This window comes from Salmo salar, chromosome ssa08 (assembly GCF_905237065.1).
Source record: "Salmo salar chromosome ssa08, Ssal_v3.1, whole genome shotgun sequence".
Taxonomy (NCBI): domain Eukaryota; kingdom Metazoa; phylum Chordata; class Actinopteri; order Salmoniformes; family Salmonidae; genus Salmo; species Salmo salar.
This window is the reverse complement of record NC_059449.1, coordinates 17,168,809-17,240,897: the sequence shown is the minus strand read 5'-3', so window position 1 is coordinate 17,240,897 and position 72,089 is coordinate 17,168,809. Positions and strand designations below refer to the sequence as shown.

The 72,089-nt window shown below is 42.1% G+C and overlaps 2 protein-coding genes across 4 annotated transcripts in view; both read right to left on the bottom strand.

Moving 5' to 3' along the window:
* LOC106610314 (hydroperoxide isomerase ALOXE3) overlaps positions 1-28,317 on the bottom strand; it is a 31,903-nt gene extending 3,586 nt beyond the window's left edge. The window contains exons 1-14 of one of the 2 annotated variants that reach the window (XM_045722875.1): positions 28,256-28,311; positions 27,804-27,829; positions 27,657-27,706; positions 27,357-27,516; positions 19,170-19,380; positions 18,862-18,943; positions 16,816-16,938; positions 15,979-16,082; positions 15,690-15,859; positions 15,361-15,504; positions 14,793-14,996; positions 14,448-14,534; positions 11,328-11,497; positions 9,850-9,971 (exon numbers count right to left, since the gene is read on the bottom strand). In XM_045722875.1, the coding sequence (XP_045578831.1) occupies positions 9,850-9,971; positions 11,328-11,497; positions 14,448-14,534; positions 14,793-14,996; positions 15,361-15,504; positions 15,690-15,859; positions 15,979-16,082; positions 16,816-16,938; positions 18,862-18,943; positions 19,170-19,380; positions 27,357-27,516; positions 27,657-27,679 (1,600 nt within the window). In that variant the 5' untranslated portion in view covers positions 27,680-27,706; positions 27,804-27,829; positions 28,256-28,311. Of the gene's footprint in view, positions 1-9,849; positions 9,972-11,327; positions 11,498-14,447; positions 14,535-14,792; positions 14,997-15,360; positions 15,505-15,689; positions 15,860-15,978; positions 16,083-16,815; positions 16,939-18,861; positions 18,944-19,169; positions 19,381-27,356; positions 27,517-27,656; positions 27,830-28,255 lie in introns of both variants that reach the window. The other variant, XM_045722876.1, reaches the window with a different exon arrangement.
* A 17,137-nt stretch (positions 28,318-45,454) lies between these two features.
* Positions 45,455-58,486, bottom strand: LOC106610332 (hydroperoxide isomerase ALOXE3). Of its 2 annotated transcripts, XM_014209628.2 has the most exons (8): positions 58,322-58,486; positions 56,576-56,779; positions 56,246-56,332; positions 48,804-48,973; positions 47,152-47,273; positions 46,837-46,937; positions 46,533-46,703; positions 45,455-46,389 (listed from the first exon to the last, which is right to left on the bottom strand). In XM_014209628.2, the coding sequence occupies exons 1-8, from the start codon at positions 58,469-58,471 to the stop codon at positions 46,210-46,212; spliced, it is 1,185 nt and encodes a 394-aa protein (XP_014065103.1). In that variant the 5' UTR covers positions 58,472-58,486; the 3' UTR covers positions 45,455-46,209. The 2 variants fall into 2 exon arrangements, with proteins under 2 accessions (XP_014065103.1, XP_045578833.1); XM_045722877.1 differs by lacking the exons at positions 56,246-56,332; positions 56,576-56,779; positions 58,322-58,486 and adding an exon at positions 53,373-53,827.
* Between the last annotated feature and the right edge of the window lie 13,603 nt (positions 58,487-72,089).

Below are 72,089 nucleotides of genomic sequence, written 5' to 3'. Positions count from 1 at the left end.
CCCTGACAGACATTAGGCAGTCTAACGTGTCTGGTTCCACACAGCAGGAAAACAATCACTAGTTGTTTGTTAAGGAGCAAACTTCAGCCATTGCACCAGAGCTCCCTGTTGACACCCCACGATTCAAAATCCAAAAAGACAAGATGGCTTCCACAGAGGGTGTTTCAGCTAACATACTTGCCATCTTTGAGGGAATTGAAGTGTCTGCTCCTCTTGACACAGGATTGACCATTTCCATCATCAGTGAGGATTTCAGAACTTCACATCCAGCTCTGAAAAAGCGCGCCATGAAGACATCCGTTGCATTTGCTCGCTTTGTCAATGGACAATGTTTGGACAATGTTTGGACATTCCCTGGACTTTGTCAGTATGCATTTCCCCTAGGGAAAGAACATCTCAAGCATGAGTTTCAAGTTGTCAGAAGGGCCCACCATTCAGTGATAATAGGCTTGGTTTCCTGCAACAGCAACATGCCCTACTGGATATCAGTTGTGGAAGACATGCTGTACCACATCACCTTCCCTGGATGTTGCTGCACCTCTATGAAGATAGATGACTTGTGTCCATGCTGCTGTGCTGTTTGTTGCTACTTGGCTGCCTGCCAAACTTTTCAGTTTTACTTTTAATAACAGTTTCATCAAAATCTGCATTTAACACATTTAACCTCTTTGGGCTAGGGGGCAGTATTTTGACGTCCGGATGAAAAGCTTGGCCAAAGTAAACTGCCTGTTACTCAGGTCCGGAAGCTAGGATATGCATATAATTGGTAGATTTGGATAGAAAACACTCTAAAGTTTCTAAAACTGTTAAAAATAATGTCTATGAGTATAACAGAACTGATATGGCAGGCGAAACCCCGAAGACAAACCAGTTTTTCTAGGTGGCTCCCATTTTGGCTGTAGTGTTTTCATGCGCGTGGATGATTTGTTGTTTATCTCCGGTAAAGACAATAACGATTCTCTGTCTTACATTTTATCGTTTATTTACGTATTAGGGTACCTGAGGTTTGATTATTAAACATTGTTTGACTTGTTTGGAGAAGTTAATTGGTAACGTTTGGGATTCATTTTGTATGCATTTTGAAGGAGGGAAACCGGTGGATTATTGAATGAAGCACGCCAGCTAAACTGAGTTTTTGGGGTTATAAAGAAGGACTTTATCGAACAAAAGGACCATTTGTGATGTAGCTGGGACCTTTTGGAGTGCCAACAGAAGAAGATCTTCAAAGGTAAGGCTTTTATTATATCGCTATTTCTGACTTTCGTGGCGCACCTGCCTGGTTGAAAAATATTTTTCATGCTTTTGTATGCGGGGCACTGTTCTTAGATAATCGCATGGTGTGCTTTCGCCGTGAAGCCTTTTTGAAATCTGACACAGTGGCTGGATTAACAAGACGTTAACCTCTCTAGGGTAGGGGGCAGTATTTGCACGGCCGGATAAAAAACGTACCCGATTTAATCTGGTTATTACTACTGCCCAGAAACTAGAATATGCATATAATTGTTTGATTTGATTTGGATAGAAAACACCCTAAAGTTTCTAAAACTGTTTGAATGGTGTCTGTGAGTATAACAGAACTCATATGGCAGGCAAAAACCTGAGAACAACAAAAACAAAAAACAAAACAACATTTGTTATTGAAGTAGAAGTCCTGGGAGTGCATTCTGACGAAGAACAGCAAAGGTAATCCAATTTTTCTTATAGTAAATCTGAGTTTGGTGAGGGCCAAACTTGGTGGGTGTCAAAATAGCTAGCCCGTGACGGCGAGCTATCTACTCAGAATATTGCAAAATGTGCTTTTGCCGAAAAGCTATTTTAAAATCGGACATAGCGATTGCATAAAGGAGTTCTGTATCTATAATTCTTAAAATACTTGTTATGTTTTTTGTGAACGTTTATCCTGAGTAATTTAGTAAATTCACCGGAAGTTTGCGGTGGGTATGCTAGTTCTGAACGTCACATGCTAATGTAAAAAGCTTGTTTTTGATATAAATATGAACTTGATTGAACAAAACATGCATGTATTGTATAACATAATGTCCTAGGAGTGTCATCTGATGAAGATCATCAAAGGTTAGTGCTGCATTTAGCTGTGGTTTGGGTTTATGTGACATTATATGCTAGCTTGAAAAATAGGTGTCTGATTATTTCTGGCTGGGTACTCTGCTGACATAATCTAATGTTTTGCTTTCGTTGTAAAGCCTTTTTGAAATCGTACAGTGTGGTTAGATTAACGAGTCTTGTCTTTAAAATGGTGTAAAATAGTCATATGTTTGAAAAATTGAAGTTTTTGCATTTTTGAGGTATTTGAATATCGCGCCACGGGATTACACTGGCTGTTGAGTAGCAAGCGTCCCACCTAGCCCATAGCGGTTAAATATTTATATTTCTGTAATTTGAATTTCGCGCTCTGCAATTTCACCGGATGTTGTCGAGGTGGGTCGCTAGCGGAACACCTGCGCCAGAAAGGTTAACAACTTCTTCGTTTTTTCTTCGCTCTACTTTCTTCATTCAACTTTTTCACCCTGGATGCTTTATCGGGACATGATTCTACAGGACCTCCACCAGCCGAAAAACCTAAGTAGTAACATCTAACTGCAGTCGCTGTACTCATAATATACAGGAGAACTATCTCCTTATGGTGAGGATAGCCGTGTTGCAAGCCCAGCTTCAGATGCAATTGTTAGGCAAGGGCAATTTAAGTGTAGGAAAGAATGAAATAGCACCTGTGCCACCAGTAAGTATAGATAATAGTATAAATCCCTCTGCACAGTCTCCACAGCCGGACAATTTTCTCAAGGCTCCTGGAAACAAATGCTGTCGGCATGCTCAACCGGTGTCGCTCATTCAGCCGCCAGAAACTTTTAACCGGTTCTCCCCATTAAGCAGCGAGTCAGAGGCTGAGCCTTCTCAAGTCTCCCCTCCACGCGTTACGGGTTCTGAGCTGCCGAAGACTCCCACCATTGGCTCTGACAAATTGAAAACCCTAGTCATTTGCGACGCCATTACCCGCAATATTAGACTTAAAAATCATCATCCAGCGATCATAGACTGTTTACCAGGGAGTAGGGCTACAGACGTAAAGGCTAACCTGAAGAGGGTGCTGGCTAAGTCTAAAACTGGTGAGCATAGAGAGTATGGGGATATTGTTATCCACATTGGTACCGACGATGTTAGGATGAAACAATCAGATGTCACCAAGCGCAACATAGCTTCAGCGTGTAAATTCGCTAGAAAGATGTGTCGGCATCGAGTAATTGTCTCTGGCACCCTCCCAGTTAGGGGGAGTGATGAGCTCTACAGCAGTCTCACAACTCAATCGCTGGTTGAAAACTGTTCTGCCTGCGGCTATGGAACCATGACCTGTTCACCAGACCTGATATTTTCGACTCTCTCTCTCTCTCTCTACTCATCTGTTGTCTTGACCTCTGAATGATCGGCTATGAAAAGCCAACTTACATTTACTCCTGAGGTATTGAGTGGTTGCACCCTCTACAATCACTGTGATTATTATTTGACCTTGCTGGTCATCTATGAACATTTGAACATCGTGAAGAACAATCTGGCCTTAAATGGCCATGTATTCTTTTATAATTACCCAGAACAGCCAGAAGAGGACTGGCCACCCCTCAGGGCCTGGTTCCTCTCTTGGTTTCTTCCTAGGTTACTGCATTTCTAGGGAGTTTTTCCTAGCCACAATGCCTCTACATCTGCATTGCTTGCTGTTTGGGGTTTTAGGCTGAGTTTCTGTATAGTGACGTGCTGATGTAAAAAGGGCTTTATAAATACATTTGATTGAGACTAACTTGTCGTCTGCTCAAGTTCAGTCACTGAAATCGCTTCTCAAGAAGTACACAGACATCTTCAGCAAGAGTTCAGAAGACCAAGGTCGAACAGGCCTAATAAAACATTGTGTCCGCACAGGCAAAGCAATGCCTGTCAAACAGCGTGCCTACCGTGTGACACCAGACCAAAGGCAGGAAATATAGGACCAAGTTGACAAACTCTTGAAGACAGTTGTAATCGGAGGAAGCTACATTCTTTGGGCTGCACCAGTAGTTCTGTCCCCAACAAGGACAGATTCTGGCGTTTCTGTTTGGATTACAGAAATCTAAACTGGTTAGAAAAGCTAGACTGGTTCTCAACATGGGTACTGGCACGTGGAGCAGGAGGATCGAGAAAAGACAGCATTCACAACAGGAGGTGAGCTGTATGCCAATGAGACTGACCAATACTCCAGTGACATTCAAGAGAATAATGGAGTATGTACTGTGAGGCATCCGATGGAAAACATGTACTTGGATGATGTCCTCATCTACATCCGCTCCTTCGAGGAACACCTGCAGCACCTGGAAGTAATCCTCTCCAGGTTCCAAGCCAGCAGCCTGAAGCTGAACCCTGCCAAGTGTCGTCTCACCCAAAACCAGTTACTATTCCTAGAGCACATCGTGTCCAAAGATGGAATTCAGCCAGAACCAAGTAATGTGCAAAATGTGAAGGACTGGCCTACTCACACATCCACAGAAGTGAGAGCCTTCCTGGGACTCTGTGGATATTACCATAAGTTTATCAAGAGCTTTGCACACCATGCTGTACTGCTAAATATGCTGACTGAAAATGTTCCATTCTAGTGGACTTAAGCATGCCAAGACGCATTCGCCTACCTGAAACACTCCTTGTCAGAGCCTCCCATAGTTGTCTTCCCAGACTTCACACAGCCGTTCTACCTTTACACAGACGCCTCCTGCTCTGTGGTGAGCGCTGTGCTTGCCCCAAAAGAGGAAAGGCGTGAGACTGCTGTTGCTTATGCTAGCCATGTACAAGAAGCTTTTACAGAATACAAATATTCTAAGACATGTATCCTGCTTGCAATAAGGCACTAAAGTAATACTGTAAAAAAAAAAAAAAACTGGCAATAACTTTTTGTCCTGAATACAAAGTGTTATGTTTAGGTCAAATCCAATACAACACAAACTGAGTACCACTCTTCATATTTTCAAGCATAGTGGTGGCTACATCATTATATGGGTATGCTTGTAATTGTTAAGGAAGTGGGAGTTTTTCAGGATAACATTTTTACAGAATGAACATAAGCACATGCAAAATCCTAGAAAACCTGGTTCAGTCTGCTTTCTGACAGACACTGGTAGATTAATTTACCTTTCAGCAGGACAATAACCTAAAACACAAGGCCAAATCTACACTGAAGTTGCTAACCAAGAAGACTGTGAATGTTCCTAAGTGGCCAAGTGTTTTCATTTGCTATGGCAAGACCTGGAAATTGTTGTCTAGCAATGATCAACAAACAATTTGAGCTTTTATTTAACTAGGCAAGTCAGTTAAGAACAAATTATTATTTACAATGACAGCCTAGGAACAGTGGGTTAACTGTCTTGTTGAGGGGCAGAACAACCGATTTTTACCTTGTCAGCTCAGAGATTCAATCTGGCAACCTTTTGGTTACTGGACCAACACTCTAACCACTAGGCTACCTGCCACCCAACAAGCTTGAAGAATTTGGAAAAGAATAATGGGCAAATATTGTACAATCCAGGTGTGCAAAGCCCTTACAGACATACCCAGAAAGGCTCACATCTGTAATTGTTGCCAAAGGTAATTCTAACATGTATTGACTCAGGGGTGTGAATATGTATGTAAATTAGATATTTCTGCATTTAATTTTAAATAAAAATTTTTTTAAAAAGTCAAACATTTTCACATTGTCATTATGGGTATTGTGTTTAGATGGGTGAGAAAATAATAATATTTCATCCATTTTGATTTCAGGCTGTAACACAACAAAATGTGGAATAAGCCAAGGGGTATGAATACTTTCTGAAGGCACTTTATGTGGTTGTGGTACAGGATTACTTTTCAAAGTACGTCAACCTCTGCACCTTGAAAGACCAGCTCTGTCTCTTCAAGAACTTTGTCAGCGAACATGGCATACCAGAGACCTTGAACACTGACCAAGAACATCAGTTTGAGGCAGACATCGTCCGAGACCTTTGCCAGTTGCTGGGAGTTAAGAAGACCAGAACCAGCCCCTATCATCCACAATGTGATGGGATGGTGGAACAATTTAAAATCGGACACTCATCAATCTCCTGACCAGGACACTGCCCCAACAGCCTGGTGACGAGTGCCTCAACCAACTTGCCCTGGCCTACAACACCAGCACTCCCTCTACAATGGATTTCGGCCTCTTATGGTTGAGAAGCGAAGATGTCAGCCAAGCTACTGTTCCCCTCTGGACTGCAGCGGTCCGTCTCTACACCGGGATCGCAAGCAAATTATACAGCTCAACTCACCGACATGGTCCAGTCTGCCCTTTGGATCTCCCACACAGAACAGAGAACATGCTCACTTTCAACAAAAACGCAACTACGACGAATGTCATGCACATTCTCTACAACACAGGAGACCTTGTGGCTTAAAGGCCCTACAATAGCACGTCAGAAGCTTTCACATAACTGGAAAGGTCCCTTTGAGGAGTGCCTTGGATCTACAGAAGAGGACCCTGGTGTAATCTACAGGATCAGGTACCTGCTGGACCAATCTAACAAGACCCAAGTGATCCACAAAAATTGTTTAAGACCGTACACCTCACCTGTACCCCGACCTGGAACAAATGAGCCTGTGGAACACTTTCCTGCACCTCCTCAACCTCTGACCCTGACCGCCTTGTCAGGTGCCTTACCCTTCAGATCCTCAAGGCCCTGTGAGACATGGGAACAGTACTTACCTGAGACGTCCCTGGATCCCCCTGTGCCTCACCAGGCCCCTTGTCTGGACCCCTCTTGCCCAGCCCATTAGACATTGACCCACCTGACCCCTCAGTAGACCAGATGTCTACACCCCAACCAGCAGTACTGGAGCAAAGTTCGTCTGAGAACCCAGGTTGCCGCCAAGTTAGTCTCTTAAGTTACAGGGGAGTCTATGTACTGAAGTGAGAAGTCTACAGATCTTTGGACCTCCAGCAGTATTATTGTTTCCTTATCGAATGTAGAAACGGGGACGTTTCTCTAGGGGGAGGGGGGGGAGAAATGTAAGATTATTGTATGAGAGTTATTTTCTAAGCCACTGTTGTTAGTTCTACAGTGTGGTGAATTGAATTCTTTCCTTTCTCTCCAAAACTCTTGAACGCGCCGTGCTTGGCCAGCTCTCTTGCTATCTCTCTCAGAATGACCTTCTTGATCCTAATCAGTCAGGTTTCAAGACTGGGCATTCAACTGAGACTGCTCTTCTCTGTGTCACGGAGGCTCTCCGCACTGCTAAAGCTAACTCTCTCTCCTCTGCTCTCATCCTTCTAGACCTATCTGCTGCCTTTGATACCGTGAACCATCAGATCCTCCTCTCCACCCTCTCCGAGCTGGGCATCTCTGGCACCGCGCACGCTTGGATTGCGTCCTACCTGACAGGTCGCTCCTACCAGGTGGCGTGGCGAGAATCTGTCTCCGCACCACGTGCTCTCACCACTGGTGTCCCCCAGGGCTCTGTTCTTGGCCCACTCCTATTCTCGCTATACACCAAGTCACTTGGCTCTGTCATATCCTCACATGGTCTCTCATATCATTGCTATGCAGATGACACACAATTAATCTTCTCCTTTCCCCCTTCTGACAACCAGGTGGCGAATCGCATCTCTGCATGTCTGGCAGACATATCAGTGTGGATGACGGATCACCACCTCAAGCTGAACCTCGGCAAGACGGAGCTGCTCTTCCTCCCGGGGAAGGACTGCCCGTTCCATGATCTCGCCATCACGGTTGACAACTCCCTTGTGTCCTCCTCCCAGAGTGCTAAGAGCCTTGGCGTGACCCTGGACAACACCCTGTCGTTCTCCACCAACATCAAGGCGGTGACCCGATCCTGTAGGTTCATGCTCTACAACATTCGCAGAGTACGACCCTGCCTCACACAGGAAGCGGCGCAGGTCCTAATCCAGGCACTTGTCATCTCCCGTCTGGATTACTGCAACTCGCTGTTGGCTGGGCTCCCTGCCTGTGCCATTAAACCCCTACAACTCATCCAGAACGCCGCAGCCCGTCTGGTGTTCAACCTTCCCAAGTTCTCTCACGCCACCCCGCTCCTCCGCTCTCTCCACTGGCTTCCAGTCGAAGCTCGCATCCGCTACAAGACCATGGTGCTTGCCTACGGAGCTGTTAGGGGAACGGCACCTCCGTACCTTCAGGCTCTGATCAGGCCCTACACCCAAACAAGGGCACTCCGTTCATCCACCTCTGGCCTGCTCGCCTCCCTACCTCTGAGGAAGCACAGTTCCCGCTCAGCCCAGTCAAAACTGTTCGCTGCTCTGGCACCCCAATGGTGGAACAAGCTCCCTCACGACGCCAGGACAGCGGAGTCAATCACCACCTTCCGGAGACACCTGAAACCCCACCTCTTCAAGGAATACCTGGGTTAGGATAAGGTAATCCTTCTAACCCCCCCCCTTAAAAGATTTAGATGCACTATTGTAAAGTGGTTGTTCCACTGGATATTATAGGTGAATGCACCAATTTGTAAGTCGCTCTGGATAAGAGCGTCTGCTAAATGGCTAAAATGTAAATGTAAATGTAAATTGGAATGGTAATTGATTATCTACCTTGCAACTACTTTGCGCTATTCTGATTGGTCAAATGTTTGTTAATTGTTAGAAGAGAACAGGAAGAATGGCAGTTCATGAATGCTTGTAACAGTGTTCAGTTAAAGATTAAAAAAACCAAAGAGTAATCAGTCTCCATCCAGTTTGTATCCACAAAGAGAGTCATCCATCCACCATTGAAAGAACCATGAAATTACATTAGTTTCTGTAACTATGTTTCCATCCACAGCCTTTATGTAGGTCATACCGTATAAAAAAAAGTAATGACAGCTGTGATGGAAACAGGAAGTATCGGTACAATTACAATAAATGACGACAGATCATTTGTTCGTTCGACATTGTGGGATATTTGTGTGTCGGTGAAATTAATTATGCAAGAAATGGCAGTGGAAATACCTTTTGTGCAAATATTGATATAATAACCATCATATCCAAGAAAACTTGGAGCCACGCAATGATATGGTGTGTGGTTCACTACAACTTGGTTATTGTGGGAAGTTTATAGAGCTGCAACGGGCCGGGCCTCGCTTTCCGTGGTTATGGTTCCAGGAACTGACACAGCCACTCATTTTTAGCATACACATTTCAGCAACATGCTACAGATGAAATAAGTTATGATGAATTTCCCAGGGTGGTGAAAGTGCACGGTGATGAGCTTGATGCTACTTTCCAAGAAATATCGAGGGGTTTATTCTGGTGACATGATGATAGATGCTTGACTGCCGTTTGACAAATAAAAATCCATAATAATCTCATAATGTAGACTACCCCCATCCTCACTGTATCTGACAGCTGTTGGCTAGAGCACATGTGCCAAAACCAGAGTAGGCACATTTGCTATTTAACGCAACAGTTTGTCACAAAACTATCGATAGAGTTATGAATATGATGGAAACACATTGAACTTGAGATTTAAAAAAAACTTTTGTGAAAAAGTACATTTTGTCATCATGCACTGATTTCTATCTGCAACAAGTCCATTTGGTGGAAACACCACTGGTGTGAAAATGTGAAAAAGATTTTAGAATATTCACATGAAAATCTGATGCCAATTGGTTTCAAACCTACAGTAGATACTGTATGGAATCACTTGGAATTTTCTGGATATTAAGTTTCTGGATATTACGTATTATTAGAAACATTCATCAACAAATCAGATCTGTACATTTGTATTGCACTGGTGTAGTCTTATGATTAAGAGTTGAGAAAGAGCTAGTGTGTCTTTTAAATGAGAAAAGTTCAACCTGTGCTGGTTTCTGCCAGGAAACCATGGAAGAAGATATCCTTGATCCAGTTCTGCAGTTCACAGTCCTTCTGGACGTCTGAGTCACAGGTGTAGTAGTGACCAATCATTTTCTGAACAAACCTATACAAAACCACAGGACAACATCAGGTATTAGCAAAACACTATGACAAAACACAGGGCTGTTCCACCAGTTAGGTGCCTTATGAGTAGTGTAACTTGGTGATTTTAATTTCACCTAATTTTAACATTGTCATAAAGAGCACATGTTAAACTTCATTAAAAAAATATATCAGAGGTTTAATTAAATAAAATATATTATAGTAAGTGCCTATTAAGTGTCGAACAAAGTAACAGGGTTGACCGTAAGTGTTTTGACGATTTTATCTTAAATCAGCTATAAATCTCATGGTGACAGGGAATGGAAGCTTGTTCTGTGCAACAGGGAGGGACAATTGCATTTTTATTTAACCAGGCACAGACGACAGCACAAAGGGCAAGAAGGTAGAGACAACAATACATCACGCAAAGCAGCCACAACTGTCAGTAAGTGTCCATGATTGAGACTTTGAATGATGAGATGGAGATAAAACTGTCCTGTTCGAGTGTTTGTTGCAGCTCGTTGCAGTCGCTAGCTGCAGCGAACTGAAAAGACGAGCGACCCAGGAATGTAAGCTTCATTTAAAAATAATAAGAATTGTGAAAACATTTCTGGCCTGTCTGTCTATGGGTAACTGGGTTGAAATTTTATGCTTTTGACATCTAGTCAAATTGTTACGACTTAACTAGATGTTCAATGTTTCTTTACGGAAAAAATTGTTAACAAAAAATTGTTTCACCAGTTTAAAAAGAGTTCAGTTCACTTAACAGGATTGACCTTTAAAATTAGGAACAGTTTTTTTTAACTTAATTAATCACTAATCATGTGAAATATATAATAATCTTCAGAAATTACTTTGTCAAAGCAACAAAATAACTAAAGCTTTAAAATGATGGTGAAATGTTGTAGAAATGTTGAGGTTAAGTGGGTTAAAATCTTCCTAGAAGTCACAGAGGATGCACAGAGGGACATGTTAAAATGCTGCATTTTTTCACTTTAGCAACACTTTATTCATATAAAAAAATGTATGGAATTTTCCATGAGGTCTATTTAATATAGCTTTAATATAACAGGCTTAAAAAATATCAAAGGTACACAAAAGGCACTCATTTCATGGAATGACCCAGCACTGATATTATGGGCTACATTGTCATAGTGCAAAAGAGCACAAATCTTAGCAAAAAAGACCATAAGCCTCATTATAATCTGGCAGCATGATTTACTTTGGAGGAAGGAGTTAACTAGAGTTTAGTAAACTGAGCAAAAATGTAGCTGCATGAACTAGCCTCCTTATAATGCACACATCTAATTGTGCTGTCAAATTGACAGATTTTGGATTTTTTTCACCACAAAACTCAAGAGACCTGTACACAAACTACCTGTGAACGATGTCCCACAGCTTGAGTCCATCTTCCCTGTAGAAGAAGTTGGGGATTGACTCCAGACCGCGTGCAATGATGTCCTCCGGCATACAGAGGGAGCTGTAGGTCAATGAGGCCACCGCTTTCTTCAGGAACTCCATCATCCCTGGACCTCCTACGCTTGCATTCTTCAAGATGGGTTAAAGGGATAGATCACCTTTTTTTAATCATGGCATAATCTATTTCACAGAGAAAAAAAATATCCACCCTTGTCTAAAGTATTAATTTTTTTTCGACAGTATTTTTATTTATTTATTGAAAAATGTGCTGTTTCCATCAAGCCTGTTGGGTAATTCAGCCACATAAAATGGTTGGATGGAAACATGGTTTATGTAACCAGTGAGAAAAACCTATCACTTCTCCCCTTGTGTCATATAATAGGACATGCAGTTGGGTTCTAATGGCAATCAGTGTTTTAAATATCAAACAGGGTTATCGATGACAGAACTTGTTAATGACAGACACCAGGGTTGCCTGATATCACAAAAATTATGCTCACGCATCGATGGGGCAGATGGCTGTGTGTTATGAGTCTGAACGGTCAGATAGCTAGCAACAATGACAAGAAGCTACCATGTGGGGAATCGCAGGTGGCTTGTTTCAGCTAGTTTTATTTTGTCCTTGATACCATGTCTTGTTTTGAGGTGTTTTAACTTATCACGTCTATGCTAATATGGCTATGCTAATATGGCTACAATTCTCTATCTAGCTAACCAACAACTGTAACGATATATTTGAGAGACAAGTGCTTATTGTGCAAATGTATTTATGTTTTCAATAAACATTTGGAGACAAATTATAGTTAAAGTTGTCAATAATCCTTCGGCGTTGACAGTTGTTTTGCCCTCAAATTGCACTTGCATCGGTTTTGTTGCTAAACAACCCTCCCGTTTATTAATTCAAGTTTTACGGCTGAGAGGTTCGCGGAGATGTATCACAACAATGCCTGACAGTTCAGCCTGATGATCAATTTACTCTACCGCGGAATGTGTCGCTTGGTGTACATCTCAAAACGATAACCAGCTCAGTGTCAAATGTGTTACAGGCTTTGATTTTTCCATTTATGTTTTGAGGTTGGACTTTAGCACATACAGTATAGCTCGTTAGCATGTAGGGCGCACTGATTGGTGTCACCTCATTAGACAGTATGTGTTACACCTGTGCTGGTTGCCATCTTGTTAGTGGGATGGTGTTTCACCGGTGCTGGCCCAGGTGCTATTTAAGAGTGGGTGGCCCAGTGCTCCAGATGTCTTGATATATGTGGAGGGTCAACACCTTTAGGTGTGGCGCTCCCTATTTGAGTTCTAGAAAAACATTCCTTTGTCTGATTTCGTTTTGCTCCACCTTTTTGGTTTGCTTCCTGTCTGTAAGTTTGATGTGGGTTTTTCTTTTGTTTGCCTCTTCTTGGGCAAATTTTGTCGGAGCTCCAGGTAGGTTCCAGTTGTTGTTGCTAGTCAACTCCCAGTGGACACCCCCATGAGTGTCTTTCAATACCCCTCCTAAAACCCCACCTGTTTTGTTTTGGTTGTTGGTCAGTGACTGTTAGTTCCCCCTTCTGTTTGAGTGACATTTTTACTGGGGAACGTAACAAAAGTTACGATTGTATAATCGTATAGTGTTTAGAAGGCCTTATTTTAGATGTACTTCATGGTGTTTAATCCGAACAGTTTTTAAATAAGTTAGCTGGTAATTTAAGAACGTCCAGAATAATCATTTCTGGAGAATGTAACAATGCTAGTGGGAATGGATTGTATCAGCGGTGCATTCATAAGCATGCGGAAAGCATGGTGCTTCTTTTTTTAACACAGAGCTCTCTTATGCTTTTGAATCAGTTTCCACTAGCATTGTGATATTCCACAAGTATTAACGTTCTCAGCCCTCTCCTGTACTCCCTGTTCATCCACGACTGCATGGCCATGCACGCCTCCAACTAAATCATCAAGTTTGCAGACGACACTACAGTGGTAGGCTTGATTACCAACAACGACGAGACGGCCTACAGGGAGGAGGTGAGGGCCCCCGGATTGTGGTGTCAGGAAAATAACCTCACCAAAAACACTCAAACTTTTACAGATGCACAATCGAGAGCATCCTGTCGGGCTGTATCACCACCTGGTACGGCAGCTGCTCCGCCCATAACCGTAAGGCTCTCCAGAGGGTAGTGAGGTCTGCACAACGCATCACCAGGTGCAAACTACCTGCCCTCCAGGACACCTACACCACCCGATGTCACAGGAAGGCCAAAAAGATCATCAAGGACAGCAACCACCCGAGCCACTGCCTGTTCACCCCGCTATCATCCAGAAGGCGAGGTCAGTAGAGGTGCATCAAAGCAGGGACCGAGAGACTGAAAAACAGCTTCTATCTCAAGGCCATCAGACTGTTAAACAGCCATCACTAACATTGAGTGGCTGCTGCCAACATACTGACTCAACTCCAGCCACTTTAATAATGGAAAAATGTATGTAATCAATTTATCACTAGCCACTTTATATTATATAATGTTTACTTACCCTACATTACTCATCTCATATGTATATACTGTATGCTATACCATCTACTGCATCTTGCCATCTTGATGTAATTAAATGGATCACTAGCCACTTTAAACAATGCCACTTTATATAATGTTTTCATACCCCACATTACTTATCTCATATGTATATACTGTACTCTATACCATCTACTGCATCTTGCCATCTTGATGTAATGTATCACTAGCCACTTTAAACAATGCCACTTCATATAATGTTTTCATACCCTACATTATTCATCTCATATGTATATACTGTACTCTATACCATCTACTGCATCTTGCCTATGCCGCTCGGCCAGTACTCATTTATATATGTTTATGTACATATTCGTATTCATTCCTTTACACTTGTGTGTGTATAAGGTAGTTGTTGTGAAATTGTTAGGTTATATTACTTGTTAGATATTACTGCATGGTTGGAACTAGAAGCACAAGCATTTCGCTACACTTGCATTAACACCTGCTAACCATGTGTATGTGACAAATACATTTGATTTGATTTTGATTTGAATTATAGAACATAAGAATGGAATAGGCGGTACCTCTGTGATCACCCCATTCTCTGATACGAGGGTCTGTCTAGCCAGAGTGTTGATCTGCAGAGTATAGCGGAAGTGAGAGATCAGGAGCTATGGAGAAAGATGGAACGATCGTACATGAAATTCACACTTAAAAATGCTATGTATTGTACTGTACTACAAACAACCTACTGCTTCTTTCAATTACAAAAAATACATACAATGAATACATTTATTTCCAAATACTTCAGGTTCTCTTAATCATGTTAAAAGTATTGAGTTAATAGGAAAATGAGAACTCGCACAACTGTAGTGTTATAACAGTTGAAAACAAACTCAGTGTCTGCATGCACAGCAGTAAGTATGTACCTTGTAGAGAGGATGCACCATTGGTAGGTTGCGCAGTGTCGACACGGCAAACACCTCAGCCAGCAAGTGAGTCCTCAGCAGGTGAAAGTTCAGCTCGTGTTCGGCGAAGTCGGCGTTCCTCACAAAGATCTTGGCCAGGAGCCAGTCATACTCAGAGTCAGTAGGAAGGAAGATGGGGTTGTCTTCTCCAGGATCCTGCTTCAGCTGTGAAAGGAAGCAGAACAATCATGGCTTGCTTCATTAATTGAGAATGTGTATATTGTTACAATTTAAAGACATACGGAAGTTTAATAGTTGTTTGCTTAAAACGAGTTTTGCCTGTATGGTTCATGCAGACATAGGACATGACATCAATCATGAAACCCCCAAATCCTTAATTTTAGCCTAACAGTATATGCTTTTGCTCATGCTTTTTGCTTTCTGGTACAATGAGTTAATTTCTGGGCAATATTTATGTCCATTTATGGGACTCCTTTTGGTTCAAGAGAACTCCCAGTGGCAAACATTCTGTTAAGATTATTTAATTTGGGTTTCGAAAGTAAAGATCTCATTCTTATGTGAGATGTACCTGGATTGCGATGGGAATGAGCTTCTCTTCTGGGGTCACATAGAGCAAGCAGAGTGGGGCAGCCAAGAAGTGCTGTTTCCCGTGGATCACGTTTGCTGTCACTCCATGTAGACGCTTGTAGTCAACCAGGAAGATGTTGCCTTTCTGTTTAGGTTAGGACATTAATGAGTTAGGGAGGCAGATGTTGCCAACAACACCACCATGCCAAAGGAAGTGTACTGACACAATGTATAGCATATTGTGCTGTACTACACACAATTTCCTGAGGAAGAAACCACTGGAGCAATAACAGAATGATGAATGACATACATTACTCCCTTTTAACAAACCTGAATTTCTGCTTCAAGATTTTTTCCAAAAAGGGAAGCCTTCACCATGTGTTCTGTGACGGGGAAGTTCTCTGGAAGCTTGGAGCAGCGATGGATCATCATGGGGTTGAGGCCGTTCAGAAGCTGGTACCCGAAAAACTCGTCCTCCTTCCAGTTCTTTTCGACATATTCTAGAAAAAAAACAAAAATGATCATGTATAAAATGAAACTTTGTGCAAAATAATAATGAGATGCTAATGATCAGTGAGCTATTTGAATGCTGCCTTTTTAAAGACTGAGACCAACTTACCATAGACGTCAGTCTTGTGTTTATTGAAAATGTGACTGAGTTCATCTAGGCTCTTCCATTGTTTCTTGTTGGTGGAATGGGTTTCTAGTTTCAGTGACACCAATCTTCCGGGATAGAGGAGGAACTTTACTTCAACATGAGAAAGATGGTGCAGTTGATTAGAGAATGGTGCTAACAATGCCAGGATGTCCCCAGGGCTCTGTGCTAGGTCCACTACTCTTCATCATCTACATCCTCCCCCTAGGGTGATCAATTCATTCACAGGCCACATATCTTTAATATTATGTGTCAATCGGCATTTGAATTGGTGAAAAGTTCAGCTATTTGCTTATAATGTCTGCTACATGGTTAATTGGCTTGTTATTTGATATGATTTCAGGCATAATTTGAGTGGCTAAAAACAAATTAATTTAGGAAAACCTTGCCTGAGGGTGTTATTACTGGCATCATTCCTATAATCCACGTTCCACCACAACCCTGATGGCCACATTCTCAACATTTCATAATATCACAATTACCTGAACTGGTGTAGGACAATCACATCTCATCTCACTGTAAATTAAGTATTTTTAAAGGTGTGTTGGGGATATGCCAATAGAGATGATTAAATATCTCATGAATTTCCCGGTGCTGCGTCTTATGGTTCTCAACCTGGGTTCCATGTTCCCCTGGGGATACTTGGCCTATACTCAGGTGGTACTTGCGAAGACTCACAAGAGCATAGGCCTACAGGTAAAATGCACACAAGGGGGTATACTTCAGGGGTATTCTGGAAAGAGCAAAATGTGACTGTTTTACAGTAAGCAAACAATTTTGAAAACCAGTGCTCCAACTTACGCTTCGACTGCTGTGAAGTTGAACTCAAAGTCCTTGGTGAAAGAGAAGCGGACCTCAGCAGGGAGATCAGAAGCGCTGTCAACTTTCATTATTTCAGGTACACCCTCGGCATATATACTCCAACTGAAGGGAATAGACATGGTAAATCAAGACGGGATACACAGCCTGTCGTTCACCATTACATACAAAATGGCAGCTTAGGTGACTTCACATAAATATATCTGTGTTTAAGAGTTATTTGTTTCTTTGGAGTTTAGAGTTTATTGTTTAGAAAAAATTATGTGTCATTCCACAAATGCTACAACTATACACTACCGTTTTTTTTATACATTGTGGACCACTCAAATTGAGTTGAGACACTAAAAACAATCATAGTCAAACATGGTACAGTAGAGGTGTGATCTATAATACATTACATCTGTACACATGTATGCATAAACAAACATCTGTACATAAATGGACAATTAGGCACTTATAAAGAAGTCTCCATTGGAGGATAAGTTGCATTTACATAATTGTTACTTGAAGACGTCGTAATTTACCATTTTCATCTAGACTGTTAAAATAATATTTTTGACTGGACAGCTGAAGAAACACATCCTGTCTAATGTTGTTGTATAACCCACAGTGAAGCAAGACATGAGCATCTGTTTCAATGGAACCACTGTAAAAAGTCCATAGATGTTTAAGGGAGTGTTTGTGTATCGACCAGTCTCAATAGCGAGAGGGGTCACTCCACATAAAAGAGTTGCAAGAGAGCTTGGATATTGCTTGGATAAAACTGTACGTACATAGGATTCAGTCCCAAACAAGGCTATTATAGTTCTTTGTTTTTATTTTGGATATTTAAACAAAGAAATAATAATAACCTGTTTAGTTTCAATTCATTTTCAGACATGATTTTCTAGTTTAGATTCTGTTTTCATTTGATAAAAACATTTCTATTTCATTTTGATATTATTTTGGTTTTAGTTTTTGTGTAAGGGACAGAAAGTAGCCTATGCGTGGGAGGCTAGAAGACATGTATGTGTTGTTGGACTACAGTTTGAGTGTTTTTGGGGGATTTCACTTCTTGCCACTGGGGGGCAGTTTAAAATAAGGTGATGGGTCAGGTCATAGTCAAGGTTAGATTTAAATTCTAAAGTCAATCTCAATGTGACTTTTCCATGTTAACAGCAACCCAATGCTTTTTTTAACCTTAGTAGTCAAATCAAATTTTATTGGTCACATAGACATATTTAGCAGATGTTATCGCGGGTGTAGCGAAATGCTTGTGTTGCTATCTCCAACAGTACAGTAGTATCTAACAACTCACAACAATACACACATCTAAAAGTAAAAGAATGGAATTAAGAAATATATAAATGTTAGGACGAGCAATGTCGGAGTTGCATTGACTAAAATACAGTAGAAGAGAATACAGTATATACATGAGATGAGTAAAGCAGTATGTCAACATTATTTAATTGACTACTGTAAGAAGAATAAAGTACCTTTACCTGACAGAAAGAGGGAAAAGAACATCAAATTAAGTCATTGCACATGTGTTATCTACTAATACCTAGTAATAGTGGTGAACTAGTTAGGCCTATTTGAAACGTCGCCATTTTCCTGGCAGCATTTACCCATCCAATTCAGAACTTTTAAAACCTATTTATATTTTTGCCCAAAGTTTAGTAGAAAAACAAACTGCAACTGAACATAATTTGATGTTTTTTGTTTTAGTTTGTTTTAGAGGCTAATAGAGGCTGTTTTAGAGATAATAGTTTCAGTATAGTTTTTCAAACTGATTTCTTAATCATTTTATTTCAGTTTAGGAAATAGTTTTTTCATGATACATTTTTGTTTTAGTTTACTATAATAATTTTGGTCCCAACAGTGAGTGTGTTTTAAAAGACAGTAGGTGCACATTTTGTTACTTTCATGTTTGTACCACTTTAGTTCATTGCTCTCTAAAAGTGCTGATTCAAAAGTATTTTGATGTTGTTTTGAATTGTTTCTGCATCTTAGGAATTGAGTTTCAAGATCTCAGAACCAGCCTCTCACCGGTACACCTTTTGCCGACTCTGCAGCTCCTTCTTTCTCTCTTCTATGGCCTCTGGCCAGGTCTCATTGAATATCAGTTTACCTTATCAACAAAATGCCATAAAGTGTGATTATTTTCATGTTTTGGGGGGATTGATCAGCATCATAAGCCATATAAAGTATATCCACCATTATTCCATAAAAATGGCCCCTTTGACACACATTTCAAAATAAACTACAAATTACATTCAGCTAGCTGATGTATAATAGGCACAGCTGGTATACTCAGAACTTAACCTAGACAATGATCTATATACCAACATACTGACCAGTGGCCTCCCTGAACACCAGACGCTCATAGCCTGAGATCCAGTGGTAACAGGGGAAGTTGGCCGTGTCTCCCTCTGGTGTGGTCACCACTACTTTAGAGCAGAACCAGTCATTGTTGAGGAAGCAGAATGGGAGGTATGGCTCTGATTCCAGCACCACAAACTCCAGATGGCCCAGGGAGGAGGGACAGGGCACATCAAGCTCAATCACCTACAGAGAGATAGATGACATGTTAGAATGATCCCAGCAAATAACTTTCTCTCAACATTGCCTAAGTTGAGCCTGTTTGTTTTGTTGTTTTTCAATCTTTTAATTTTTTTATTTCTTTTTTATTTCACCTTTATTTAACCAGGTAGGCCAGTTGAGAACAAGTTCTCATTTACAACTGCGACCTGGCCAAGATAAAGCAAAGCAGTGCGACAAAAACAACACAATAGAAAAATCTGTATGCAGTGTGTGCAAATGAAGTAAGGAGGTAAGGCAATAAATAGGCCATAGTGGCAAAGTAATTACAATTTAGCAATTAACACTGGAGTGATAGATGTGCAGATGAGGATGTGCAAGTAGAAATGCTTGTGTGCAAAAGAGCAGAAAAACAATAACAAATATTGGGATGAGGTAGGTAGTTGGTTGGATGGGCTATTTATAGATGGGCTGTGTACAGCTGCAGCGATCGGTAAGCTGCTCTGACAGCTGATGCTTAAAGTTAGTGAGGGAGATATAAGTCTCCAACTTCAGTAATTTTTGCAATTCTTTCCAGCAAAGAACTGGGAGGAAAGGCAGCAAATGAGGTGTTGGCTTTGGGGATGACCAGTGGAATATACCTGCTGGAGCGTGTGCTACGGGTGGGTGTTGCTATGGTGACCAGTGAGCTGAGATAAGGCGGAGCTTTACTTAGCAAAGACTTATAGATGACCTGGAGCCAGTGGGTTTGGCGACGAATATGTAGCGAGGACCAGCCAATGAGGGCGTACAGGTTGCAGTGGTGGGTAGTATATAGGGCTTTAGTGACAAAAACGGATTGGCACTGTGATAGACTGCATCTAGTTTGCTGAGTAGAGTGTTGGAGGCTATTTTGTAAATGACGTCGCCGAACTCAAGGATCGGTAGGATAGTCAGTTTTACAAGGGTATGTTTGGCAGCATGAGTGAAGGAGGCTTTGTTCCGAAATAGGAAGCCGATTCTAGATTTCATTTTGGATTGGAGATGCTTAATATGAGTCTGGAAGGAGAGTTTACAGTCTAGCCAGACACCTAACTATTTATAGTTGTCCACATATTCTAAGTCAGAACTGTCCAGAGCAGTGATGCTAGTCGGGCGGGCGGGTAGAGATCGGTTGAAGAGCATGCCTTTAGTTTTACTAGCATTTAAGAGCAGTTAGGAGGCCACGGAAGGAGTGTTCTATGGCATTGAAGCTCGTCTGGAAGATTTGTTCAATCACCATAATGTAGCTTCAATTTGGCATTTGGAACAGTACAGGGGGTTTAATACTTTGTTCACTAGGTACAGACCACACCTTCAACATAGTTTTAAAGATTGTATTGTAAGGGAATGGGTAGTTGATGTAGCTAGGTGAAGGGGGAGTGTGATGCTTGAGGTAGGTAGAGGTGTTCTTGTTCGTAGGACAATGAAGAGCGGTTGTTCTTGAGGAGGGGCATGGTTGACCATAGGACAGTGGAGAGCGAGTCCTCTTGGTGTAGGTGCGCGGTTGTCTATAGGATATATATTTTTTACCTTTCTTTAACTAAGTGAATTAAGAACAACTTATTTAAAATGACTGCCTACCAAGAGGCTAAAGGCTTCATGTGGGGACAGGGATTAAAAGAAACAACACCCATCACGACAAAAGAGACACCACAACACTACATAAAGAAAGACAACACAACATGACAACACAACATGGTACAGTAGCAACACAACATCAGCACAACATGGTAGGAACACACATTGGCAGCAGCACAACATGGTAGCAGCACAAACAAGGTACAAATATTGTTTGGCACAGACAACAGCACGAAGGATTAAAAGGTAGAGATAACAATACATCATGTGAAGCAGCCACAAGTGTCAGTAAGAGTGCCCATAATTGAGTCTTTGAATGTAGAGATGGAGATAAAACTGTTCAGTTTGAGTGTTTTTTGCAGCTCCTTCCAGTCGCTAGCTGCAGCCAACTGAGAAAGAGGAGGGACCCAGGGATGTACTGTGTGTGCATTGGGGACCTTTAACAGAATGTGACTGGCAGAACAGGTGCTGTATGTGGAGGTTGAGGGTTGCAGTAGGTATCTCAGATAGAGGGGAGTGAGGCCTAAGAGGCTTTTATAAATAACCATCAACCAGTGTGTCTTGTGCCAGGTATACAGAGATGACCAGTTTACAGAGGAGTGTAGAGTGCAGTGATTTGTCCTATAAGGTGCATTGGTGGCAAATCTGAATGGCCAAATGGTAAAGAACATCTAGCGGCTTGAACACCCTTACCTACCAATCTATAAATGATGTCTCCGTAATCTAGCATGGGTAGGATGGTCATCTGAATCAGGGTTAGTTTGGCAGCTGGGGTGAAAGAAGCGATTACGATAGAGGAAACCGAGTCTAGATTTAAACTTTAGCCTGCAGCTTGGATATGTGCTGAGAGAAGGACAGTGTACTGTCTAACCATACTCCCAAGTTCTTGTACGAGGTGACTACCTCAAGCTCTAAACCCTCAGAGATAGTAATCAGTGACACATCCATAACCTGAGCGGAAACCAGATTGCATACCAGAGAGAATACTACAAGTGTATCCAAAACTTTTTCTAACAGTTAGGATCAGCATGAGCTCCCACTTTAAATAAAGGACACACTGTGGCTGCCTTCCAAGCGTCTATGACAAATCCGGACAAGTCATTTAACTGAGCAGCCGTGAAACAGTGATCACTAAGGTTATTACAGAAAACACCAGTATGATACTGTGATGGACATTTTTATAATGTGAAGAGACAGCCTTGAAAATGTTCATCTTGTCTTAGTGTCATAAATAATCCTTGGTTCCTGCCTGTGCTTGGTAAAGATATGAGGGGGGGGCGACATGACCCCCTCCTTAGGACCATCTGGCAGAATGCCCAGAATATGTTCTTTCAGTTAAGATAGGAGACTGTGCCAGACACATGCCGGAACCAACTCTATGAACTATGTAACATGTCTGTAACCAGAATATAAGGGATAACGGGACTGCCCCAGAAGAGAGAGCTCCTAATCGATCATTGTACTTGGTGTATTGAGTTGGTTGGAACCTCTCCAGTGCGCTGGTAATGAAGGATTATTCATTTATTATTGACTTCGAGTGTCCCTGAGTAGAACTTCCACTACAATACCTATCAGGATTATTTGTGAGGATAGCATCAAGGAGAGGAGCCTTTTCTGGGTGTTTGGAGGTTGGTAATGATCTGAGAGAGATTTAGGTAGTCCCATTGTTTTAAGACTTGGTCCGGTGGTTTAATCATGTCCCAGTTTAGGTCACCTATCAGGACAATTTCATACTTACTGTAAGGGCCCAGGAGAGAGCTTAGGCCAAGTAGGTTACAGGCCGGTGCTGATGGTGGACAATAACAACCAGCAACAATCAACAAAGAGCGATTTAAAAGCTTAACGCTGAAAACCAGCAAAACCAATTGTGAGACAACCGAGCACTGAAAGTGTTCTTTGGTAAAGATTGCCACTCCACCACCACTGGAAGATCTGTCTTGCAGAAAAAGGTTATATCCAGAAAGGTTATGAGTGTTCAGAACAGTCTTTCTTCACCATGTCTCAGTAATGCACATTTCCAGATATCATCCGCAGTAATAAAATCAGGGCATGGCAGAGGACAGGAAGAGCTTTGCGGTGTTGATTTTTTTATGATATTTGAATGTGCATCAGATGTCAACAAGATCATATTGTACAGCAATATTATCAGCTAACATGAATACAAAGCCGGCGAGAGAGGGTTAGAATAGGATGGGAGGCCCAGAGTTGTGAGTGTGGGAACAAACATCTTCTGTCCGACGGTCGGGTAAATGAGCTGGAGAACGAGTGCTCTTGGTGTAGCGGCGAGGTTGTCCATAGGGCGCTGAAGAGCAGGTGCTCTTGGTGGCGGTACGTGGTTGACTGCAGGTGCTGGAGGAGCGGGTTTCCCCTGAAGTTGGAGGCATGGTGATTCCATCATGGAGGACTGATGGGATAAGGTGGGGCTCGGAACTGTGTGTTTCGTAAAGGAGTCCTGTTCGTGGCATCTGGCTTGTGCAGTGCACATCCCAAAAATTCAGGACTCACAAATAGTGGTTCAGGAACAGAGGGTATAGTGGACTCGGAGGAGATCTTGTGGGTTGGATCGGATGTAGCTGTGGTAATCCTGGGGTCCAGCTGGTTAGCAGTTAAACTATGTGGTCAGACAGCTCTTGGTGAGAAGCAGTGATCAGCAGAAACCTGTTGTATTCGGCGCATGTAACAACAAAAATAATGTGATTTATGAATGATGGAGGCCACTGTGTTCTTGGGAACCTTCAATGCTGCAGAAATGTTTTGGTACCCTTTCCCAGATCTGTGCCTCAACACATTCCTGTCTCGGAGCTCTTCGGACAATTCCTTCGACCTCATGGCTTGGTTTTAGCACTGACAGGCACAGTCAACTGTGGGACCTTACATAGACAGGTGTGTGCCTTTCCAAATCATGTCCAATCAATTTAATTTACCAAAAGGTGGACTCCAATCAAGTTGTAGAAACATCTCAAGGATGATCAATGGAGACAGGATGCACTTGAGCTCAATTTCGAGTATCATAGAAAAGGGTCTGAATAGTTATGTAAATAAGGAATGTGTTTTACATTTTTTTATACATTTGTAAATATTTCTAAACCTGTTTTCACTTTGACATTATGGGGTATTGTGTGCAGATTGCTGTGATTTAAAAAAAATATTTAATCAATTTTAGAATAAGGCTGTAATCTAACAAAATATGGAAAAATCTAACTGGTCTGAATACTTTCCGATGACACTGTATATGGAAAAATACACATTTTAAAATTCTAACCAATTGATTGGAACAGATGACTTTCGGTCTACCAACAGTTTTGGGGGACAACCCTACTCCATATATACTTCCACACACAGATGGATTGTGGTAATCGGTGGGGCAAACCCAAAGACAATTTGGGGGATGCATGCGAGCAAAGCCACTGCACAACACAACACTAAACAATACATTCATTGCACTAAAACGGTGACAAACAGTGCCCACAAATCGTTAGGGCCTACATAAAGATGTCCCAGCAGCAGAGTCCCAACACCTTGCCACTGCTACACCTGGCTATCAACGGAGCCTTGTCTGGCAGCGAAACAGTTCATTCAGGCTCATTTGCTGCCTTTAAAAAAACATAGCTGATATGGCTGGCTGGCTGGCTTGCTTAAACTAATGTGGTTTCTGCCTGACAATTGAGATGTACAAACTATGGCATAAGGGGACGACAAGCAAATAAGATGCAATCAGATAATTTCGATTAAGACATTAATGAGTGAGCTAGGATGGACGTAGTCAATAACTTTTTGTTCAGCACTTTTGAAATGTACAGCGACAGAATTCAGAACATGGGCCATTCTTACAGTGTTCTACCTGTACACCAAGTCAGAACAGTAAGATAAATAAAAGGTGCATATAAGCAGACAATGAAAGCTTTTACAATATTTGATGAATACATTTCTCTGAAACAGATTAGCGGCTAATGTGCACCACCAAGTCAGAACAGTAGGCGAAATTAAGAAGGCTAAAGATACCAAATTATTAGGGTGAGGCACATGGGCCTCTAACAGCTTACTACACAACATACACTTAGTATTACTTTCTTAGCTACAGTATACATCTCTCTCTCTGGCATATTACATTATGTATGCAGCAGCATACAATAAATGTTTGGACTCACCTTGTGCTGTGTTCACTTGAACAGGAAGGTGGTGTGGCGGTCCTTCATGGGCAAATTTTGTCATCAAACGTTGTCAAAGTCTTCAGGTCGTAGCTCTAGAAAGAGACCCGAGTCCCCGACTTGGATGACCATTCAAAAATGTATTTTCCCAGTCGGAACTAGTTTTTTACCTGAGTTCCCAATTGTCTTGAACTCAATGAAGTCAGATTTCCCAGTTCTGAGTTGAAAGTTGTTTTGAGCACGGCAGAAATCAGGATGCGTTGACAGCATCGCCAATGTTGAATGTTTACCATTTTAAGCTTGGAAATCAAAAACAAAAACCGAGATTTGGGACCACACACCAACTCCACCTAATAGCAGGCTAGCAACTGCTTTGTAATGCTTGCAGTTAGCCACTGATTCCTTCCAAACCACACTGTTGAATTTGTGATTTCCAACTTGATGTGTAATGCCAGTAGATTGTCGACTTGATTCATAACTGCTTGCTAAGATTTTGAAAGTATGATGTTGACATGGTCAGTCCAATTAAAGCTACTGTAGATAACGTGATTTGACGTAATTTTATCTGTGGCCAATGATCTTGAGCCTTCTTGGATAGGCACTTTTAATGTAACTCTATGGCAGCACCCAATAGGCTTGAATTTTCGAGCTCTTCCCTTAGCTTTGACAGTGGCGTAGTGTCCCCATGAATGACAGAACACTGAGCCACTCACGGCGCAACTAGAGAATATTACCAACCCCTATGCTCTGTATTTTCTGCTGGCTGCCCCAACACTACAGAAAGCACTGAGCTTACTCAAGAAAGCAAAAAAAATAGAACATTTTTCTATGGAGGCTTTATTACCTCAATAATTTTTTATTTTATTTTGCATTGTTTTTGCTAACTAATATGTGACACGTATTAATGCCAAAATAACATGCAAAACAGGAACCCCCCCTTTCAAAAAAAGCTATAATTTATTTAATTGGGGCTCAAAACTTGGGTATAATACAACTTTTTTATTTTTTCATTATTATATATTTTTTGCCCTTTTTCTCCCCAATTCCGTGGTATCCAATTGGTAGTAGTTACTGTCTTGTCTCATCGCTGCAACTCCCGTACGGACTCTGGAGAGGCGAAGGTCGAGAGCCATGCGTCCTCCGAAACACAACCCAACCAAGCCGCACTGCTTCTTGACACAGCGCATATCCAACCCGGAAGCCAGCCGCACCAATGTGTCGGAGGAAACACCGTACACCTAGTGACCTGGTCAGCGTGCACTGCGCCCGACCCGCCACAGGAGACGCTAGTGCGCGATGAGACAAGGATATCCCTGCCGGCCAAACCCTTCCTAACCCGGACGACGCTGGGCCAATTGTGCGTCGCCCCATGAGCCTCCCGGTCGCAGCCAGCTGCGGCAGAGCCTGGGCTCGAACCCAGAATCTCTGCTGGCACATAATACAACTTTTTGGAGAACTTGGCTGACAGTTTTTGGGATGTACTCTCTCCCCTTGTTCCAACCAGTTTAAACCCCCCTCATGTCTATGTCTGCGCCCCTGCGGAAATCGAATTAGCATAAACAAAAATCCCCATCAAACTCCATCAGTTTAAGCTAGAGATCATTTTTTGCATGGGCTGCATCTAAATCCATCGCATCCGCCGATGTCGCCCTTCAGCATCTAGGGTGAAAGATGGCAGAGCTAGAGCTGTGTTTGTCAGACCATGAGACATCCCAAAAATCAGTCTTCCACGAAAACGTCTGGAGCGTCCGAAGGGTTTGGCCTGCAAAAAATTATGACCCCTCTATGGAAAGATGAGACTATCACAAACGTGTTTTGCTCTAGGAAGCCTGCAAGCTTCACAAGACTAGTTTAAAGGTAGCGGGGAACCAGTTACAAAAAATGAATGGAAGTCTATAGGAAGATAGTTTAGTGCCTAAAATAAGAGGGTTAAATACATGTAAAAACCATATATATAAATAGTTTCCTGATCTTTCTTATATCTCTCAGATATAGGACAGACACTTCAGAACAATCTTCCTTTAGATAATCTGTTCATCCATGTATGAAGTTTTCTATGGGCTAAGAGCATTAAGGCCAAACTCAATGTTTCATCAAATATTTTTGGGGATACCTTAAGGGGTCCTTAAACAATTCCACATGTTAGCTTAGTATATGCTAGTCATAAGAATGAAAATGATGTGAATGGATTTAGATTTTGTCACCCAAATGGACAGATGGTCAAAGGAAGTAAAGTTGTGGCAATGGGTTACTCACAGCCCCTCGGGGGTGGCCCCCAATGAATCTACTTTTTGGGAGGCAGATGCGATGGCTTGAATCCATTGTGCCACGGAGTTGTATATAGATACTGTTCATTGTGCCGGCGTACAGCATTTCTCCAGTGAACACCTCTGCTTTGTAAATAACACTATTGTCTCTACAAAGCAAGTTCAGAAGACAGAAATATGATAAATATATGATACATTCAATATTTCATTTATACTGATGACCAATCTTTTTGTTAGCTATTGTGTCAGAATGAGACCACAGGATGATCCGAAGGGATTGTTACCTTACCTACAACAACAGCACTGGAACATTGTTAATGTGGAAAGCAACCCGTCTGCCTAGGACCACAATTACAGCAGGGTTATTCAAATCTTACACTACAAGGGCCAGACTGCTATTGGTTTTCTGTTATATCTGATGATGGATTGCACCCACCTGGTGTCACAGGTCTAAATCAGTTCCTGATTAGAGGGGAAGAATGAAAAATAAAAAGCAGTGGAACTGGCTTCGAGGTCCAGATTTGAATTTGAGGGTCATTGGCTGCATTTACACAGGCAGCCAAATTCTGATCATTCAACCAATTATAAGCAAAAAAGCTGATCTGATTAATCAAAAGACCATTTAGTGATAAAAATATCAGAATTGGGCTGCCTGTGTAAACGCAGCCTTAGAGTAAAAAAAATATATATCTATGAAGCTACATGGATTAGACTCAGAGCCACAAATAGTAACTGCAAGTATGAAAATTATTCAACACTTATTGCATGTTATATTAAACATTCAACAGCAAAGTCAAATGAGAAAGGAACATGGGATCAATCTAGTACATGACAAATAATAAAGAACTTTATAAATATATAGAACATATAAGATTTCAGCTTTCTTACCCCGATATGATGCAGTAAATTAGCAGTGAGAAATCAGAGTTCCACTGTACTCAGCACCTCAGACATCATGGCTCTTTTATATGGTTTATATATGTCTTGTTTGTTCAATCATTCATTAACAGAGAAGAAATGAGGAAACAAAAATCATTAACTTCTGATTCGTCATAGTTTAGTCTTTTAGCAGATGCCCTCATTGTGTTCGTTACAGTTTACACACATTCAATGTTGTATTATTCTAAAATTGACCATGTTCACATGCGCACAGTAGTCCGGATAATAGCTCATATCCCGGTTAAGGTCTTATCAGGGTAAGACGTTTAAGGCCTTTAAAATCAAATCACATTTTGTTTGTCACATGCTTTGTAAACAACAGGTGTAGACAAACAGTGAGATGCTTACTTACAGGCCCTTCCCAACAATGCAGAGAGAATTATAATAACATGAGAAATAAATACACAATGAGTAATGATAACTTGGATATATACACGGAGTACCAGTACCGACTCACTGTGCAGGGGTACAAGGTAATTGAAGTAGATATGTACAGTACATATACCTGGGGATAAATAAGAATAGATAATAAACAGTAGCAGCAGCGTATGTGATGAGTCAAGAGTTAGTGCAAAAAGGGTCAATGCAGATAGCTATTTGGTTAACTATTTAACTATCTGGACTAACTATTTTGCAGTCTTATGGATTAGGGGTAGAAGATGTTCAGGGTCCTGTAGGTTCCAGACTTGGTGCATCGGTACCACTTGCCGTACAGTTGCAGAGAGCACACTATGACTTTGGTGGTTGGGGTCTTTGACAATTGTTTGGGCCTTCCTCTGACACCACCTGGTATAGAGGTCCTGGATACTCACGAGTATCCCTGTATGCATGAATAAACAGAATATTCCTAAATTGCCCAGAGACTGCAGAAATATTTTTTTCTGCTTATAATTTATGACATTAGGTAGGCTGTTAGTAAACTTGTCTATGATTAGATACATGCAGCATCTCTTCTGTCATTACCTGGTGCTCATCTAGAACACTAAATAAAGCCTTGCTCACCAGAATGTCATAAATCAATAGAATTATCATTGCATCATAAACAATCTAGTTCAGCGGTTCAAAACAAATTTGCCCAGGGACCCCACCTAGGCAAACCGGAAATCCAGGGACCCCCATCCTATGTTAACAAAAAAAGGAGCATCTTGTCTTATCAGGTGAATGATAATGGCAAGTAGAAGTAATCAATATTTTTAAATGAATAGATTTGGATAAAACCAAGATTGAACTCTTTGGCCTGAATGCCAAACGTCACATCTGGAGGTAACCTGGCACCATCCATACGGTGAAGCATGGTGGAGGCATGGTGGAGGCAGCATTATGCTGTGGGGATGTTTTTCAGCGGCAGGGACAAGGAGACTAGTCAGGATCGAGGGAAAGATGAACAGAGCAAAGTACAGAGAGATCCTTGATGAAAACCTGCTCCAGAGCGCTCAGGACCTCAGACTGGGGCAAGGTTCATCTTCCAACAGGACAACACAGGAGTGGCTTCGGAACAAGTCTCTGAATGTCCTTGAGTGGCCCAGCCAGAGCCCGGACTTGAACCCGATCGAACATCTCTGGAGTGACCTAAAAATAGCTGTGCAGCAACGCTCCCCATCCAACCTGACAGAGCTTGAGAGGATCTGTAGAGAAGAATGGGAGAAACTCCACAAATACAGGAGTGCCAAGCTTGTAGCGTCAAACCCAAGAAGACGCAAGGCTGTAATCACTACCAAGGGTGCTTCAACAAAGTACTGAGTAAAGGGTCTGAATACTTATGTAAATGTAATAATTTTTGTTTTTAATAAATTTGCAAAAAAAAAAAAAAAAACAGTTTTTGCTTTGTCATTATGGGTATTGTGTATAGGTTGATGAGGGGGAGATTTAAAAAAAAATCCATTTTAGAATAAGGCTTTAACGTTAGAAAATGTGGAAGAAGTCAAGGGGTCTGAATACTTTCCGAATGCACTGTATACAGTTCATTATATTTTGCATGCTTTCTGTCTGGTTTTGGTTGTTTAAGTTGACACTGAAGCAGTTTTTCGATCCCGTACATGACCACATAGACGGCCCGCAAAACAATCTTCTATACAGAAGAAAAATCTGCAATTTCCTCTATATTAAAGAAAACAATTTTGGGAATGAAACCATTTATCTACTTCCTCAGAGTTGGATGAACAGGAACAGCTAGCATGCTAACTGTTTCTGTAGACTTCCAGTCATTGCACTAATGCTAGTTTGCATTAACTCGTGAAACTACCTCTAACTTCCTTCATACTGGACGCAGAAACATAAAAATGGTAGATAAAATGTTATGTTGCAGCTAGCGATATTAATCAAAGAACGATTAGAGGTCCGTGCAGTACCTCCCCAGACCTCTAGTGGGCCGCAGATCCCAGTTTGAAAACCAATGAATGAAATAAATCATTTCTCCGCTCCTGTTCATGAGACAAAATGTAACATTTGGTCTATAATTTTACTGCGAGAAACAGTTCATTCTGCAGGAGTTAACATTCTAATAGGCTACTGTCAGTGTGCAGACTTCAGTTACAACTTTATTACTGTTCCCATCTGAACTTCAAATGTGATACTATGTGAAACAGCCTGCGCAGACCTCGAAAAACAACAGTAAACGGGATAAGATGTTTACATGCTACAGTATCCTGTCAGTATCCAGACATCTTATTCAGGTTTCCCGAAACCGGGATACGATCTCCTGCTATTGTGCCGTTTAGCAAAGCCCTGCACTGTGCCATAGCTGACCCTGGCTTTCAACCCCTCAAGGTGTGTGTGGGGTTCAAGCTTGCTTAACCTACAGTGTGTGATGGGATGAGTGTGTTTTTGCCGAGACATTTTTATTTATTTTTTTTAATTGGGGGGCTGCAGTAGAACAATATGAATGGATTTAGAACACCTGCCCCATCAAAGGTCTGTGCACAGCTTTCACCTGGTCAGTCTGTCATGGAGAGAGCAGGTGTCCATAATGTTTTGTAAACTCAGTGTAACATGTACTTTGTTGGGATAGTTCAGGGTTTATGGAGTAAGGAAAATGTCTTATTTCCTTTGTGACTCTTGTCGGGATAGTTCAGGGGTTTCCCCTGACCATGAAAAGTGAACAACTTCCTTGACATACCTCTCTGGTTCAGTGGAATAAGGAAAATGTTTTATTTCCTTTGTGACTCTTGTCGGGATAGTTCAGGGGTTTCCCCTGACCATGAAAAGTGAACAACTTCCTTGACATACCTCTCTGGTTCAGTGGAATAAGGAAGACTAATGATTTAATTTAGTAACATGATTATTTCCAATTTGGGTACTAGTGTGAAGACATATAGATCCTACAATTCACGTGTTTTTATATTCTTTGTGAGAGCACACACAGGGCTCCATTGTAACGTTTTCAGTTGGTGGCACAAGCCTATGATTTGGTCACGGCAATATTGTTGCAGGGTCGGGCAACAGAAAAAAATGTGTCATCTAATGATGTTATCTAAAATAGTCAAAGTGCTTCATTCTAAGTGTAGGCTACTTGACTACTAAAATGGTATGATTGAAAACATTAGTAAATAGCATGTCCTTGCAGGAATGCATGATTCAAGATACTTTGATGTGTAACCTTTACCAGTGATTGTCAAACCCAAAATGCATGACTGTAGGCCTACAATTCAAAATAGGGTTCCAGAATTGTTCAATATAGTGATTCATTTGTCTACATCGTTTTAGGCACTAATATCACATAAGATAATACAGAAAGCTTGGGACCCTATTTTTGTTCAACATTAACAGTGTTCAAAACAGTGTTTTGCACGCATTCACAGTTTAAAATGTTCAACAATCACTAAGCATGTTCTATCCCGCTTGTCAGAGAAAGTGAAAGTGCACTGTAAATATGCTACAAAGCAGCAAGTAGAAACTCTATGGAGTCCAGACGACAGTCTGATTAACCAGCGGGCCAGGTGTAAATGGTTTGGCAGCCTTATCTATTCATTCAATCAGTTGGAATACTAAAGAGGCAATCCAGTCTTGATGAGCGATCAACAGGACAATAGAATCTTTCCGAGTTGAGAGGACATGAGAAGTCTTGAGGGTGTGCGAAAGTGTTATCAAATGTTCCTATTGATATTAGATCAGGTAATCCTAAATGTTATTAAATCAAGTAATCAGCTGTTTTTAAGAATGTAACTAATCCTGGTTACATTTTTTTTAAGTAATCCGGGCAGATTAGTTACCTCATTTTTGTAATTCAATTATGTAATCCCTGTTACATGTAATCTGTTACTACCCAACCCTGTACACAGGTATGTTTACATCATACATGTACATACCTGTTGTTCAACAAAATTACATACCTAGTTTAACTAAATTCAAATCTTTGTAGTGTTTGCAGTAGTTAATTACTTTTTGCCATGTAGATGTGCAGCCACCTACTGGAACGAATCAATACATTTTTCTCAACAAAGAAAATAAAAGGGAATGCATGTGTCATGTGAATGAAAGATTCTGTTCCGACAACGAAGTTGACAGGACCACTTTGAAAACGAGAGCATGGAGTTATTGGCCTAGTACACTCAAGCTCACTTCTGGACCTCGAAGCCAGTTAAACACACTTCCACTGCATTTTTTAAATTGTTCCCCTTTAAAAATCGGGGACTGGTTTAGACCTGGGACACAAGATGGGTGCTATTAATTATCAGGAAGAACAGAAAAGAGTTGAATACACCTGGCCTGGTAGATAAAATGTTTAGCTCTAAAGACTCAAGTTCTGCGTCTCTTTTGAATGTTCAAAAATAACAGGGTCTCTTATTAATCACCAGGTAGTTTTGATGTTACTTTGAAAATGTAGTTCACTACAAGTTAAACCAACTACACTATACACACAAAACTATGTTGACAGGCCTTCAAATTAGTGGATTCGGCTATTTCAGTCACACCCTTTGCTGACAGGTGTATAAAATCGAGCAAACAGCCATGCAATCTCCATAGACAAACATTGGCAGTAGAATGACCTTACTGAAGAGCTCAGAGACTTTCAACGTGGCACTGTCATAGGATTTATTCCAGTGTAAAGTAATTGGTAGCTTGGTAAACTATATTTCAGAGTAGCTTCCCCAGCACTGCTGGAAAGCAGGTAGTCATGACAGTATATTTGTTATGAGTGGCCATCATATTCATTACATCTGATACATGTCAAGTTCTAGTTCAAATGTATATTATAATCATCAAGTTGCAGAAAGAAATACTATACTTCTAAAAAAAAACTACAAAAAAACTGCTCCAAAATCTACTACTGGTCAGTGGCACTTATCAGTGTCATCAGCACTTATAAGTGTCATCAGCACTTATCAGTGTCATCAGTATCCTATATGCAATCTCCTACTTTCTTGGTTTCTACATGATTCCATATCTGTTTTTCTATAGTTTTTATGTCTTCACTGTTACTTTGATTTTGACTCCCCTTTGTTCAGGGACACGTTAGTCACATGTCTGTGGAACTTGTTCAGTTTATGTCTCAGTTGCTGAATCTTGTTATGTTCATACAAATATTTACACATGTTAAGTTTGCTGAAAATAAACGCAGTTGACAGTGAGAGGACGTTTCTTTTTTTGCTGAGTTTATATATATATATATTGTAAGGCTCTGGGTTTAGTGGGTGCGAAGTCAGGCACAGGAAGCAGAGAGTACCGGGTAGTGCTTTAATAGGCACACAAAACAAATGCCCCAAACTCTGGGGACTGAAACAGTCCGGAGAAAAGCCCACGACCGAACACCCGAAAAACTCAAGCGTGCACAGTAGCCACACACAAACAATCCCGCACACAGAGCAGGCGGGCCTACTGGCTAAAATAACCAAACTAATCAGCAAAACAGGTGAGACCAATAAACAGAAAGGGGGAAAAGGAATCAGTGTCAGCTAGTAGGCCGGTGACGACGACCGCCAAGCACCACCCGAGCAGGAAGGGGAGCTACCTTCGGTAGGAGTCGTGACATACAGTGAGGGGAAAAAAGTATTTGATCCCCTGCTGATTTTGTACGTTTGCCCACTGACAAAGAAATTATCAGTTTATAATTTTAATGGCAGGTTTATTTGAACAGTGAGAGACAGAATAACAACAAAAAAATCCAGAAAAACGCATGTCAAAATGTTATAAATTGATTTGCATTTTAACCTGTTAGCGCTAGGGGGCAGTATTGACACGGCCGGATAAAAAACGAACCCGATTTAATCTGGTTACTACTCCTGCCCAGTAACTAGAATATGCATATAATTATTGGCTTTGGATAGAAAACACCCTAAAGTTTCTAAAACTGTTTGAATGGTGTCTGTGAGTATAACAGAACTCATATGGCAGGCCAAAACCTGAGAAGATTCCATGCAGGAAGTGGCCTGTCTGACAAATTGTGTTTCATCTTGGCTCTTTTTATTGAAGACTGAGGATCTTTGCAATAACGTGACACTTCCTACGGCTCCCATAGGCTCTCAGAGCCCGGGAAAAAGCTGAACGATATCGAGGCAGGCTCTGGCTGAAACACATTAGCGCTTTTGGCAAGTGGCCGATCAGAGTACTATGGGCTTAGGCGCGTGCCTGAGTCGACCCCATGCTTTATTTTCTTTCGTCTGTTTACCTAAACGCAGATTTCCGGTCGGAATATTATCGCTTTTTTATGAGAAAAATTGCATAAAAATTGATTTTAAACAGCGGTTGACATGCTTCGAAGTACGGTAATGGAATATTTAGAATTTTTTTGTCACGAATTGCGCCTTGCTCGACACCCTTATTTACCCTTTCGGATAGTGTCTTGAACGCACGAACAAAACGTCGCTGTTTGGATATAACTATGGATTATTTTGAACCAAACCAACATTTGTTATTGAAGTAGAAGTCCTGGGAGTGCATTCTGACGAAGACAGCAAAGGTAATAACATTTTTCTTATAGTAAATCTGACTTTGATGAGTGCTAAACTTGCTGGGTGTCTAAATAGCTAGCCCTGTGATGCCGGGCTATCTACTGAGAATATTGCAAAATGTGCTTTCACCGAAAAGCTATTTTAAAATCGGACATATCGAGTGCATAGAGGAGTTCTGTATCTATAATTCTTAAAATAATTGTTATGCTTTTTGTGAACGTTTATCGTGAGTAATTTAGTAAATTCACTGGCAGTGTTAGGTGGGAATGCTAGTCACATGCTAGTCACATGCTAATGTAAAAAGCTGGTTTTTGATATAAATATGAACTTGACTGAACAAAACATGCATGTATTGTATAACATAATGTCCTAGGGTTGTCATCTGATGAAGATCATCAAAGGTTAGTGCTACATTTAGCTGGGGTTTGGGTTTATGTGACATTATATGCTAGCTTGAAAAATGGGTGTCTGATTATTTCTGGCTGGGTACTCTGCTGACATAATCTAATGTTTTGCTTTCGTTGTAAAGCCTTTTTGAAATCGGACAGTGTGGTTAGATTAACGAGAGTCTTGTCTTTAAAATGGTGTAAAATAGTCATATGTTTGAGAAATTGAAGTAATAGCATTTCTAAGGTATTTGAATAACGCGCCACAGGATTCCACTGGCTGTTACGTAGGTGGGACGATTTCGTCCCGCCGACCCTAGAGAGGTTAACGTATAGAGGGCTTGCAGTTTATGTACGACACCTCCTGACGGCCATTTTGGAAGATCACCACATTAATTCTAGAAGTAGAGACTTAATGTATAGTAGACCTACATAGAAAGAAAGACCCAGGTATTGTTAAATAGCCCATAGAGGTTAATAAGGGAAATAAGTATTTGACCCCCTCTCAACCAGAAAGATTTCTGGCTCACAGGTGTCTTTTATACAGGTAACGAGCTGAGATTAGGAGCACTCCATTTAAGAGTGTGCTCCTAATCTCAGTTTGTTACCTGTATAAAAGACACCTGTCCACAGAAGCAATCAATCAATCAGATTCCAAACTCTCCACCATGGCCAAGACCAAAGAGCTCTCCAAGGATGTCAGGGACAAGATTGTAGACCTACACAAGGCTGGAATGGGCTACAAGACCATCGCCAAGCAGCATGGTGAGAAGGTGACAACAGTTGGTGCGATTATTCACAAATGGAAGAAACACAAAAGAACTGTCCATTTCCCTCGGCCTGGGGCTCCATGCAAGATCTCACCTCGTGGAGTTGCAATGATCATGAGAACGGTGAGGAATCAGCCCAGAACTACACGGGAGGATCTTGTCAATGATCTCAAGGCAGCTGGGACCATAGTCACCAAGAAAACTATTGGTAACACACTACGCCGTGAAGGACTGAAATCCTGCAGCGCCCTCAAGGTCCCCCTGCTCAAGAAAGCACATATACATGCCCGTCTGAAGTTTGCCAATGAACATCTGAATGATTCAGAGGACATCTGGGTGAAAGTCTTGTGGTCAGATGAGACCAAAATGGAGCTCTTTGGCATCAACCCAACTCACCATGTTTGGAGGACGAGGAATGCTGCCTATGACCTCAAGAACACCATCCACACCGTCAAACATGGAGGTGGAAACATTATGCTTTGGGGGTGTTTTTCTGCTAAGGGGACAGGACAACTTCACCGCATCAAAGGGACGATGGGCGGGGCCATGTACCGTCAAATCTTGGGTGAGAACCTCCTTCCCTCAGCCAGGGCATTGAAAATGGGTCGTGGATGGGTATTCCAGCATGACAATGACCCAAAACACACGGCCAAGGCAACAAAGGAGTGGCTCCAGAAGAAGCACATTAAGGACCTGGAGTGGCCTAGCCAGTCTCCAGACCTTAATAATCCCATAGAAAATCTGTGGAGGGAGCTGAAGGTTCGAGTTGCCAAACGTCAGGCTCGAAACCTTAAATGACTTGGAGAAGATCTGCAAAGAGGAGTGGGACAAAATACCTCCTGAGATGTGTGCAAACCTGGTGGCTAACTACAAGAAATGTCTGACCTCTGATTGCCAACAAGGGTTTTACCACCAAGTACTAAGTCATGTTTCGCAGAGGGGTCAAATACTTATTTCCCTTATTAAAATGCAAATCATTTTATAACATTTTTTGACATGCGTTTTTCTGGATTTTTTTGTTGTTATTCTGTCTCTCACTGTTCAAATAAACCTACCAGTAAAATTATAGACTGATCATTTGTTTGTCAGTGGGCAAACGTACAAAATCAGCAGGGGATCAAATACTTTTTTCCCTCACTGTGTGTATATATATATATATATATATATATATATATTCACCCAAAAAATATATGGGGGGTTGGAAATGATGCAAACAATTACATTGATGGAAGCAACAATCTACCTGCAATATTGAAGCTGATCGACCCCCCCCCCCAAAAAAAGAACACTAAAGAAATAAAAATATACTGCTCAAACAAATAAAGGGAACACTTAAACAACACATCCTAGATCTGATTGAAATAAATAATCTTATTAAATACTTTTTTCTTTACATAGTTGAATGTGCTGACAACAAAATCACACAAAAATAATCAATGGAAATCCAATTTATCAACCCATGGAGGTCTGGATTTGGAGTCACACTCAAAATTAAAGTGGAAAACCACACTACAGGCTGATCCAACTTTGATGTAATGTCCTTAAAACAAGTCAAAATGAGGCTCATTAGTGTGTGTGGCCTCCACGTGCCTGTATGACCTCCCTACAACGCCTGGGCATGCTCCTGATGAGGTGGCGGATGGTCTCCTGAGGGATCTCCTCCCAGACCAGGGCTAAAGCATCCGCCAACTCCTGGACAGTCTGTGGTGCAACGTGGCGTTGGTGGATGGAGCGAGACATGATGTCCCAGATGTGCTCAATTGGATTCAGGTCTGGGGAACGGGCGGGCCAGTCCATAGCATCAATGCCTTCCTCTTGCAGGAACTGCTGACACACTCCAGCCACATGAGGTCTGTCATTGTCTTGCATTAGGAGGAACCCAGGGCCAACCGCACCAGCATATGGTCTCACAAGGGGTCTGAGGATCTCATCTCGGTACCTAATGGCAGTCAGGCTACCTCTGGCGAGCACATGGAGGGCTGTGCGGCCCCCCAAAGAAATGCCACCCCACGCCATGACTGACCCACCGCCAAACCGGTCATGCTGGAGGATGTTGCAGGCAGCAGAACGTTCTCCACGGCGTCTCCAGACTCTGTCACGTCTGTCACGTGCTCAGAGTGAACCTGCTTTCATCTGTGAAGAGCACAGGGCGCCAGTGGCGAATTTGCCAATCTTGGTGTTCTCTGGCAAATGCCAAACGTCCTGCACGGTGTTGGGCTGTAAGCACAACCCCCACCTGTGGACGTCGGGCCCTCATACCACCCTCATGGAGTCTGTTTCTGACCATTTGAGCAGACACATGCGGCATTTGTGGCCTGCTGGAGGTCATTTTGCAGGGCTCTGGCAGTGCTTCTCCTGCTCCTCCTTGCACAAAGGCGGAGGTAGCGGTCCTGCTGCTGGGTTGTTGCCCTCCTACGGCCTCCTCCACGTCTCCTGATGTACTGGCCTGTCTCCTGGTAGCGCCTCCATGCTCTGGACACTACGCTGACAGACACAGCAAACCTTCTTGCCACAGCTCGCATTGATGTGCCATCCTGGATGAGCTGCACTACCTGAGCCACGTGTGTGGGTTGTAGACTCCGTCTCATGCTACCACTAGAGTGAAAGCACCGCCAGCATTCAAAAGTGAGCAAAACATCAGCCAGGAAGCATAGGAACTGAGAAGTGGTCTGTGGTCCCCACCTGCAGAACCACTCCTTTATTGGGGGTGTCTTGCTAATTGCCTGTAATTTCCACCTGTTGTCTATCCCATTTGCACAACAACATGTGAAATTTATTGTCAATCAGTGTTGCTTCCTAAGTGGACAGTTTGATTTCACAGAAGTGTGATTGACTTGGAGTTACATTGTGTTGTTTAAGTGTTCCCTTTATTTTTTTGAGCAGTGTATATATGTAATTATAAAAAATGTTAGATGAGCAACTCACTCGAAAAGCACCCTGGGAAATACACCCTACAGTGTTAAAACAACACCCCCCCCAAAATACTGTAACTATACATGTGTAATTCCCTAACACTGGGCAAGTGTAACAGCATCAGCTCTAATAAAGTGCTAATTTAAGTCAGAGTTTGAAACACCCATAGTGTTAGCGACCCAACACTCTGGGGTGTTAGTTCATCAACATATTGAAAACTGTTAGTTTAACACCATTTCGGTGTGTCAAATAGAATTTCTAAGAAAGTATTATATTTAACACTGTGGGTGTTCAAATTGTAATCTCATTTGCTGTGTACTGGGCCAAACCGAGCCAGGCCAAACCAGGCTGTACTGAGATGGCCTGGTTACGTTGCTGGAACCAGTTTGGTTTGGGTCGGTTTGATAAAGACGACTTAAAAAAACGTAATTGTGAGTTGTGCTATAATTTCATAATTTCATAATCGTTTTATGCATGTATTTTTTTATTTAATACATGAGGGAGGTAGACAGCGCTTCAACCTAAATGAGATGAGGTGCAGGCAAATATCACAATAAGACCGGAGATAAAAAAATTATATTCGCTTTAAATTGCAAACGAGAGTCACACCTATTGTTCTCTCATATTATTCTGACACTTCTTTACCGTTAATCAACATTTCAGTGTCACATCATTTAGCAGGAGAGCTCATTTTTGCCAGCAGTCCCTGTAGTCCGTAGTTATATGGCACCAGAAATGAATCTGTAAAAAATACACTGTATCTATTAACATATAATAACATCAACAAGTTTTCTTTGTCCGTGAGAGGGACACCATGTGGAGGTGTGTGTTGGTTTAACACAGTTAACACTCATGAAACAGCGATAACATTCTGACTGAACCCATAGTGAGATTTCCATTTATCTGATAGAAGTGGGACAGTTTAGCAAAGCTCTAAAACATTGTCTAGATTGAAGGTGTGGCATGTTTACTAGTGTATGCCTCCAGAATCATTACAAGTCCTGGGTCGTGTTCATCAGGGCACACAAGTTTTTAAAAAGCTACACAAAGGACAACGAAAATAAACCTTTCTTATTGGAAAAATCCAGGTAGTTCCTCAGTTTTCCTACAATTAGTCCCTAATGAACTGGACCCTGGTCTAGGCCCTTGGCTTATCTAAATGGCCACTGTGTTCTCCACCACAGAAGGGTCCATGTAGGTGTATGGCACTGGTAGCCCAAAGTTCCAGGCATTGACGATCTCGCTGAAGACTTTCAGCTCCACTTGGAATTTCTTGATCATCCTGCAGGGTGGTACCTGCATATGGAGACCTTCCTCTGGATACTGGCCAAAGGTCACCTGCATATGGAGAATAATCAAAGTTAGAGAAATATTGCAAGTTACAATATCATTAACATTAAAAAGCACACGTAAATAGGATATTTTGTACCTAAAACCTTGCAACATTTAACATTTTAACATTCTCTCAACCAGCTTCATCAGGTAGTCACCTGGAATGCATTTCAATTAACAGGTGTGCTTTGTTAAGTTAATTTGTGGAATTTCTTTCCTTCTTAACACGTTTGAGCCAATCAGTTGTGTTGTGACAAGGTAGATGTGGTAAACAGACGATAGCCCTATTTGGTGAAAGACCAAGTCCATATTATGGCAAGAACAGCTCAAATAAGCAAAGAGAAACAACAGTCCATCATTACTTTAAGACATGAAAGTCAGTCAATCTGAAAAATATCAAGAAGTTTCTTCAAGTGCAGTCAAAAAAAACATCAAGAGCTATGATGAAACTGGCTTTCATGAGGACCGTCACAGGAAAGGAAGAACCAGAGTTACCTCTGCTGCAAAGGATAAGTTCATTAATTGCAGCCCAAATAAATGCTTCACAGAGTTAAAGTAAGACACATTTCAACATCAACTGTTCAGAGTAGACTGTGTGAATCAGGCCTTCATGGTTGAATTGCTGCAAAGAAACCACTACTAAAGGACACCAATGTTAAGAAGAGACTTGCTTGGGCCAAGTTACACGAGCAATGGACATTAGACCGGTGGAAATCTGTCCTTTGGTCTGATGAGTCCAAATTTGAGATTTTTGGTTCCAACCGCTGTTTCTTTGTGATGCAAAGTAGGTGAATGGATGATCTCATGTGTGGATCCCACCGTGAAGCATGGAGGAGGAGGTGTGATGGTGTGGGGGTGCTTTGCTGGTGACACTGTCTGTGATTTATTTAGATTTCAAGGCACACTTAACCAGCATGGCTACCACAGCATTCTGCAGCGATACGCCATCCCATCTGGTTTGCTCTTAGTGGGACTGTCATTTGTTTTTCAACAGGACAATGAACCAATACAGCTCCAGGCTGTGTAAGGGCTATTTGACCAAGAAGGAGAGTGATGGAGTGCTGCATCAGATGACATGGCCTCCACAATCACCTGACCGCAACCCAATTGGGATGGTGTGGAATGAGTTGGACCGCAGAGTGAAGGAAAAGCAGCCAACAAGGGCTCAGTATATGTGGGAACTCCTTCAAGACTGTTGGAAAAGCATTCCAAGTGAAACTGGTTGAAAGAATGCCAAGAGTGTACAAAGCTGTCATCAAGGCAAAGGGTAGCTACTTTGAAGAATCTCAAATATAAAAAATATTTTGATTTGTTTCACACTTTTTTGTTTACTACATGATTCCATGTGTTATTTCATAGTTTTGATGTCTTCACTATTATTCTACAATGTAGAAAATAGTACTAATTAAGAAAAAACCTTTGAATGAGTAGGTGTGTCCAAATTTTGGACTGGTACTGTATGTGAATCCATTCAATTTACTTTGTTATTAAATACTTGATATTCGCTTCTCATGACCATTCAAACGTTTGCTAGACTTTGTATATGCAAATTACATAGTCGGATTATGGATCTTGTTGAGGTTATTTTCCACTCGACTACATCATCTATCTAATACTAAGCATTGGATTCAATACCCATGTTTTTCGGAGTTTATGTTTACCTAATGCCTCTCTTTTTTCTGGCTCCCTCTGGCCTCAAGGGAAAAATGTACTGGAAACTGATCTTACTTTTGATAGGCAAGATCTCAAAGAGATGCTCTGTGTACTCTAGGTGAGAGTGTGGAGATGGGTCCTTTTGAAATGCTTGTGCTTTCTGATAAAATAAGCATTGGTCATAGGAGGGTTTTTCATCCTATTTAATGGGACCCATGTCATCCAAAAGGTTGACTCAAATTTGTCAAAAAACACCTGGAAGACCTTGGATGAACATCAAGACTATTGGAAGAATGTTCTATGGACAGATGAGTCAAAAGTATAACTTTTTGGACGACATGGGTCCCATTATGCCTGGCGAAAACCAAACACTGTATACAAAAGGTCAAGCATGGTGGTGGTAGTGTGATGGTTTGGGGATGCTTTGCTGCCTCAGGACCTGGACGACTTGCCTTAATAGAAGGAACCATAAATTCTACTCTGTATCAGAGAATTCTACAGGAGAATGTCAGGCCATCCGTCTGTGAGCTAAAGCTGAAGAGCAGCTGGGTAATGCAGCAAGACAATGATCCAAAACACATAATCAAGTCTACATGAAATACCTAAAAAGCAAAACATTTGAAGGTTTGGAATGGCCTAGTCAAAGTCCAGACCTAGTCCCACAATTGAGATGTGGCAGGACTTGAAACGAGCAGTTCATGCTTGAAAACCCACAAATGGTCGCTGAGTTAAAGCAGTTCTGCATGGAAGAGTGGGCCATAATTCCTCCAAAGCAACGAGAAAGACTGATAGACAACTACAGGAAGTGTTTGGTTGGAGTCATTTAAGCTAAAAGGTGGCACAACCAGTTAAGTATAAGTTGGCAATGACTTTTTCACACAGGGGCATTGGGTGTTGCATACCTTTTGTTTATGAAGTAAATCAAATAAATATGCAATTGCTGTGTTATTTGTTCACTCAGGTTCCCTTTATCTAATATTAGGTTTTGGTTGAAGAAGGCAAAAAGCAAATGCTTTTTCACGCCACTAGAATGTTCCCAGGACTAATGGAAAACTGGACACTCAAACATCAGGGGAACATTACAAAAATGTTCTCTCTCCCTATACTTGCTAGCTGGTTAAGCCCCCATTTACACCTTGCATAAACATGCAACATGTGATAGGAACATGTGGTGCATGGATCATGGCCACGTTTGACCAAATTCGGGGACATATTCATTAGCAAAATGTTTCACAACGGAAACGAAAAGACACATTTCTTATTGGACAAATTCCGCTTGGTTCGTATACGACCCTGGTGTTGTCTAGAAACATAAAGGATGCATTATGATCTGAAGAGACATATTTTAATACCAAATGTAGATACTTAAATGTGATCTAATAGTGATTCTACTTTCTTGGTGTGATAACAGTTGTTAATATAGTCACATGTGTACTGTAAACTGGGCCAACAGTTTTTTTACACTACAACAACAGGACATGATAGGTGATACGTTGTGTTGAAATCATCTGGGAGGCATGTTGGCACAAGTTAGATGAGCTCCAGAAAACAGGTGAAAACAGATTTATAAAAAGAATGGGAGTGGATAAGGAAAGAAGGGGAGATCTGGTTCTCAATATGACTAAAAGAGAGGGATGGGCAACTGACTATTTCTCATTTCAGTTGAGTCAAACTTCCACTAAACCATTCAGATCCAACAACCTTCAAGTGATGCTCTAGCTTAAAAATGTAACAATTAAACAATAACAAGTATAGTTTTTTGTTTGAAACCAAAGAGCCTTGATTGGGTTGGCATGTCATCATTTTACATTTTAATGCCACTGAGTTGGTTCCAGGCATCCTTTGTGTCAAAAATATCTCCATGTCAATTTGTGTCAAATCTTTGTATCCATTCCTAGAACTTATATGAAAGCATTTCTATGTTGAAAAGGACATTATTTTCATGAGTGTATGAGTTCAGGTCTGTGCTCTGTCTGCATAGATTGCTTTCAAGGTAAGGTTTTGCATTACCCAGAAAATGCATCAAAATAGGTAGGACATATATTATTGCAGTGTATCTCCTGCGTCGTTTTAGATTGCTACACTGTTCTCTACAGTCTCAGAGTTCACATAGGTGTAGGGCTTCATTACAGACAGAAATACTCCTCAGTTCCAACAGCTGTTCAGGTGGCTGGTCTCAGACAATCCCGCATGTGAAGATGCAAGATGTGGAGGTCCTTGGCTGGTGGGGTTATACATGGTCTGTGGTTGTGAGGCCAGTTGGACATACTGCTAAATTCTCTAAAACGACATTGGAGGCAGCTTATGGTAAAAAAAATGAACATTAAATTATCTGGCAACAGCTCTGGTGGACATTCCTGCAGTCAGGGTACCGATTGCATGCTCCCTCAAAACTTGAGACATCTGTGGCATTGTGTTGTGTGACAAAACTGCACATTTTAGAGTGGTCATTTATTATCCCCAGCACAAGGTGCACCTGTGTAATAATCATGGAGTTTAATAGGCTTCTTAATATGCCACACCTGTCAGGTGGATTGATTATCTTGGTAAAGGAGAAATGATCACTAACAGGGATATAAACATTTGTTCATGAAATTTGAGAGAAAGTTTTTAGTTCAAATGGAACATTTCTGGGATCTTTTATTTCATTTTCTGAAACATAGGATCATCATTTTACATGTTGCATTAACATTTTTGTTCAGTGTATTTGCCGCCATCTTTTCGAGGTCTAATCTCCTGTCATTGATCGAGACAGGTGGGTGTCATTCAAAGCGACTCTTGATTTCTGAGTCAGGCTCATGACATGCAGCACTTTAGGGTGGACCGTCTGTGGGGTGAACACCCATCTGTCTTGACCATGGAAGTGTAGAAGACACTAGTGCCTTCCAAGTTGAGAATTAGGTATCACCTAGTAAAGGTTCGTTGAAAAATGGTCCCCTATTCAATATCCAAAGCCATGACCCTGTTCATGGGAGTATAATCAATCACATTACAAGTTATTTCAAAAGCTGAATCATAGTGTAACATGAAGAATAATGACTGACTACTGAAAGGTATTAACCACTATAGTCTGGTGGAGATATACACGTTTCACCATCTTCACCTTTTATATCCTTGTGTGCTACGCAGTATAAGGCACCGGTGTGTAAAGGTCAACCAGTTTAACAAAACGCCTTGGGCAACATGGACAATGAACACTGACAAGGATGAAAATTAACTAAGACTTTATTGCATGAAATCAAAAAGCTGTTGATCAGCCAGCAAATAGAGTTACAAATCAGAGTTAGAGATTATAACTTTATCTTGGCTGTATGGACAGGAGTTTCCTTTTGGCTCTCACACAATTGAGTGGGTTCAAGCTACACTGCTAATAAATCAGGAACGTCACATGCAGTTCTCTCTCAGCAGCAAGGCCCTATGGGAAGTGAGGTCTGTAGGTGTTGTCCATTTGGTAGTTTACTCTCAACACTCCCCTTTTAGAGGGAGGCAGGTAGCTGAAAGAAGTTCTCCTTAAGGTCACCTGTCTCTATGGGAACCATATACCAGACCTCCTGCTGGTTTAGCTGGAAAATGGAAGGCCATGGGGAGCAGCTACAGTAGCTTCCTGTTTTGCATGTAAGATTAGGTTTTACCAATAACAGGAAGGGACCCGAGGCACAAACATTCAGTTATACAAGGGTGAAGAACCCAACTAAATACTTTGATAAAAAGGGATCAGCTAGTGGCATACAAAACAACACAGAAGTAGAAACATTTAACTTCTTATCTTGGCTGCATGTGGCTATTAAAAAGGAAAAGTGGACTGAACCGCAATAGAGTAAACTGCCTGGGTTGTAATGATTAGGGCACACCATAAGATAAATGTTTCAAAACATGTTTCAACAGAAAACAAGTTAGTCTCTCCCTGTATCAGCAAGTTTTTTTTCCATTTGGTGCCTAATAAATACGACCCCCGACTCATTTTACAGGGCCACACTGTTCTCCACATTGTTGGGATTCAGGTAGGTATATGACAGGGGCAAAGAGACATTCCTGCCTTGGATTTCAAAGTTGTATTCCTTCAGCACATTTTTAAATTCGTGAATCAGTTTCAGAGGGGTCTTCTCACTGAAGTGATCCTGATAGCCATTTCCAAGAGCAACCTAAGGAGGCAAGAGAGTTGATGAAATTTGAAATTCATGAACCACTGATATTAATTATGACTACTGAGGAAATTATTTGAGATTGTCATGAAATGCTTTAATGTCATATATACATTTTTAAATACAGTTTCTCGTATACTCACAAAGTCAGTGGACTGCGAGCTCAGAAGGTACACCGCTGCCATGCCATGGACGGTGGTATTGATGTCAGGGAAGGTCTTCAGCATGGTGCTCTCAGTACACTGCCCCTTAGTGGTGGGAGGTGGCTGTTGCAGAGCGATGGCGAAGTTGGGCATCCAGCCGCCAAAATCAAACTGGAATGACAATGGCAAAATAGAACAAACCACTGCTTTTCCAATATAATTCAACAGAAACAAACTAAAATCACATTTTGAATAACAGCGGAGAATACAGCACACAGGTTTTTGATGTTTAAATGTTCAATACCTGTCCATTGTTGACTGCAGCATGTTTGACAGTCACTGTGAAGATCACCATGGTGAGAAACTTGACCAGCTCTGTCACCAAACTGAAAGACTGAGGGATTCCTGCACAGTGGAGACAGTATGCCACAATGATCAGACACCGAATTAACAAATGATCCAGAATATAGTTTGGGAATGAGAAGCATAAGGGAATGGACACGTTTATTATCAGAAATACTGGAAGTGTAGTCTGTCAAATTGCACCCTTTTCCCTATATAGTGCACTACTTTTGACATTTGTGACGCAGATTGTGTCTTTAAATGAGAAAAGTGTAACCTGTGCTGGTTTCTGCCAGGAACCCATGGAAGAAGATATCCTTGATCCAGTTCTGCAGTTCACAGTCCTTCTGGACGTCTGAGTCACAGGTGTAGTAGTGACCAATCATATCCTGAACAAACCTATACAAAATATCAGGCATTAGCCAAAACACAATGACAACATGGCAAAAGAGCACAGATGCATTTTAGAAAACCAGGTACTAAGAAGTGTTTTTCAGTTCTCTTTTGGTGAAGACATTCTTGAGTTTACTAGCAATTATAAATATTTGGGTCTTTTTATTGATGAACATATTACCTTTCTATACGGAACATCAGCCCTAGCCAACTCAGCAAGTAGAGCTCTTGGAGTTATAGGAACAACAAAAACTCAAAGATATTGGTTATGCTACGTATTCCAAACTGTATCAGATATGTGTGTGTCCTGTTCTGGACTATTCAGCAGGAGTGTGGGGTGCTAAGAGGTATTTTAAAAACAAACATGTCCATAACAGAGCAGTACGTTACTTTTTAGGTGTTCACAAGTTTGCACCTATACTTGCAATAACTGGGGACGTGGGCTGGAAACCCTGTGAGGTGAGATGGAAGGTGTGTATGGTGAGCTTTTGGAATAGACTGATGGATATGCCAACTGTCAGAATAGCTAGTAACGTTTTTCAATGGGCTCTATCCATAGGGGGAGCCTGGGCAACTGAAATGTCCAACCTTTTTCAAGAGTCTGACTGAACATCTATACGAAAACCAAATTAAGGGAGACATAGATTATTAAAAAACAACTGTTGATGCAATATGAAAATAAATGGGTGGAGAAGATTAATTATAAACCCAAATTGAGAACCTTGTTTGATTAAAGGTGAATTTGTTTGTGAGAGATATTATGTATAACCTACCTAAAAGCAAGAGATCGCTATGTGCACTGGTAAGATCAGGGATATTGCCTCTGCGTATTTAAACAAGTCGGTATTGTGGTGAAATGGAAGAGGAAAGACTATGTAACTATTGTGACCTCGAAGAAATAGAGAATAAAACTTATCTTATCCTCTATTACGCTTTCTACCATGATATACACTTGCTCTTATTCCAGAAAGCACACCAGATATACCCTGGTATTATGTGGCTGAGTGATGAGGAGAAATTGTCCATTGTGTATTTCCATTTGCGTAATATTTAAATAAAGCTTGGACTAGAAGAAAGGGCTACCTATAATTAAATTGTAAAAATATTTAGCTGCTATGTGGTTAATGGCGTGTGTATATAGATTGTGTATACTGTAGGCTTGTCTCCCATATGAATCTTCTTTGTGCCAGACTAGGTTCAAGTGACTTCAGTTTTTTTTTCCTGTATTTATTTATATGTATATGGTATGCATGTATATTATTTTACTGCTCTAGGGATGTAATTTACTATGTATTGATTTTTACCTTTTTTTCTTTATTTTATTTTTTACTCTTTATGCAATGAGCAATGCAGAGAACACCGGAAGAAGAATTATAATTTAATTACCATAGTGAATTATTGTAATGATTGTGTCAACTATGGATGGGTTGCCAATTGAGGATTGGGGGGTGGCAGATTACAGTTTGGTAAACTGACCAATTCAGTTGCATGAAATTTTTTGCACCATGAAAATCTATAGGCCTGTACAAACATTACCTGTGGACGATGTCCCACAGCCTGAGTCCATCTTCCCTGAAGAAGAAGTTGGGGATTGACTCCAGACCGCGTGCTGTGATGTCCTCCGGCATACAGAGGGAGCTGTAGGTCAATGAGGCCACCGCTTTCTTCAGGAACTCCATCATCCCTGGACCTCCTACACTGGCATTCTTCAAGATGGGTTAAAGGAGTAGTTAACCTTGTTTTGAAGGTCTAGTTTAGGGCAGACAGAGCAAAAACTCTAGTGTGCCTGGGGACTCGCGATGAGCATTTCTAAAATCGCAGATAAAGTAAACTCAGAGGCAAACATTACATCGCAGCCCACTTTCCTGGAATTTAGATTTTTACGGGCTCCCGAGCACTCTATAGCATCCCGGTAATTTTTTGACATGTTCGAAAAATTCAGCATTATCTACAGTGTGAGTAGTACTAATCTAGTGTCAGCCATTAAGATACTAATAATTACAGTAAAACTTCCATTTCACAAGTTTAAGGACCAGACATGAAAATGGGTTTAGAATATTTGAGGATTAGAAATTAATGAGGATTAAGGAGGGAAATGAGAATGGACCGGGGGAAGCTAAAGGCTGCAGATGAAGTACCCGGAGAGGTTGACTGTAGGTTTGGCTTGGAGTCTCAGGTAGACATCAGTCAGGCCATGGTAGATAGGAATTGACTTCACCACAGAAGCCTAATAAGAGAACTCCATGTGAGTCGGACCCTGGAGGGGAAGTGAGCTGTTCTGGACTGTAGGTGCTGCATGGTTGGCGATATAGCGGAGGTAGTACAAGATGCCCATGAGTGAGCCAACCGACCCAAGGAGCAACCGTGGTAATTCCCTTCAAGTAAGGAAACCATGAAGAACCAGGCACAGCTGGGGAGCCATTCCTCTTTTGGCTGGTTGGGTACGATATGGTGCGTGAGGTAGATGGTGTGCGTGAAATGAGGCATAGACTGGAGGACTGTGCCAGAGTTAATGCAGGTTCTGAGAGACGAGAATGTTGTGGGCTGTCCTGATGTTGATGTCAGAAGAGATGTAGGAATGATAGGCTTGAGAGGACCAGCGACCAAGGAGTTGTACGGTGTTGTCTTACAGTGAGGGGGGAAAAAAGTATTTGATCCCCTGCTGATTTTGTACGTTTGCCCACTGACAAAGAAATGATCAGTCTATAATTTTAATGGTAGGTTTATTTGAACAGTGAGAGACAGAATAACAAAAAAAATACAGAAAAGCACATGTCAGAAATGTTATAAATTGATTTGCATTTTAATGAGGGAAATAAGTATTTGATCCCCTCTCAATCAGAACGATTTCTGGCTCCCAGGTGTCTTTTATACAGGTAAGGAGCTGAGATTAGGAGCACACTGTTAAAGGGAGTGCTCCTAATCTCAGCTTGTTACCTGTATAAAAGACACCTGTCCACAGAATCAATCAATCAGATTCCAAACTCTCCACCATGGCCAAGACCAAAGAGCTCTCCAAGTATGTCAGGGACAAGATTGTAGACCTGCACAAGGCTGGAATGGGCTACAAGACCATCGCCAAGAAACTTGGTGAGAAGGTGACAACAGTTGGTGTGATTATTCGCAAATGGAAGAAACACAAAAGAACTGTCAATCTCCCTATGCCTGGGGCTCCATGCAAGATCTCTCCTCGTGGAGTTGCAATGATCATGAGAACAGTGAAGAATCAGCCCAGACCTACATGGGAGGATCTTGTCAATGATCTCAAGGCAGCTGGGACCATAGTCACCAAGAAAAGAATTGTTAACACACTACGCCGTGAAGGACTGAAATCCTGCAGCGCCCGCAAGGTCCCCCTGCTCAAGAAAGCACATATACATGCCCTTCTGAAGTTTGCCAATGAACATCTGAATGATTCAGAGGACAACTGGGTGAAAGTTTTGTGGTCAGATGAGACCAAAATGGAGCTCTTTGGCATCAACTCAACTCGCCGTGTTTGGAGGAAGAGGAATGCTGCCTATGACCAAGAACACCATCCCCACCGTCAAACATGGAGGTGGAAACATTATGCTTTGGGGGTGTTTTTCTGCTAAGGGGACAGGACAACTTCACCGCATCAATGGGACGATGGACCGGGCCATGTACTGTCAAATCTTGGGTGAGAACCTCCTTCCCTCAGCCAGGGCATTGAAAATGGGTCGTGGATGGGTATTCCAGCATGACAATGACCCAAAACACACGGCCAAGGCAACAAAGGAGTGGCTCAAGAAGAAGCACATTAAGGTCCTGGAGTGGCCTAGCCAGTCTCCAGACCTTAATCCCATAGAAAATCTGTGGAGGGAGCTGAACGTTCGAGTTGCCAAACGTCAGCCTCAAAACCTTAATGACTTGGAGAAGATCTGTAAAGAGAAGTGGGACAAAATCCCTCCTGAGATGTTTGCAAACCTGGTGGCCAACTACAAGAAATGTCTGACCTCTGATTGCCAACAAGGGTTTTACCACCAAGTACTAAGTCATGTTTTGCAGAGGGGTCAAATAGTTATTTCCCTCATTAAAATGCAAATCATTTTATAACATTTTTGACATGCGTTTTACTGGATTTTTTTGTTGTTATTCTGTCTCACTGTTCAAATAAACCTACCATTAAAATTATAGACTGATCATTTCTTTGTCAGTGGGCAAACGTACAAAATCAGCAGGGGATCAAATACTTTTTTCTCTCAATGTAGATGCCATGGAAAAGGCTCCAATGCGGAAGGATTGTCCGGAGAATGGGTCAGCAGGATAGCCGGACAGGTATAGTATTAGTCTCAGATGGGAATGGAACCAGAATCTATGATGAATAGTGGATCGGATGGAGAGGCATTTTGAGATTGAGCTGCAGGAAGCAGAAGGGTGGTTCGATGGTAGACGGCAGCCAGAACAGGTAGACTACTGTGGTTCTGCCAAACTGATCGGTTTTGCTGTGTTTGATGGTGAAGTCTTTGTTGAGGATAGTTACATCTGATGTCCAGATGGAGGCTGGTATGTCCAGATGGAGGCTCTCTGCATGGAGAGGGGTGACAAAGGCAGGTAATAGATGGTATGGAAACATCTCCAGGCTGTCCAGTAAGAGGACAGTGTCCTTGGTGCAACGGCAGATAGGATGGAGTGGCTGGGAGATTAGGAGAAGGTTCACGGAAAAGTCGTCATGGTTTAAGGAGGGATTAGGGTTGGTAGGGGTTCTCCATACGGGGCCAAGCACCTGCATCTCTGAAATTGGAGACGGGACAGAGAATCAGCGAAGGAGTTACATTGACCGGGTACATGTGCAGCTCTGAGAAGGAACTAATGGGTGACGGATGGCCAGGTTAGACGTCTTAAGAAACTCATGATAGGGAGGTAGTCAGAACGGCCCTTGTTAATGAACCATGGAAGGTTGTCAGAATGGATGAGTATGGCCCTTCGACCATTCGTTCCTCCAGAGAGAAGCAGCTACGACAATTAGGTACAACTCGAGAGGGGCAGAGGGGGCTGCAGGAAAGGAAGCAAGTTTGGCAGGCCATGCTGCAGCAAACCAACAACCACTGCAGAAATCCCCGTAAGGGACAGCATCGGAAAGATCGATGATACGCTTCTTGCCTGAATAGTTTTGGGTGGCAATTCCGAGGGGACTGATGCGGTAGGTGGAGAATAGCGGGAAGGAAAAGGGGCCAATCATAAACCCCTGCTTCACCTCCGTGACCAAGAGGGAGGAGACTGGCTCGTCAAGAGCAGAACAGAGGTTGGAGCAGAAGTGAGGAGACCAGAAAAATATTTCAGGCCATCAAGCAAATAAATATTGGACAAAGGATGGGTCAGGGTGAAAGTCCAAGTCCCCAGCCATGGCGGTGAAGTTGATGGAGCTGGTGAGGTTGGCTAACAGTCATTTATCAGTAGAAGGAGTGGGATTAAGGGCAGGATTTTAGAGTCCCACTACAGAATGTGTACGAGCTTGCATGACGATGTGCTGCAACCGTAGTTATTGAAATTTTGGCAGATTATGCGACCGGAGAAGAGCACAGGATGACCACAGTGGTCCTTCCTCCCACAGGACACGGCAAACGCATAATATCGTCTAGCAGGAGGAAGAGGGTATGGCGGAACAGCGAGCAGAGGCAGGGCATTTAACACTTCAGGGGCCGCTGAGCAGAAAGAGAGCATGGTGCCAGGGTGGGATGGGCAACCACAGAGGTGGTAGGCGAAGGATACTTTGCCAGCAAATATGCAACAGTAGAGCGCCACGTCAAGGGCGCCCCAGTATGTCATGATGTTCCACTGAAGGAGCCTGGAAGCAACGGCTTCCGAGAACCGGCAATGGAAGTCGTAAAAGGTTGCACCACCGAAATGGACAGCCAGATTTGTGATGATTGATGGGTAGTCATCCAACTCTAGGCGGTGAGAAGGATGGGCTGAGCAGATGACGTCTCTGTAATGGGATAAAGCCAATCAAAACTCTGGGACAGAGATCCTGGAGTGGTGAGGGTCAGTGGAGCGCAGGGGCACTTGGAAGAGGTCACGGTTGATAATGCTGGGTATGGCCTGTGCGGGAGAAGAAGTGAGGAGAGAGGCACGATTAATACCTACACCTTGTAGTATCTTCTGGCAGAGAGGGGAAGAGACTGCAGGTTGATTGAAGATCAAGGCGTTGGGTGGAGAATGAGCCGGGGTGGCCATAGAGAGAAACTGGTTGGCCAGAGCACACACAGAGAGAGATGGAAGGCGGGGGGGAATGTTGAACTCCAGCGTGCAGGGCGGTGGGGAGAATGGCCTAGAGGCCAGCCATGGCATTGCAGTTATTTTTAAGGCCTGAAACAGTGATAGGACACTGAAACAATGGACGGCAGCCATCTGGTTAAAGATGGTGTGTCCTTGATAATGGAGAGTCTAGAAATTGGTCTGAAAACACATCGGAATCCGAGGCAGTGAGCTCAAACTCCATAGTAAACAAAGTAAGGACGCTAACTTAATTAATTAGAACTACGATAAAACGAGGCTTATCACATTCAGTGTCTTGCATGTGACGCAAAACAGAGAGGATGAATGACTGTTAGGTCAGATTTAAGTAAGGTGGTAGTGGTGATTAAGGAGAGTGAGAACAGGTGTTGAGGCTGAATAGCAGTTAGTAGCAGCTGGAGCTTGTTTGAGGAGTTACGTTCAAGGCAGCTAGTGTAGCCAACATTAGTTGAGGCTGATTGGCAATGGTTAGCTGCTGGTGCTTGTTGAATTGGTAGGGAGCTGCATTCAAGGCAGCTAGTTAAGTGTTACGTTCAAGTCTGGTCCTTTCTCACAAATTTTTGTTAATCATTAGCACCACTCTCTTATAAACGGCCGGGCATCATTTCATATTTTAACAAATAACACACAAGTGTAATTAGGCTTTGCATGACATATTTTGGCGGTCTGCTCCGGTGGAATCTAACAGCATTTTTATCTCATGCTGAATGATTGATTCCTGCCAAGCCAAAACGCAACTTTGTCTATAGCTAGGTTTCCATCCACTTGTCGAAAGATTTTCAAGCGAATGTTCAAATATTCACCTACAAAATAAGTGCATTTTAACTAATAGGAGTGTTTCTATCAAACTGGCTTGATTTCCATCGAAACTGGGATTGATGACCTAGTGCACATAAAATAAATTGTTTTCATGTACTGAGTAAAAAACAGAAGTTCAATGTGTTTCCATCACATTTTCAACTCTATGGTTTTGCCACCAAAACTGTTGAGATAAATAGCAAACCTCGTCTTGGCGCATGCTCTCTAGTCTAGATAACAGTTTGCTGATAAAGTGGGGAGGGTAGGATACATGATGAGATATGGATAAAAGCAAGATCATTTTTACTTGAAAATAAGTATTGGCAGCCGTGCACTGATCATCATGTCATCAGCATACACATAATACCCAAATAATACCCTTAAATTCGCATCTAACTCATCACCGTGCACTTAACCAAAATGCGTAATTCATCATAATTTATTTAATCTGTTGTCTAATAAACTCTTCATGCTTTTCCACGCTGTGGTGGGAGGACAACAAAACATATCATTGCATGTTTACTTCACCATGATAGTTATTATATCAATATTTGAGCATAAAAGCCTTTCCACAGCAATTGTGGCATAATCTATTTCACCGACAAAATTATCCACCCTTGTCTAGCATATTTTGTTTTGTCAATATTAGGATGCTTTCCTGAACATTTTGCTATTTCCTTTAGGCCTGTCAGGATTTTTTTATGCGTCAGCCAATTCAGTGTTTTCTAACGGTGATCAGTGTTTTAAAAACATCAAACGGGGTTATCGATTACAGAACATGTGAATGACCGATTCCAGGGCTGCTCCGTGGTTGAAGCAAAAACATTACAGGCTATTAATTGCATGTTTATGGCTGAGAGGTTCACATAAATGTGTCAAAACAATGCAAACCTGAAAGAGTTCAGCCCGATGATAGAATCACTCTACTGAGGTATGTGTTGCTAGGTGTACATCTCATAACGATAACCAGCTCATTACGATTTGGCTTGACTGATTCGTCAAATGTGAGATGTACCCCAATGTTGAGATCGTATAATCGTATAGTCTTCAGAAGGCCTTATTTTAGATTTACCTAGTGTTGTTTCATCCTAACAGTTTTTAAACCTCTACAGGCTCGGTGTCCCCACCGCGGGACGGTTGAGCTGCCGTTCTGTACCTTGTCAGACCACCCTGGATTACTGACCTCTGCCTGCCATTGACCTGTCGTTTTGCCTGCCCCTGTTCTAGTAATAAACTTTTGTTACTTCGACACTGTCTGCATCTGGGTCTTCCCTAAAACATTATAAGCACTTGATGGTTTTTGACTGGTACTGTATATTTTCAGAGCTTTCTTAAATATCCTAGATATAGGACAGACAGTTAAAAATCGTATTCATTATGATTTATCAGCGTTTCTATGGGCAACAGTAAAGGCCAAATTCAATATTTTATGAAATAATTTGTACATATTTTGTGGGATAGCTAAAGTGGTCCTATAATTCTACCAGGTAAGCCTACTTTGCATGTAACATTTAATTAAGAAGGTTTATGGGAAAGTATTTCTGTCAACCCACAATACGGTTATCACAACTGGCTATACACGGACACAGTGATAGACAAACGCACGCGTCACACAAACAGACGGGAGCAATATTGCTGGAAATTAATTGGCAGATATTGTTTTAGGTTTCGCCTTTTAAGCCAATGGTGGCGAACCAGGGGTGAGATAATGTTGCATTGATTAGATGGTGTCTAATACTTGTGAGATTTTTTAATTAATTGTTTGGCGAGCTACTCATGTGGTCTGCGAGCTACTGGTATCTTGCGATCGACCTGTAGGAGACCCCTGTGCTAACTGATACAATCAGTTTCCACTAGCATTCAGACATTCCATAAGTATTAGCGTATTATAGAACATAACACTATAAGAATGGAAAAGGCAGTACCTCTGTGATCACCCCATTCTCTGATATGAGGGCCTGTCTAGCCAGAGTGTTGATCTGCAGAGTGTAGCGGAAGTGAGAGATCAGGAGCTATGGAGAAAGATGGAACGATCGTACATGAAATTCACACCTAAAGAAGCTATGTACTGTAGTGTACTAAAACCTACTGCAACTTTCAATTATAAAAAAATACATGCATTTTCTATAGAATTTTTTCAAATTCTTCAAGTTTCTCTTGAATTATCATGTTAAACATATTCAGTTGATTGGAAAATAACTCACACAGATATTGTTTAATAACAGTTGAAAACATGCACAGCAGTAGGTATGTACCTTGTAGACGGGATGCACCATTGGTAGATTGCGCAGTGTCGACACGGCAAACACCTCAGCCAGCAAGTGAGTCCTCAGCAGGTGAAAGTTCAGCTCGTGTTCAGCGAAGTCAGCACTCCTCACAAAGATCTTGGCCAGGAGCCAGTCATACTCAGAGTCAGTAGGAAGGAAGATGGGGTTGTCTTCTCCAGGCTCCTGCTTCAGCTGTGAAAGGAAACACAAAACACAATCATAGCTTGTTTCATTAATTGAGAATGTGTATATTATTACTATAATTAATTTAAAGACAGTACCAGTCAAACGTTTGGACACACCTACTCATTCAAGGGTTTTTCTTTATTTTACTATTTTCTACATTGTAGAATAGTAGTGAAGACATCGAAACTATAAAATAACACATATGGAATTATGTTATAAAGGGAATTGTAATTTTTGTGCTTTTCTTATAACTAATTTCTGTGTTCTATTCATGTGCTATTCTATAAACCAATTTCTGTGTTCATGCAATTAGCTGACTGTACAAATCCTCTCAGCAGCTGCAATTTGCCCAGACAGTGTTTTGAGAACAAACAAAAGATATCTGTTTCAGCTTAGAGAGAAAGAAGCCTCATGAGGTATTGGTCCGTCACATGTTATGAACCAGTATTGGTCTGTCACATGAATTAAACAAAATGGTCATGATGAATTAATTATGCTAAATCATGCAAATATAACTTGTCTGTGTATTGCCGTATATACGTAAGACAACTGCTGGGTCTGCACAGGCAGAGCTCCTGGTTGACATGTGTTCTATGGTGCATTGAGTTGGTTGGAACCTCTCCAGCGCGCTGACAAACAATGATTCATTTAATATTAATTTTGAGTGTCCCTGTGAAAGAATTTCCACAACAATGTAGTAACCAAAAAAGTGTTAAACAAATCAAAATATATTTCAGATTCTTTAAAGTAGCCATTGTCTCCTCAGACAAAGGAAATCTGTCCTTTGTCTGAAGAGTACATTTTTGATTTTTGGTTCCAACCGCCGTGTCTTTGTGAGACGCAGAGTAGATGAACGAATGTTCTGTGGGCTATTTGATCAAGAAGGAGAGTGATGGAGTGCTGCATCAGATGACCTGGCCTCCACAATCACCCAACCTCAACCAATTGAGATGGTTTGGGATGAGTTGGCCCTTTGAGTGAAGGGAAAGCAGCAAACAAGCGCTCAGCATATGTGGGAACTCCTTCAAGACGGTTGGAAAAGCATTCCTCATGAAGCTGGTTGAGAGGTTGCCAAGAGTGTGCAAAGCTGTCATCAGGGTGGCTACTTTGAAGAATCTAAAATATATAGTATTTTGATTTGTTGAACACTTTTTTGGTTACTACATGATTCCATATGTGTAATTTCATAGTTTTGATGTCTTCGCTATCATTCTACAATATAGAAAATAGTACAACTATAGAAAATACCCTTGAATGAGTAGGTGTCCAAACCTTTGACAGGTACTGGACATAAGTTTAACTGTTTACTGAAAACTTTGTTTTGAGTGTTGTCTGTATGGTACATAAGGTCATATCATATAACATTAATCAAATTCTTAACTCTTTAGTTTTAGGCTAACAGTATATGCTGTTATGTAATTTCTGGGTAATATTTCTGTCCATTTAGGGGACCCCTTTTGGTTCAAGAGCATCCCCAGTGGAAAATGTTCTGTTAAGCTTCTTCAATGTAGAGTTCGGAACTCTAAATTTGCTTCATGTGAGATGTACCTGGATTGCGATGGGCATGAGCTTATCTTCTGGAGTCATGTAGAGCAAGCAGAGAGGAGCAGCCAAGAAGTGCTGTTTCCCATTGATCACATTTGCAGTCACTCCATGCAGGTGCTTGTAGTCAACCAGGAAGATGTTGCGATTCGACATATTCTAATGGATAACAAAATAATCAAATAATGAGATGCTAATGGTTCCAGTAAACCATTTGAATCCATGACTTATTCAAGACAGACACTACTGACCAGACCTTACCATAAACATCAGTCTTGTGGCTATTGAAGACGTGACTGAGTTCATCTAGGCTCTTCCATTGCTCCTTGTTGGTGGACAGTCCTGCTAGATTCAACTCCACCAATCTGCCGGGACAGAGAAGGAAATTAACTTCAACAGGCAAAAGATTTTGTCGGATGGTGCAGTTGGTTAGAGAATGGTTTTAACAACACCAGAGTGTCCCCCAGGTGTCTGTGTTGGTTCCCTTACTCTTCATCCTCCCCCTTGGGTGGTTGATTCATGCACGGGCCACATATATTGAATATGTGTCAATCACGATTTGATGAAAATGTCTGCTCTTTGGGTTAAATGTGTTCCTATAGTCCTGTGTGGCCAGTTGGTAGACCATGGCTACAATGATAGTGGGTTTGATTACTGCTGGGGCCACAAATATGAAAAATGTATGCACACACTTTAAGTTGCTTTGGCTAACGTGTCTGCTATATGGCATATATTAATGTATTATATTTATATAAGAAATAAACATACCATATACATATCAAATCAAACTTTGTTTGTCACATGCGCCGAATACAACAAGTGTAGACCTTACCGTGAAACCCTTAACAAACAGTGCAGTTCAAGAAGAGTTAAGTAAATATTTACCAAATAAACTAAAGTAACACAATAACATAACAATAACGATGCTATATACAGGGGTTACCGGTGCCGAGTCAGTGTGCGGGGGTACAGGTTAGTTAAGGCAATTTGTATATGTAGGTAGGGGTGAAGTGACTATGCATAGATAATAAACAGTGAGTAGCAACAGTGTACAAAACAAAATGGGGAGGGGGGGGTCAATGTAAATTGTCCAGTGGCCATTTGATTAATTGTTCAGCAGTCTTATGGCTTGGGGTAGAAGCTGTTAAGGAGCCTTTTGGTCCTAGACTTGGCGCTCTGGTACCGCTTGCCGTGCGTTAGCAGAGAAAACAGTCTATGACTTGGGTGACTGGAGTTTGTGCCAATTTTATGGGCTTTCCTCTGACATCGCCTATTATATAGGTCTTGGATGGCAGGAAGCTTGGCCGCAGTGATGTACTGGGAGGTACGCACTACCCTCTGTAGCGCTTTACGGTCAGAGGCCGAACAGTTAACATACCAGGTGGTGATGCAACCGGTCAGGATGCTCTCGATTGTGCAGCTGTAGAACCTTTTGAGGATCTGGGGACTCATGCCAAATCTTTTCAGTCTCCTGAGGGGAAAAGGGTTTTGTCGTGATATCTTCACAACTGTCTTGGTGTGTTTGGACCATGATAGTTTGTTGGTGATGTGGACACCAAGGAACTTGAAACTCTCGACCCGCTCCACTACAGCCCAGTTGATGTTAATGGGGGCCTGTTCGGCTCGCCTTTTCCTGTAGTCCACGATCAGCTCCTTTGTCTTGCTCACATTGAGGGAGAGGTTGTTGTCCTGGCACCACACTGCCAGTTCTCTGACCTCCACCCTATAGGCTGTCTCATCATTGTCGGTGATCAGGCCTACCTCTGTTGTGTCGTCAGCAATCTTAATGATGGTGTTGGAGTCGTGTTTGGCCACGCAGTTACGGGTGAACAGGGAGTACAGGAGGGGACTAAGTACACACCCCTGAGGGGCCCTAGTGTCGAGGATCAGCGTGGCAGACGTGTTGTTACCTACCCTTACCACCTGGAGGCGGCCCGTCAGGAAGTCCAGGATCCAGTTGCAGAGGGAGGTGTTTAGTCCCAGAGTCCTTAGCTTAGTGATGAGCTTCGTAGGCACTATGGTGTTGAACGCTGAGCTGTAGTCAATGAACAGCATTCTCACATAGGTGTTCCTTTTGTCCAGGTGGGAAAGGGCAATGTGGATTGAGATTGCGTCATCTGTGGATCTTTTGGGGCGGTATGCGAATTGGAGTGGGTCTAGGGTATCCGGGAGGATGCTGTTGATGTGAGCCATGACCAGCCATTCAAAGCACTTCATGGCTACCGACGTGCTACGGGGCGGTAATCATTTAGGCAGGTTACCTTCGCTTCCTTGTTCACAGGGACTATGGTGGTCTGCATGAAACATGTAGGTATTACAGACTCAGTCAGGGAGTCTGTAATAACATACACTGAACAAAAATATAAATGCTACATGTAACAATTTCAAAGATTTTACTGAGTGACAGTACACATACGGAAATCAGTCAACTGAAATACTTAAATTAGGCCCTAATCAATGGATTTTACATGACTGGGAATACAGATATGCATCTGTTGGTCACAGATACCTTACAAAAAAGGTAGGGGCATGTATCAGAAAACCAGTCAGTGTCTGGTGTGACCACCATTTGCCTCAGGCAGCACGACACATCTCCATCGTTGATCACACTATTGATCATTGCCTGTGGAATGTTGTCCCACTCCTCTTCAATGGTTGTGCGAAGTTATTGGATATTTGATGGGAACTGGAACACGTTGTCGTACATGTCAATCCAGAGCATCCCAAATATGTTCAATGGGTGACATGTCCGGTGAGTATACAGGCCAAGGAAGAACTGGGACATTTTCAGCTTCCTGGAATTGTATATAAATCCTAGTGACATGGGGCTATTCATTATCATGCTGAAAAAATGAGGTGATGGTGGCGGATAAATGGCACGAAAATGGGCCTCAGGCTCTCGTCACTGCATTCAAATTGGCATCGATAAAATGCATTTGTGTTTGTTTGTTAGTTTGTTCGTAGCTTATGCCTGCTCATACCATAACCCCACCGCCACCATGGGGCACACTGTTTACAACGTTGACATCAGCCAACCGCTCGCCTACACAATGCCATACACACAGTCTGCCATCTGCCCGGTACAGTTGAAACCGGGATTAATTTGCAAAGCAAAGAGCACACTTCTCCAGCGTGCCAGAGGCCATCGAAGGTGAGCATTTGCCCACTGAAGACGGTTATGACGCCAAACTGCTGTCAGGTCAAGACCCTGGTGAGGATGACAAGCACACAGATTAGCTTCCCTGAGACGGTTTCTGACAGTTTGTGCAGAAATTCTTTGGTTGTGCAAACCCATAGTTTCATAATTTGTCCATGTGGCTGTTCTCAGATGATACCGCAGGTGAAGAAGCCGGATGTGGAGTTCCTCAGCTGGCATGGTTACACGTGGTCTGTGGTTGTGAAGCCGGTTGGACATACTGCCAAATTCTCTAAAACAACGTTGGAGGCGGCTTATGGTAGAGAAATTAACATTAAATTCTCTGGCAACAGCTCTGGTGGACATTCTTGCAGCCAGCATGCCAATTGCATGCTCCCTCAAAACTTCAGGCATCTGTGGCATTGTGTTATGTGACAAACTGCACATTTTAGAGTGGCCTTTTATTGTCCCCAGCACAAGGTGCACCTGTGTAATGATCATGCTTTTTAATCAGCTTCTTGATATGCCACAACTATCAGATGGGTGGATTATCTTGGCAAAAGAGAAATGCTCACTAACAGAGATGTAAACAAATTTCTGCACAAAATCTGAGAGAAATAAGCTTTTTTGGGCATATGGAACATTTCTGGAATCTTTTATTTCAGCTCATGAAACATGGGACCAACACTTTACATGTTGTTTATATTTTTGTTCAGTGTATATAACCTATATAACATTTCTGCTAAATGTCTTAATGGCTTGTTAGATATAGAATTTTAGACATGATTTGAGTAGCTAAATACTGTATATAAATAATTTAGGCAAACCTAGCCTGAGATGTCATTCTTGGCATCGTTGCCATATTCCGCGCTTCACACTCCTGGCGGCCAAATTCCCCTCTTCTCGGGATCTTGCAATTACCTAAACAGGTCTAGGAGAATCACACCTCATTTAAAAGGAAATATTTTCCCAGGTATGTTGGGGACATGCCAACATAGATTATGACAGATCGAATACATTTCCTGGTGTTGCCTCATGGTTCTCAACCTGGGGTCCATGTACCCCTGGGGGTTCTTGGCCTGTACTTGGGAAGATTCATAAGAAAATAAGCCTAAAGCTGAAATTCACACAAAAGGGGTACTTCAGATGTACTCCACAAAGAGCTAAATGTGATTGGAGTACAGTAAGCAGAAGAAGGTTGAGAACCAGTGATATAACTTACGCTGCGGCTAATGTGAAGTTGAACTCCAAGTCCTTGGTGAAAGAGAAGCGGACCTCAGCAGGGAGATCAGAAGCACTGTCACATTTCATTATTTGGGGTACACCCTCTGCATATATACTCCAGCTGAAGGGAATAGAGATGGTAAATCAAGACGGGATACACAGCCTGTCATTCACTATTACACAACACACTACCATACCAGACCTGGGTTGATTCTTTTAAGTGCAAACCCCGCCCACCTGCTACTCCAGGCAGGCTAAACTAAATGCTCAAAGTATTTGAAAGATTTCCAATAGTATTTGAACCCAGGCCTAAACCATGCAAAAAGGGAGGGGGCTTAAATAAAAATGATGTCGTTAATAAGCAGACACTTATCCAGAGCAATTAGGGTTAAGTGCCTTGCTCAAGGGCATATCAACAGATTGTTCAACTAGTCAGCTCAGGGATCCAAACCAGCAACCTTTCGGTTACTGGCTCAGCGCTCTTAACAGCTTGGCCACCCGCCGCTTTTATTACAATTGCACATCAATTTATCTGTGTGTAAGGGTTATGTTTTTATTTGGATGTTGTTTAAAGTTGTTATTGTATCTTTACAAATTAGTAATGTTTCCATAAAGCTTACCAGTACACCTTACAGCGACTCTGCAGCTCCTTCTTTCTCTCCTCTATGGCCTCTGGGCAGGTCTCATTGAATATTAGCTTACCTTATATACAAAAGACCAGAAATGTTAATCATTTTCATGTTTTTATGGATTGGTCAACATCTTAAGAAATCCACTGTATACACTACTGTTCAAAAGTTTTGGGTCACTTAGAAATGTCCTTGTTTTCCATGAAAATATACATGAAATTAGTTGCAAAATGAACAGCAAATATAGTCTAGACGTTGACAAGATTATAATGATTTTTTTTTTTTTTAATAATAATTGTCCTTCAAACTATGCTTTCATCAAAGAATCCTCCATTTGCAACAATTACAGCCTTGCAGACCTTTGGCATTCTAGTTGTCAGTTTGTTGAAGTAATCTGAAGAGATTTCACCCCATGCTTCCTGAAGCACCTCCCACAAGTTGGATTGGCTTGATGGGCACTTCTTACGTACCATACGGTCAAGCTGCTCCCACAACAGCTCAATAGGGTGAGATCCGGTGACTGTGCTGGCCACGCCATTATAGACAGAATACCAGCTGACTGCTTCTTCCCTAAATAGTTATTGCATAGTTTGGAGCTGTGCTTTGGGTCATTGTTAGGAGGAAATTGGCTTCAATTAAGCACCGTCCACAGGGTATGGCATGGTGTTGCAAAATGGAGTGATAATCTTCCTTCTTAAAGATCCCTTTTACACTGTACAAATCTTCCACTTTACCAGCGCCAAAGCAGCCCCAGACAATCACATTGCCTTCATGACGCTTGACAGATGGCATCAAGCACTCCTCCAGCATTTTCTCTGCATCTCACGAATGTCCTTCTTTGTGATCCGAACACCTCAAACTTAGATTTGTCTGTCCATAACACTTTTTCCAATCTTCCTCTGTCCAGTGTCTGTGTTCTTTTGCCCATCTTAATCTTTTCTTTTTATTGGCCAGTCTGAGATGGCTTTTTCTTTGCAACTCTGCCTAGAAGGCCAGCATCACGGAGTTGCCTCTTCACTGTTGACGTTGAGACTGGTGTTTTGCTGGTAGTATTTAATGAAGCTGCCAGTGGAGGACTTGTGAGGAGTCTGTTTCTCAAACTAGACACTCTAATGTACTTGTCCTCTTGTTCAGTTCTGCACCGGGGCCTCCCATTCTTTCTATTCTGGTTAGAGCCAGTTTGCGCTGTTCTGTGAAGGGAGTAGTTCACAGCGTTGTACGAGATCTTCAGTTTCTTGGCAATATCTCTCATGGAATAGCCTTCATGTTTCAGAAGAAAGGTCTTTGTTTCTGGGCATTTTGAGCCCAGAAACATTTTGAGCCTTGAACCCACAAATGCTGATGCTCCAGATACTCAACTAGTCTAAAGAAGGCCAGTTTTATTGCTTCTTTAATCAGAACAACAGTTTTCAGCTGTGCTAACATGATTGCATAAGAGGTTTCTAATGATCAATTAGCCTTTTAAAATGATAAACTTGGATTAGCTAACGCAACGTGCCATTGGAACACAGCAGTGATGGTTGCTGATAATGGGCCTCTGTATGCCTATGTAGATATTCCATAAAAAATCATCCATCTCCAGCTACAATAGTCATTTACAACATTGATAATGTCTACACTGTATTTCTGATCAATTTGCTATTATTTTAATAGACAATTGTTTTTCTTTTCTTTCAAAAACAAGGACATTTCTAAGTGACCCCAAGCTTTTGAACGGTAGTGAATATCAACCATTATTCCATAAATATGGCCCCTTTCACACACATTTCAAAATAAACTATGACTACCCAGACTATTTGCAATGAACCCCTCTTTATTCTTATTAATACATCCACATACACTGCTGCTATTCTCTGGTCATTATCTATGCACTTTACACCTACTCTTCATGTACATAGTACTTCAATGACCTCGACAACCTGTACCCCTGCACATTGTGTCACATCCTGACCAGCAGAGGGAGCAATTGGATTAGTTTTGGTCAGGATGTGGCAGGGTTTTTGTGTGTGTAAATGGTTGTGTTGGTGATTAGGATTCCCAATTGAAGGCAGGTGTGTTAGGTTGCCTTTAATTGGGAGTCCTATATAGGAGTGTGTGTTTTTCTTTGGGGTTGTGGGTAATTGTTTCTTGTTTAGTGTGGTTGCACCTGACAGGACTGTTGGCTGTCAGTTTTCTCAGTTTGTTTTTGTTATAGTGTTCTTTCTATTAAATTCAAGATGACGAACACTAACTCTGCTGCATTTTGGTCTTTTCCTGAAGACAGCTGTGACAGAATTACCCACCAAACCAGGACCAAGCAGCAGAGGAACGAGGAGGAAGGATGGACGTGGGCAGAGCTAAGGAGGAGTGTTTCCAGGGCTATGGAGGAGTTTAGTAAACTCGAGAGGCAGCCCCAATATTTTTTTTTGGGGGGGCACAAGGGCTGTTTGGCGGGGCGAGATGGGAGCCCCAGGCCAGCTCCCCGTACCCTTGTAGGGCAGAGACAGACTGGACAGGCCCCGTGCTTTGGGGTTGGGGCTGTGGTGAGGCCTGGGATTTTCAGGCCAGTAGGCACAGTACCAGCACCCCGCATGTGCCAGGGCGAGGTGAGCATCGAGCCGGAAGGGGTGATGCCAACCCTGCGCTCAAGACCGCCAGTGCGCCTCTACGGTCCGGTGTTTCCCGCTATACACACTAGCATGGAGGTGCGTGTCTCCAGGCTGGCACATCCGGTACCAGCCCCACGCATCAGGCGTCTAGTGCGTCAGCCCAGCCTCGCCAGTCAAGAGTCACCAGAGCTGTCCGCCAGTCAAGAGTCCCCAGAGCTGTCCCGACTGCCCGGAGCCGCCAGAGCTGTCCCGACTGCCCGGAGCTGCCAGAGTGGCCCGACTTCCCGGAGCTGCCAGAGTGGCCCGACTGCCCGGAGCTGCCAGAGTGGCCCGACTGCCCGGAGCTGCCAGAGTGGCCCGACTGCCCGGAGCTGCCAGAGTGGCCCGACTGCCCTCCGGCCCAGCCCGGCCCGACTGCCCTCCGGACCAGCCCGAGTGGCCCGCCTGCCCTCCGGCCCAGCCCGAGTGGCCGGCCTGCCCTCCGGCCCAGCCCGAGTGGCCCGCCTGCCCTCCGGCCCAGCCCGAGTGGCCCGCCTGCCCTCCGGCCCAGCCCGAGTGGCCCGCCTGCCCTCCGGCCCAGCCCGAGTGGTCCGTCTGCCAGGGTCAGCCCGAGTGGCCCGTCTGCCCGGCGCAGCTATCGGCACCACCGAAGTGGGCGACGCCGAAGGTGGAGAGAGGTCCACGTCCCGCACCTGAGCCACCTCCAGGATAGGTGGGTTGGGGAGGGAGGGTGTAGCACAGTGCCGTCGTTGACGGCAGCCACCCTCCCTTCCCTCCCTTATTGTTTAGGGGTTATTGTTTATTGGTTTTGTTGGGGTATTGGGGATTTTTTGTTGTGTTTTCTTTTTGTAAGGTGCATTACGGGGTCTGCACCTTGAGGGGGGGGGTACTGTCACATCCTGACCAGCAGAGGGAGCAATTGGATTAGTTTTGGTCAGGATGTGGCAGGGTTTTTGTGTGTGTGAATGGTTGTGTTGGTGATTAGGATTCCCAATTGAAGGCAGGTGTGTTGAGTTGCCTTTGATTGGGAGTCCTATATAGGAGTGTGTGTTTTTCTTTGGGGTTGTGGGTAATTGTTTCTTGTTTAGTGTGGTTGCACCTGACAGGACTGTTGGCTGTCAGTTTTCTCAGTTTGTTTTTGTTATAGTGTTCTTTCTATTAAATTCAAGATGATGAACACTAACTCTGCTGCATTTTGGTCCTTTCCTGAAGACAGCTGTGACACATTGACTCGGTACCGGTACCCCTTGTACAGTGGCTTGCAAAAGTATTCACCCCCCTTGGCATTTTTCCTATTTTGTTGCCTTACAACCTGGAATTAAAATAGATTTTGGGGGGGTTTGTATCATTCGATTTACACAACATACCTACCACTTTGAAGATGCAAAATTTTGCAGCAATTACAGCTGCAAGTCTCTTGGGGTATGTCTCTATAAGCTTGGTACATCTAGCCACTGGAATTTTTGCCCATTCTTCAAGGCAAAACTGCTCCAGCACCTTCAAGTTGGATGGGTTCCGCTGGTGTACAGCAATCTTTAAGTCATACCACAGATTCTCAATTGGATTGAGGTCTGGGCTTTGACTAGGCCATTCCAAGACATTTAAATGTTTCCTCTTAAACCACTCGGGTGTTGCTTTAGTAGTATGCTTAGAGTCATTGTCCTGTTGGAAGGTGAACCGCCGTCCCAGTCTCAAATCTCTGGAAGACTAAAACCGGTTTCCCTCAAGAATTTCCCTGTATTTAGCGCCATCCATCATTCCTTCAATTCTGACCAGTTTCCCAGTCCCTGCTGATGAAAAACATCCCCACAGCATGATGCTGCCCCCACCATGCTTCACTGTGGAGATGGTGTTCTCAGGGTGATGAGAGGTGTTGGGTTTGCGCCAGCCAGCGTTTTCCTTGATGGCCAAAAAGCTACATTTTAATCTGACCAGAGTACCTTTTTCCATATGTTTGGAGAGTCTCCCACATGCCTTTTGGCGAACACCAAACGTCTCTTTGATTAATGCCCTCCTTGCTTGGTCTGTGAGTTTTGGTGGGCGGCCCTCTCTTGGCAGGTTTGTTGTTTTGCCATATTCTTTCCATTTTTTAATAATTGATTTAAATGGTGCCCCGTGGGATGTTCAACATTTCTGATATTTTTTATAACCGATCCTTGATCTGTACTTCTCCACAACTTTGTCCCTGACCTGTTGTTTGGAGAGCTCCTTGGTCTTTATGGTGCCGCTTGCTTGGTGGTGTCCCTTGCTTAGTGGTGTTGCAGACTCTGGGGCCTTTTAGAACAGGTGTATATATACTGAGATCATGTGACAGATCATGTGACACTTAAATAAAGTCCACCTGTGTGCAATCTAACTAATTATGTGACTTCTGAAGGTAATTGGTTGCACCAAATCTTATTTAGGGGCTTCATCGCAAAGGGGGTGAATACATATGGACGCACCACTTTTCCGTTTTTTATTTTTAGAATCTTTGAAACGTTATTTTTTTTCATTTCATTTCACCGACTATTTTGTGTATGTCCATTACATGAAATCCGAATAAAAATCTATTTAAATTACAGGTTGTAATGCAACAAAATAGGAAAAACGCCAAGGGGGATGAATACTTTTGCAAGGCACTGTATATAGCCTTGTTATAGTTATTTTATTGTGTTATAGTTTATTTAGCAAATATTTTAAAAAAAATTACAACTCAGATTTGTTGGTTAAGGGCTTGTAAGTAAGCATTTCACGGTAAGGTAGTATTTGGAATTTGAAGAGTAGCCAAATAAATATTTGATGTAGTATTCGGTAAGGTAGTATTCGGCATAGTATTACCTGTTGTATTCGGCACGTGACAAATAAAATTAGATTTAAACTACAAATGACATTCAGCTAGCTAGCACAGTAGTTCTACCCAAAACTAAACCTACACAATGATCTATACTGTATACCAACATACTGACCAGTGGCCTCTCTGAACACCAGACGCTCATAGCCTGAGATCCAGTGGTAACAGGGGAAGTTGGCCGTGTCTCCCTCTGGTGTGGTCACCACTACTTTAGAGCAGAACCAGTCATCGTTGATGTAGGCGAGCAGGGCATACGGCTCTGTTTCCAGCACTACAAACTCCAGAGGGCCCAGGGAGGAGGGACAGGACACATCGTGCTCAATCACCTACAGAGAGATAGATGACATGCTAGAATGATCCCAGCAAACACACAACGTTCTCTAAACGTCGACTAAGTTGAGCCTGTTTGTTTTGTTATTTTTCGAATCCCAGAATGGAGCTTTCATTTGGTATTCGCAACACCCAGATGGATTGTGGTATAATACAACTTTTCTGAGAACTTACCGATCCTTGGCAGGCGGTTTTAGGGATGTACACGCGTTTACTATTTCCCTTTGTGCCGACCAGTTTAACGTAGACACTGTTCAATGTGCCGGCAAGCAGCATTTCTCCAGTAAACACTTTCACTGTGTACTTCACCATGATGATTCTGACAAATAATCGTACACATACAGCGAGACAACATATTAGACATACAGCATTACAACTTAACTAGAACCAACTCAATGGAACCACATAAGACGATCAACTGCAACCAAATGTTTGCCACAGTAAATATTCGTAGTCTTTTTCAAGATGAAGATGTACCATACAACTTTTTCCACATTTTGTTGTGTTACAGCCTGAATTTAAAATTGATTAAATTGCGATTGTGTCACTGGTCTACACACAATACCCCATAATGTCAAAGTGGCATTATGTTTTAGAAATTATTACAAATTAATTAAAATGTAAAATCTGAAATGTCTTGACTCAATATTATATTCAACCCCTTTTTTTAGGGCAAGCCTAAACAAGTTCAGGAGTAAAAATGTGCTTAACAAGTCACATTATAGGTGACATGGACTCACTGCGTGTGTGTAATAATAGTATTTAACATGATTTTTGAGTGACGACCTCATCTATGTACCCCACACATACAATTATCTGTAAGGTCACTCAGTCGAGCAGTGAATTTCAAACCCAGATATAACCACAAAGACCAGGGAGGTTTTTCAATGCCTCGCAAAGAAGAGCACCTATTGGTAGATGGGTTCCTTTGAGCATGGTGATGTTATTAATTACACTGTGTCAATACACCCAGTCACTACACTGAAAAAACGGGACAAGGTGTGCTGTCAGATTTATGAAAATGTGTGATTTACTCAAACATGTTTTGTTTCTTCTCTCAATGCGATTTCATTGCTTGCAATCAGTGCAACACGAAGCAAAATCAGATCTAATAGTTTGAATCATGTAGGGGGACTGTGAACCAATAAAGTTAATTAATGACAAGTAAAGAGGAACGATTCAAACAGCACTAGAGAAAAATCTTCCAGAAAGAACGTTGGTGGGTTAGTGGAGAAGACAGTACCTCGAGAAGTTTGGTCAAGGTAAGCATGGTGATTGATGTTATTCAACGTTTGTCTGTGTGGTTGTTGTCAATTATAAGCAGTAACGTTATTAGTGATTGCTCCATATCCTAATTTTGTGCTCTTGAGTCTGAAACATATTGGCATGGCAGCTAAAGGTAAAATACCATGTTGCTAGCTAGCTTCTATGAACAGTAAAACAGGACTAGGTCAAGATTAACATTTTCCAAGGAGGTAAAGTTAGGTGGAGAAACACCATGATATTTACCTATTGTTCAATAACTTAGAATTTACCAAGCCAAGAACTAATTAAGTTTTGCTGAGGAGTGCACACCGCTTGAGCTAGCCAACTTGCTAGCTAACTAATGCTTTGGTGCTTGTTCACGACATCGTCTGCAATCACTTTGCAGCAGCATTTAGTGCACCAAATAGTTTTTTTGAGGTAAAAGTTAAACATCAAAACAGACATTTAAAAAACATGTTTTTCATGACATATATAAGATCTAATGATTATACACCTAATCCAATGAGATTGGTGCTTTCATGCATTTAACAGTTTTCCCATGGCTGCCTCCAGGTGACATACATACTTATTGAAATGGGATGTGGAGTTCATTTTAGCACTTGAACAGTGTTACTTTATATTATGGGTGTCCATTTATCAATACATTCAACGTATGTGAATGTGAATGTGGAAATGTAAGGGGTGTTCAGAATTGGTGTCAAGTAGGTCCCAACTTTTGCATCATTACAAGTTAAAGCACCCACATTACGGCCGTACTGTCCGTTACCCATGTACATACATTGACTGTCCATGCGCATTTAAGACCTGGAATGCCTTAATTGTGCACCAAAGTAATGTTCACTCAACACAGGTTACTAAAAATCTGACTGAGAAGTGTTCCTTCACTGTATGTGGAGGATGGAAAACCAGTTTGAAATACAAACTGGCAAACTACCGCACTCGCCTGAGAAGACTGGAATATCCAGAGGTGACAATAAACTCCTTGAAGCACAAACCTGCAGGGAAGTCTAGTGCAGCCTATGGTGTTAAAAAGCCAAAGAGAGCAGAAGTGAACTTTTGCCCCACATATCCCTCAAGAGAAACAGAAGAGAGCCTCGAGGACATGCGGAAAGCTCTGCTGTCCGATGTGAAGAAAAGGAAAAACAGAGAGACAATGAAGTTCAAAAATGGAGAATACATTTGCATACCGGAGACATGAAGTTGTGGCCCGTGATGCACCCATGGCAGAGGACTTCATGGCAAGATGGCCTGCGCTCTTTGAAGTCATTGTGGTAAGTTAGCCATACTTGTCTTATTGTTGGGTATGTTATCTGGGATTTGTTGGTGAAGGTAGAAGATTATTTTCCTTCAGCTTGCCACATAAGTGAGCCTTAATCAGAGTTATCACCATTTGTGCCGACTGCTTAGTTATTTCTCTCCCTATAGAGAACCCTCTTGTTTACTGCATGTGTGATCATCTCCAGTCTATTTTCCTTTCTGCTTTTTTTAATCTAATTTGTTTAACTACCATTTTCACGTCAATGCTGAGTTTAAGAGAATCACCACAACCCCACTCCAGTCCAAATGTCTTTCTCAACGTGATATACACTCAGTTAACCTGCTGAAGTTGTTCCAAAGAAGGAGGAGGACAGCTGGGCAGAAGACTCATATCAAGCATGGCACCTATGGCTGATGTAAGAATTCCTTATGCTTCAAAAGACATATTCATATGTGGTTCTACACCAAAAGTTTATTTAAAAATTAGACATAAATAAATAAAAAATCCTTC

Bases quoted from the DNA above. Each gene is read 5' to 3' on its own strand.
- LOC106610332 (XM_014209628.2), bottom strand. From the start codon at position 58,471: ATGTCGAATCGCAACATCTTCCTGGTTGACTACAAGCACCTGCATGGA. The intron at 46,704-46,836 runs GTATTGAACATT...TTGTCATTCCAG, and splicing joins CTGCAGTCAACAATGGACAG to TTTGATTTTGGCGGCTGGAT. The intron at 46,390-46,532 runs GTGAGTATACGA...TTGCCTCCTTAG, and splicing joins GCTCGCAGTCCACTGACTTT to GTTGCTCTTGGAAATGGCTA.